The sequence below is a fragment of the Rhinolophus sinicus genome, chromosome 3 (genome assembly GCF_057876585.1).
Source record: "Rhinolophus sinicus isolate RSI-liver-muscle chromosome 3, RSI-T2T, whole genome shotgun sequence".
Lineage (NCBI taxonomy): Eukaryota > Metazoa > Chordata > Mammalia > Chiroptera > Rhinolophidae > Rhinolophus > Rhinolophus sinicus.
Genome location: NC_142503.1, coordinates 89,976,614 through 90,048,702, shown reverse-complemented (window position 1 = coordinate 90,048,702; position 72,089 = coordinate 89,976,614). Strand labels below are relative to the sequence as shown.

At 40.4% G+C, this 72,089-nt stretch overlaps 1 protein-coding gene, 1 long non-coding RNA gene and 1 pseudogene across 2 annotated transcripts; 1 reads left to right on the top strand and 2 right to left on the bottom strand.

Annotated features, from left to right (window-relative positions):
• Window positions 1-13,186: 13,186 nt before the first annotated feature.
• Window positions 13,187-62,757, bottom strand: LOC109439701 (cytochrome P450 3A12-like). The gene is made up of 13 exons (XM_074328515.2): window positions 62,578-62,757; window positions 58,908-59,001; window positions 56,845-56,897; window positions 54,086-54,185; window positions 50,610-50,723; window positions 45,927-46,015; window positions 44,328-44,476; window positions 30,282-30,409; window positions 26,996-27,062; window positions 23,595-23,755; window positions 20,930-21,156; window positions 17,230-17,392; window positions 13,187-13,654 (listed from the first exon to the last, which is right to left on the bottom strand). Exons 1-13 carry the CDS (start codon window positions 62,646-62,648, stop codon window positions 13,559-13,561), a joined length of 1,512 nt encoding a protein of 503 aa, XP_074184616.2. The 5' UTR covers window positions 62,649-62,757; the 3' UTR covers window positions 13,187-13,558.
• On the bottom strand, window positions 27,085-30,266 carry LOC109439700 (AP-2 complex subunit mu pseudogene; annotated as a pseudogene).
• Window positions 62,758-62,915: 158 nt separating the features above from the next.
• Window positions 62,916-67,769, top strand: LOC141570663 (uncharacterized). The gene is made up of 4 exons (XR_012494950.2): window positions 62,916-63,049; window positions 65,308-65,381; window positions 67,400-67,443; window positions 67,551-67,769. It is a non-coding gene; the product is annotated as an uncharacterized LOC141570663 (long non-coding RNA).
• Window positions 67,770-72,089: the final 4,320 nt, after the last annotated feature.

Below are 72,089 nucleotides of genomic sequence, written 5' to 3'. Positions count from 1 at the left end.
TCCCACCAAGTTCCTTTAACACATTGAGAGCTTGTCAAGGACACAGTCTGGGTATTAATTACCATTATGTTTCTAGTCCCTAGAAGAGCACTTTATACAGAGCAGTGGAGTTGATTTGGTAGAGGTGAGGCTACTGTGTGCCCTGTGCATTCTTTCCTTATGGCTCTTTGGTGACTACACCATCTTCCTAGACTGTTACCACAACAAGAAGGCCTGGTTGTGCCTCAGCCACCATCACTTCAAGTTCCGGCCGATGCATTAGGATTTCATTGTCAAGGGGCCCCTGAAGGAGCGGCAGCACGTGGTCAAGAGGGTGATGTCTACACCAAGCTTATCAATTCATGTTACTTCCTTTCCTGTCCCTCAGAGGGTCCTACAGTAGAAAAACAGACAGGTTCATGACAAAAGAATGGCTCCCTCTCTCTGGAAAGACCACAAGTCCGAGAACAATGGGTGTGAAGAGGAGAACAGCAGCCTGGATGGCCAAGTGGACCCCGATCACCTAAGCCACAGCTGACATGGCAAATGTCACTACAGGTAGTACACACAGTATACAGGACTCCAGAAAGATGACATGAGATTTTTTTCTGGGGCAAAGGGGTCATAGCAGAGGTGGCTTCCTGCTTTCAGACCTGTGGGTGCTTTTTTACTGGACACTGAGGAGCTGGTCAGGAAAGGCCTGTAGCAGCAATCAGTGTCACCTGTGACACCCTCCAGACCCCCGCCGCCCCTCTGCCTCTGCCACATTCCTGATGGGAGAAATGTGAGGCCTGAGCATCTGGAATTTCCACGGGCTCATTATCATCACTCAGATGCACGTTCTGTGTCTGCTTGGACTGAGACCCTGTGGATTATATCACAAAAAAACCTCAAAGTTTCTTAATACACAAAGAAAGAGGAGACACTTAAATTGTGTTTGTGAACTTCCTTCTCTTTTCATCCTTTGTCACTTTCAGCCCTTCTGCAGAAAGTGATACTCATCCGTCACCAATTCTTTAGGTTCCTCTGGCCTGAAAGTCCCCAGGGCTCCCTGACACTGGACTGAGTAGGTGGACGTCTCATTGGTAAGTGCAGTGAGTCCCAACTATCTTACCCACTTCCTTTCATTTACTTGGAAGCTTGTCATACAGCTGAAATTTCTACCATTATGGTTTGTCACCTTTGGGTTAAGGTTTTCTCCAGGAGGACATGTCAAATTCCATAGCTGCCACTGGAAAGTGTAATGAGTGAATAAACCTATTTGGAATGCAAGGACAAGTGGGTCAGTGTTATGTGTCATATCGTGCCAGGCTGTGGGCTACAAGCCATACAGTCCCCATCCTTGGGAGTGGCCTCCAGTGGAGGGAGAGAGACACATTATGTTGCTGAGAAAGTGCTTACCTCTGCAAGGTGTGGGATAATGGAGCTCTACAGAGAGGTCAGTAAGAAGGGGCTGCAAGCTTGAATACCAAGAAAAGGCAGACAGGGGAAGTTAAAGATGATCCCTAGGAAAAGTAGGATAGAAAGTCCCAGGAATTCCAACATACTTCTTCCCCCTCTTGGTGTTCACACTGGGTGCTGTTATGTAGGGTAATGCTATATACTGCTTTCAGGAGACTCATCTGAGATCCAAAGGCAAACATAGGCTTAAAGAGAAGGGATAGAAGATGATACTGCTGATGACATTCAGAGAAAAGTTGGTGTATCAGTACTTACATTAGACAAAATGGATTTCAAGACCAAAACGGTAAAAAGAGACTAAGATGGACATTTTATGATAAAGGGGAAAATTCATCAAAAGATTTATTAATATATACACAGCCAATCTGTGAGCACCTAGTATATAAAGCAATTAATAACAGACCTGAAGGGAGAAAATGACAAAAATATTATTACATGAAGGGATTTGAACACCCAACTTGCAGCAATGGATATATCATCCAGACAGAAAGAAAGTCAATAGGGAAATATCAGCTTTAGAATATACAATGGGATTAAGACAGTCTATTCAATAAATGGTTTTGGGAAAACTGGACAGATAACATGCAAAAGAATGAAGCTAGACTACTATCTAACATCATATACAAGAATAAACTCAAAATGGATTAAAGACTTAAATGTAAGATCTGAAACCATTAAACTCCTAAGAGAAAATATAGGTAGTAAATACTCTGACATGGTTCTTAGTAATTTTTTTCCTATGTATCTCCCCAGGCAGGCGAGGAAGCTTCGAATTAGTATTTTGGATTTCTTCGGATAAATACCCAGAAGTGGAAGTGGAATTGCTGGGTCATAAGATAGTTCTCTTTTAAATTTTTTGAGGAACTTCCAAACTGTTTTCCATAGTGGCTGCACAAATTTGCAGCCCCACCAACAGTGTATAAATTTCCCTTTTCTCCACATCCTCTCCTGCGCTTGCTGTTTTTTTATTTATTGATGATAGCCATTATGACAGGTGTGAGGTGATAGCTTTTGTGGTTTTAATTTGCATTTTCTGATGATTAGTGATATTGTGCTTCTTTTCATATGTCTATTGGCCATCATTATGTCCTCTTTGAAGAAGTGTCTATTCAGGTCTAATTGGATTGTTTATTTTTTTGGTATTGAATTCTATGAGTTCTTTATAAATTTCGGATATCAAATCCTTAGCAAATGTATCCTTGACAAATATCTTCTCCCATTCAGTAAGATGTCTTCACCTTGTGAATGGTTTTGTTTCCTTTGCAAAAAATTTTAGCTTGATGTATGTCTATTTGTTTATTTTTTTCTTTTGTAAGATATATGCACCCCTATGTTCACTGCTTAAAATAGCCAAGATATTGAAGCAACCTAAGTGCCCATCAATAGATGACCGTGTAAGTATGTCAGAGAGAGGAAGACAGATGTAATGTGATTTCACTTATATGTGAAATCTAAAGAACAAATTAAACAAACAAACAAAACAGAAACAAAGTCATAGATACAGAGAACACTTTGATAGTTGCCAGATGGGAGCATTTGGTGGGTGTTTGGAAAAGGGGAGGGATTAAGAAGTACAAATTGGTTGTCACAAAGCAGTCATGATGAGGTAGGGTATAGCACAAAAAAAATCGAGTCAATTATATTGTAGTAACTATGTATGGTGTCAGATAAGTACTAGATTTATCAGGGTGATAGATGGGAGCAGAATTGGTGGGAGTGAAAAAAGTGAAGGTATTAAGTACAAATTGATAGTTACAAAGCAGTCATGGGGATATAAAGTAAAGCATAGAGAGTATAGTCAATGATATGATAATAACTACGTATAGTGCCAGGTGGGTACTAGGCTAGTCAGGGGGATCTCTCCTTAAATTATGTAACTGTTTAACCACTATGCTGTACACCTGAAATTAATGTAAAATAGTATTGAATATCAACAGTAATTGAAAACTTAAAAATGGGGAGGGGGAAGGTGAAGGGGAATAAGAGGTTTAAATTTCCAGGTATAAAACAAATAAGTCATGGGTATATAAGTACAGTATAGGAAATATAATTAATCATATTGTGATAGTGTGGTATGGTGTCAGATGGGTGCTAGAGTTGTCATGGTGATCACTTCTTTAGGTATATAATGTTGAATAACTATGGTGTACACCTGAAACTAACATAATATTGTATGTTAGGTATATTTCAATAACAATCTCTTTTTAAAAAGCCCCTGGATAAAGAAAACAATCTTGAGAAAGAAGAACAAAGTTGGAGGTATCACAATACTGAATATCAAACTATACTACAAGTCCATCATAATCAAAACAGCATGGTACTGGGAGAAAAACAGACATATAGATCAGTGGAACAGAACAGAGAGCCCAGAAATAAACCCATGCCTATATAGTCATTTAATCTATGACGAAGGAGGCAAGAATATACAATGGGGGAAAAACAGCTTTGTCAATAAATAGTCCTGGGATAATTGGGCAGAACATGTAAAAGAATGAAACTAGACTACTATCTAACATTATATACAAGAATAAATTCAAAATGGATTAAAGACTTAAATGTAAGACCCCAAACCATAAAACTCCTAGAAGAAAACATAGGTACCAAAGTTATGGATCTTGGTGTCAGAAGTGTTTTTGTAAATTTGACCCGAAAGACAAGGGAAGTAAAATAAAAAATAAACCAATACGACTATATTAAAGTAAAAAGCTACTACACAGCAAAAGAAACCATCAACAAAACAAAAAGACAGCCTACCAAATGGTAGAAGATATTTGCAAGTGATACCTCTGATAAGGGGCTAATATTGAAAATATATAAAGAACTTACACAACTCAACAACACACAAACAAACAAATGAACAAACAATCTCATTTAAATAATGAGCAGAGGACCTAAATAGACACTTTTCCAAGGAAGACATACAGATGGCCAACAGAAATATGCAGAGATATTCAATATCTAGTTACTAGTTACTAGGGAAATACAAATCAAATCATGATGAGATACCACCTCACACCCATTAGAATTGCTATCATCAAAAAGACATAAAATAACAAGTGTGGGAGAGGATGTGAAGGAAGGGAAACCTTCACACACTGTTGGTAGGAGTGCAAATTAGTATAGTCACTATGGAAAACAGTATGGTGGTTTTTCAAAAGATTAAAAATCAAACTATGATGTGGTATATAAACCAAAAGCAACAAAAGAACAAGACAAACAAATGAGAAACAGAAACTCATAGACACAGACAATGGTTTGGTGGTTGCCAGAGGGTAAGGGGGGTGGGGGGTGGGGGGTGGGAGATGAGGGTAAGGGGGATCGAATATATGGTGATGGAAGGAGAACTGACTCTGGGTGATGAACACACAATGGGATTTATAGATGATGTAATACAGAATTGTACACCTGAAATCTATGTAATTTTACTAACAATTGTCACCCCAATAAATTTAATAAAATAAAATTTAAAAAAAAATCAAACTACGATATGATCTGACAATTCCTTTTCTAGGTATTTATCCCCAAAATATGAAAACACTTATTCCTAACGATATTTGTGCCCCTATGTTCACTTCAGCATTATTTACAAAAGCCAAGACATGGAAACAACCTAAGTGCTTCTTAACAGATTATTGAATAAAGAAGTTGTGGTACATATATACAATGGACTACTACTCAGCCATAAAAAAAATAAAATATTGTCATTTTTGACAACATGGATGAATCTGGAGGGTATTGTGCTAAGTGGAATAAGTCAGATGGAAAAGGACAAAATCCATATGAATTCACTCATATGTGGAATACAGAACAAAAAGTAATGAAATAACAAAACAAACAAACAAAAAATGATAGCAGACAACTGAATGGTGGTAACCACAGGGGAAAGACAGTGGGAGGCAGGAAAAGTGAGCAAAGGAGGACAGTACATGCTAACAGAAGGAAACTAGACCGGGGTTGCAGAGCATGCCACAGGGTACGCAGATGTCCAGTTATGATCTTGTATTATATAATTAGATAAAATTATATAATGTTATTAACCACTGTTACCTGATAAATTTAATTTTAAAGATAAATAAAATAAATGGCTCTTTTTACCACTTGCTGGGTGAGGAGCTGCTGAGCTCACAAATGTTGAGACAATTTCCTGGATTCTAATTAGGGCTGGAACTGTCTGCCCAACTATGTGAGCACCGGGCCTGGAGCAGGCCCACGACACCCCACCTTTTCCCACTCTTGTGTGATCTTGAAGCCCCCATGGGTTGAAATCCCTCTCACCCTCCTCAGGTGTGGCAGAGCTTGTTTTAAACAGTTCCCAAAGTTGAGCACTTTACTTTGTAGGCAGAGAAAAGGCAAAACCCAAAGGAACCATATAAAGGAATAGGGCGAGCTGATTCCGTCTTTGCCAACACAGGGTATCTATAAAAGTCAGTGGGGACTTCTTGGCAGGGCTGAGACGAGGATGAATCGAGTGAATCATTCTACTTCAGTACAAGATTGCCTCCTTAGTAATAATTATTAATTACATTTTAATGCAGTATTTTAAAAAATCAATAGTAATATAAAAAACATGGGGAACAAAATATCAAAATTTTCAATAAAGGGAGGATTAGTAGGTTAATTTTATTTACACAGCAAGGTTCATGTAGGTAATTACACTCATGCTGCTGTGTTCAGGGGCACAGTGTTCTCATTCTGCAACTTACATTGAAATGCATCAAAAAATAAAGGGTTGATGAATGGATAGAGGCGTGAACAGATAAATGACAAACCAAGTAAAGAAATGCTGATTGCAGAATCTAGGTGGTGGGTATATGATGGTTTACTACACAATTTTTTCCCCATCTTTCTGTTGAAATTTTCTGTATTTGAAAATTATCATTCTAAAAATTCGGGAAGACATTATTAGCAGTACTTTCTAAGAGTTTAAATATCTTTCAAACTTCCCCCTTTCTCCTTCCCCACCCCCTGCCTTAGTCAGACATCGTCATCTCTGGCCTAGACCATAACCACAGCCTCCTGGCTGATCTCTTGTCAGAGGGTGACCTTTGCACATCAGTCAGGGCGCTCCCAGAATTGATCCCTCACCTTGGGCGCTGCCTGTGCCACGCCCAGGTGAGAGGTGACTCACTGCACCTGCTGTGTTCCCAGTGCCTGTCCTCAGACCTCACGCTGTGTCACCCTGGAGTCGTTACAGGTCCCTGCATACGCCCTGGTGCTCACATCTCCTCACATTTGCTCATATTACTCCGTTTGCCTCTTCTCTCTCAATCACCTCCTCATCTTTAAGATTCCTCTCAGAAACTTAAACATGGTGATTGAACACATGCATTTACTTCTGAAGCTTCCAGAAGCCCCGTAAAATACACTGAAGTGCTTTCTTAAAAGACATAAATCCACAGTGACAAAGAAGACCAGAGCAAACAACTGCCTCCAAATGTTTGAAACCTAGAAGTAGAAGCAGCCAAGAATCATCACAAGCTCTTCCTGCCGGACACCCTTCTAAACACTCCCCTTATTCCTCAGAATAACTGTATGCAGTAGGTACTTTTATTAACAACCTCCTTTTATGAATGAGCAAACTGAGGCACAGAGAAGTTAACTCACTTTTGCAAGGTCACACAACTACAGAGTCAGGATTTAAACCTAGGGGTTCTGGCTCCAAAATTTACGCCCATGACCACTGTATTTCTGCCATGAAAGGTCACTCACTGTGCAGAACAGAAAGCTGGAGCTGAGCCCGCAACACTGGGGAGACCAGACAAAGCAGAAAGAGGCCACCAGGCCCACAAAGACTCAGGAACTGAATGCACAGGCGGCGGGAAACCCGGGTGTCCTCTTAAAGGGCTTGCGCACAAACTCACTCACTACAGGCACTTACCTTGGGCTCCAGAGGAGGCACCGTGACACGAGGAGTGTCAGGGGCATACAGGGGACAGACTGAGTTGTGTGAGCTCAGTGGGATGGCTGGAGGACAGTCGCCATCTACCCTGTGTGGGGTCCAGTAGTCTGGAACCATCTTTCCTGTGTTGAGCCCATGTTGTATGCTTATGACCAAATGTGAATTGGATTCATCTGGTGAGATCCACAGCTCTGCCCTTTGACTCACTCGGACCCTACCCAACCCAATTACCTTAATGATGAGAGCAACCTGCCCAGCTTGAATTGCACTCTTTCTTGGAAAACTATCAGATTCCAACAGACCCCAGGCAGACAGCAATTGACCCTGGTGTGCTCTGAGACTTTTGCTGAGTTGCTCCAGGCTCAGCACTGGTAACAACCAGAATATACATTAACCTGGTAAAAACTCTTCCACTCTAATGACTCCCTGAGTCCCTGCATCACCCAAAGTGCATACCACATGAAGCTTTATCAGTGGCTGAACTTTATGGGAGCTGGCAGGTGGCAGCACATCTCAGGGTATCCTGGTATTTTGCAGAGCTACCCCAGGCCTGGTACTGGTGGCAGACATCCTTGGTTTGCAGTGTGACCTCTCCCATGCACCACAGGCAGTGAACAACCATGGATCACTTTGTAGCTCCTCCCAGGTAGCCCCTGACCAATCACAGTCAGTGGGTGACCTGGGCCTGCACTGAAGCCACTCCAAAAAGACCTCCAAACCAACGTACCTGGAGGTTGGCTTCAGATCACAGTAGAGCACCACCTGATTATCCCCACAAGTGCACACAAAGGGCAGTGTCAACAGGCACCGGAGCCCACTGGGGCAAATCTTACTCAGTGGAGTCAGCCTCCCACACAGCAGCCCATAAGCTGTGGACATGGTTAAAGCCCACAGCCAATCAGCCTGAAGTTCAATCCTACCCACTGACATGCCAATAGCAAAAAAGGCTCTACTATAACAGGAGGGCACACACAACCCCCCACAAGGGACATTCCTGGAGCACTGTTGTGCAGGGTGCCAGGCGGGGTCTCAGCTCCCACTCCCCACATAAGAATGCAGGACATGGTGAGGCCAAAAAGGAACACCCACGGAGCCACAGGTAGGGGAGTCATACCACTATATTTTCACTGGCGGCTGGGTTGGAGACACAGGAAGCAGGAGCCACAGAATCTGCAATCCACACTCCGTCGCACTCCACTCTTGCTAGCTCAGCCACCATCTTCTTGCTAGCCCCCATTTTCTGCTAGCGTAGCCACGGCAGTTATATTAGTGGCCAATGACTCACTGGTTATAGCTGACGGCCAACTAGCCACAATTAATGGCCATTTACTACCTGAGCCAGCACCTTTCCATGTGAGGGCAAGAGCCTAGAAATTACACTCCTGTCTCTGTCCCCACAGCCCCATAGGGCACCTGCTACATAAGGCCACCCAGCTAAGTCTAGGAGACATAGCAGATCTAACTAATACATCAAAACACTCAGAGAGGCATAAAAAAAAATGAGAAAACAAAGAAACACATCACAAATGAAAGAACAGGAAAAAACTCCAGAAACAGAACTAAACAAAAAAGAGGCAAGCAAACTACCAGAGACAGAGTTCAAAACAATGGTTATAAGGATGCTCAAGAAACTTAGAGAACTTCAACAAAGAGATAGCAAGCATAAAAATGTACATAGAAACCATAAATGAGAACCAGTCTGAAGTGAAGAATACAATAACTGAAATGAAGAATGCACTAGAAGGAATCACTAGCAGTCTAGATAAAGCAGAGGATCGATTCAGTGATTTGGAAGAGAAGGTAGCAGAGATCACCCAGTCAGAACATCAAAAAGAATTTTAAAATGAGGATAGCTTAAGTGACCTCTGGGACAATATCCAGTATAGCAACATTCACATCATAGGGGTATCATAAGGAGAAGAGAGAAAGCAAGGGATTGAGAACCTATTTGAAGAAATCATAACTGAAACCTTGCCAAACCTGGTGAAGTAATAGACATACAAATCCAGGAGCACAGAGAGTCCCAAGGAAGATGAACCCAAAGAGGCCCACACCATTACACATTATAATTAGAATAGCAAAGTTAAAGACAAATAGAGAATCCTAAGAGCAGCAAGAGAAAGGCAACTAGTAACTTACAAGGGAGCGCTCATAAGATTGTCAGCTGATTTCTCAACAGAAACTTTGCAGGCCAGAAGGGATTGGCATAAAATATTCAATGTAATGGAAAGCAAGGGCCTAGAACCAAGATTACTCCACCCAGCAAGGCTATCATTTAGAATTGAAGGACAGAAAAAGAGCTTCCCAGACAAGAAAAAGCTGAAGGAGTTCACCACCACCAAACCAGTATAGGAACTTCTATAAGATAGGGGGGGAAAAAGATTACTACTATGAATAAAATGACAATCGCTACATATGTATCAACAAGTAGTTTCAATGTAAATGGATTAAATGCTCCAATCAAAAAACATAGGAGGGCTGAATGGATAAGAAAATAAAACCCTTACATATGCTGCCTACAAGAGAATCACTTCAGATTGAAAGACACACACACATGAAAAGTAAAGGGATGGAAAAAGATATTTCATGAAAATGGAAATGGAAAAAAAAAAAAGCCAGGATATTAGTACTTATGAGACAAAATAGACTTTAGGACAAAGACTATAACAAGAGACAAGGAAGGACGCTGTAATCCCACTTCTGGGCATTTGTCTGAAGAAACCAAATGGTATTACAAGGGAACATGTGCATTTATATGTTCATTGCAGCATTGCTTATAATGGCCAAGATGTGGAGGCAACCTGGGTTTCCGTCTATGGAAGAATGAATAAAGAGGAGGTGGAACTTACATACAATGGAATATTGCTTGGCCGTGAAACGGAATGGATTCTTGCCATCTGCAGGGGCTTAGAGCGATCTGGAGGATACTGTGCTAAGTGGAGCGTAAGACAAAGACAAATATAATATGATTTCCCTTATAAGTATGTGGAATCTAAAGAACAAAATAAACAAACAAAACAGAAAGAAACTCATAGATACAGAGATCATATTGATGCTTGCCAGATGAGAGAGGAGTTGAGGACAGGGTGAAAAGTGGAAGGGATTAAAAAGAACAAATATGTAGTTATTCAGTAGTCATGGGGATAAAAAGTAAAGCACAGGGAATATCGTCAATAATATGGTAATAACTATATATAGTGCCAGCTGAGTACTAGACTAGTTAGAGGGATCATTTCTTAAATTATATAAATGTGTATCCACTGTGCTGTACACCTGGAATTAATATAAAATAACATTGAATGTCAACTGTAATTGAAAATTAAAAAGTGGGGGAAAGGTGAAGGGGAATAAGAGGTCCAAATTTCCAGGTATAAAACAATTAAGTTATGGTGGTGTAACAATCAATAATATTGTGATAGCGTGTTATGGTGGCAGATGGTTTTGGACTTATCACGGTGATCACTTCTTTAGGTATATAAATGTTGACTAACTATGGTGTACACCTGAAAATAATATAATATTGTATGTTAGCTATGGTTTAATAAAAATATTGAAAAATTAAAGCATGTACATCTATAAATTTTATTTTTTAAATGAATTTTTAAAAGTGTCAGATCCGATGTCACCTCCTCCAAACCTACTCTGGGGCTAAGTGCCCTTCTCTGTGCTCCAAAAGCACTAGGCTTACCTCCCACTATAGTAAATTAATCTGTTCATGAGTCTAACTTTGGGGTCTCCTGGGGTTTATCCCAGCAGTGAGACTCAGGAGGCTGTTTGGCAACAGCACCGCATATGGTTAAGGCCACAGGTCTGAAAGGCTCTGCCTTTCCCAGCTCTCACCTTGGGCAAGTCATTCATCTCTCTGTGCCTCAGTCTCCTCTGAGGGCTGTTAGGAGGAATAAGTGAGAAATCTGTAAAACTTAAGCTTTGGCTTGACCTCTGAGATGACTTCTATCTGATTCTTTCATTTCATCCTTGTCTATGAATCATCTGTGTTATTGTACCAACTGTAGAAATGAGAGATATAGCACTTTTGAAAATGTACACAGATGCTCAAAGAAAATGCAGTGTTTTAAGTTTTCATAAATGAGATCATCATCCCCATGGGACCATACCTGAGGCAGGATTGGGAAGGGAGAATTTTTTGGTTACCATAAAACAACTTTGCGGTCTCATTTGCGTAAAGAGCTTCTCTGAGTTGGACTTTCGAGCCCTTCCTTTTTTTGCTCCTTCCAGGATGAGGTCAGGATATTGAGGGGTATGAACTATGGAATGGGAAAGTGAGCCTCAGACCTTCACCCTCCCCCGGGGCCTGGTAGGCCACGTCTGCTCCCTGCCGTCTTCTGCAGAGGCTCCTAGAGGGTCCGCTGCTGCATTCGTGGCTCTATTAGACCTGAGAGTCTGCCCTGGGCACTTCTCACTGGCATCCAGGCTCTGCCCCCAGCCTCCACCCAGACTTGGTGAGAGTACATGTTCAGTGCTGTGTAGGAGCCCTTAGCCCTCCTGTGTCAGCTACGTGCAGACCCATGGGCTCTCCTCAAATCCTGTTATAGGCTGAATTATGCCCCCCTACCCCCAATTCATGTTGTGTTCCTAACTTCCAGCACCTCAGAATGCACTGCAGTTGGAGATTGGGCCTTTAAAGTGTTAATTAAGTTTAAATCACATGTGTACACACACACAAACACACAGACACACACACAAACACACACACACCTAGCTAGCTATCATCAAAAGCATGAATTTACACAATACATTTTGTTCCCATTGCTGAGTCCACAGGATTCATTCTAGTTTCTCCCTTTCTGAATGACTCCCTTCTCCAACAGTGTGAAACTTGGCTGCCATTATCCATAATACATTTACTTATTTGATCAACTTCCCCTTAATATAGACAAACCCCGCACCATCACTTGACACACACGGGTGCCCACCTTGCTCTACTTAGATTCTCCAAACCCTATTAAGCTCTCGCCACTCTCACCATGACACGCTCTGCATGGGTTCCCAGGCACATGTCAGTCTGCTCCCCCATGTGGACACCCTCCCACCCTTCTTGGTCTCTGACTTGGAGTCACTGTGACACCCTTCTCTGCCCCTGTCTCCCCGCTACCAGTGTATGTTTACCCACAATGCTGTCCCAGCGATTTGCTTTAGGTCTGAATTATCCAGGAAGGGAAAGGAAGGGGTAGGGTAGGAAAGGCAAAGCAAGGCGAGGCAAGGCAGGTAGAATATAGGGGAGAAGGAAAGGGAAGGGACATAAATGGGAGGGAAGGGACAGAGAAAGAAAATTAAGAACCTGTGCAGCTTCTGATGCCAATTGAAACTGATGAATGCTTGCAGCTTTTCTGTCCAATCAATTGACTAATCAACCAACTTTTATCTCATGTTCATTGTGTTAAGACAGTTGGGAGATGAAGATGGTTTACAAAGAGATAAAAGAAAACATGTTTCTTGCCTCCAGAAATGTCAGGAAGATGAAATAAAAAATTAACTCAAAAGCAAAATATAAAAATAAGTGCCTCAGCTGAACGTGAAAAAAATGTGTGCACCAAAATAGTAGAATTAAACTATAAATGTGCTTTGTAAATAATGGGCCAAGTCACAGGGGATTAACTCTTACCTATATTAATATATCAAACTGGAGTTCTGAAAAAGGCCCCACCCAGTCAGCGATTGTGAGGGTCAAAAACATTTAGTCACTGGCTCTCACTGATTCGATTCCCCCTATTGTGCACGAAGGCAGCAGATAATAATATTGTAGAGAGATGTTTCTTGACTTGCTTGTATAACATACAATATAAAATATTCAAAATAAAACATGTGATATAAATGTCACTACTGCAGTTATCACAATAATTCTTGTTTTTATTAAAGTTTGTGGCAAAATTGTTGAGAAATTTGTATTCTTGATCAGTGCTCAGGAAGAGTAAATGGTCCTAAGTGGGGTTGAATGGAGATAGTACTATGAGAACCCCAAATAAGTTGGGTCTACATATCTGGCACTTATTTAGTCAACTCTTTTATATTACACAGTGTAGAATACACTTTGTAGCTACTGAGAAAGCTAAGTGAATGTACAGACCCCCTGGTTATCCATCAAGTGTAGTAGGTAGAGCTCATCTTCATTTCTGGGTTTTATTCACAAAGTAAATTGAGGTCTTGGGTGTCATGGGATACAGCTCCCTTGAAGAACAAAGCGGAAGTCCTTAGGGAAAGTCAGGCTCCACTTACGGTCCCATCTCTCAACTCAATCTTTAGAACAATTGGTTTTTTTGGTTGAATAATTGCCAGAGTATCTAATTCCAGAGGGATCTGCAAAGGTTAAACAGCACATGAGAATCGATTAATGAAGCATTGTCAACAACAGAAGCAAAGTCGACAAGATACATTAAGAACAATAATGACTTACAAACATATAAAAACTACTTTTAGCCTCATATATCTTTGATTCTTAATACTTATTCAATAAGCTGTGTCAAGACTGGACAGTGAAAGCATGCATCCATCCATTTATTCAACACAATATCTACACAGTGCCTATTATATACCAGGCCAGAGACAAAATCATGTTGGTTTGTGTTTGCTTTGGTTCAAATTTAAATAAAAAAGACAATTTTTTAAAAATTTAAACCAGATTCATAGGCATTATGGCAAAATATTTTGAAAAACCATATACAACTAATTTTGTGCATATTGAAAATTGCAAGGTAATCCTGAGTATGTATTACGCATTTTAATAGTGTGGACCATCCTTGACTTCTAGAGTCCAGTCACCTCTCCCAGTGGAACCCTTCCAGTTTCATGATGGGAAGAGTTCTCTGTGAAGCATTACGCCTGTATTGTAACATGTCCTGGTTCTCAGGGGCAGTGTAAATGGTGAACTTCTGAAGGCCTATGTAGTGTTTTGACTAATACTTTTAGTTCCATTCTCACCCAGTCGCTCCTTCAGTGTTGGGAGAACCACCAACACGATAACTTCTGATCTCAGTTGAGAGAAGGGCAAGCAAATTGTCATGGAGGTTGAGAAGCACCAGCCGTGGATGACTGGGAGTTTGCAGGAGCGTCTCCCCACCCAGGTGTGCCAGAGGCCCACTTCCTCTCAGGGCTCAGTCCCCTGCTTGTACACATTTACAGGACGGCTACTCAGCTGCCCAAAGCCGCGGATAAGATGAGAACCATCTCTACCCTCTCCTCTTCCCTGAGAAAGCCTCCTTAAGGGGAGTGGATGAATGTTAAACGCACGAGGCCGAGAAATAAGCCTTATTATGCCTTGCTTGATATGAACCAGTGGCAACTGTTCTCTGTTCTTCAGAGGAGAGATTCCAGATCTCTCTATTAGTGTAAAACCTTTTTATTTTTTTATTAGTTTCCTGTGTACAAAACACTGTAATAGACATTTATCATTTATACCTCTCACAAAGTGATAACCCCCTCCCCCAATATACTACCCCTTTGACATTTCATACAGCTGTTACATTTCCATTGTGTCTATTCCTTATGCTGCATTCCACTTCTTGTGAATATACATACATACATATACACATATGTATATATATGTATATATATGTATATATATATGTAAAATTATAGTTGACATTCATTATTATTCAGCTTCAGGTGTACAGAGCAGTGATCAGACATCTATAGCACCCCTGAAGTGGTCTCCCTATTAAGACAAGTGTCCATTGGGTACCTTACAAAATCTTTACAACATTATTGAATATATTCCCCAAATTGACTTTCATATCCCCGTGGCATATTGTGGTTACCAGTTGTGCTTTCTAATCCCCTCACCTTCTCCCTTATCCCCACCTCCCTCCCATCTAGCAACCCTCAGTTTTTCCTCTATGTTTCTGAGATTGTTTCTGATTAGTTCACTCATTTATTCTAAACTTTAGATTCCACATATAAGTGAGATCATATGGTATTTGCCTTTCTCTGTCTGACTTATTTCACTTAGCATAATGTTCTCTAGGTCCATTCATATCATTGCAAATGGTAAGATTTCCTTCTTTTTTATGGCTGTGTAATACTCCATTGTATAAATGTACTTTCTATTTTTATTTTTTTATTTTTATTAATATTATTTTTTAAGTTTTTATTTTATTTTTTAATTAGTGTCAGGTGTACAGAAGAATGTAATAGTTGGAGATTTATCATTTATATCCCCCACAAAGTGATAACCCCTCCCCCAATCTACTACCCCTCCGACATCGCACACAGCCATTACATTTCCACTGTCTCTATTCCTTGTGCTGTACTCCACTTCTTGTAACTATATATGTATATAAAATTATAGTTGACGTTCATTATTGTTGAGCTTCAGCTTCAGGTGTACAGTGCAGTGATCAGGCATCTACATCTTTCCTGACGTGGTCTCCCTGATGAGATAGGTGTCCATCGGATACCCTACAAAATCTTTACAGCATTATTGATTAAATTCCCCAAATTGACTTTCATATCCCCGTGGCATATTGTGGTTACCGATTGTGGTTTCTAATCCCTCACTTTCTCCCTTATCCCCACCCCCACTCCCATCTAGCAACCCTCAGTTTTTCCTCTATGTTTCTGAGACTGTTTTTGATTAGTTCATTCATTTATTCTTTTCTTTAGATTCCACATATAAGTAAGATCATATGGTATTTGTCTTTCTCTGTCTGACTTATTTCAATTAGCATAATGTTCTCTAGGTCCATCCATATGGTGGCAAATGGTAAGATTTCATTCTTCTTTATGGCTGCATAATACCCTACCTATTGTATAAAGGTACTTTCTATTTTTAAAATTTAAAATTGCATGTATATATTTCCCCTATAAACAACCAGCACTCATACCAGATGTATATTGCAAATGGTATTTATCAAATTTTTGAAATTAAGTTGTTTAAAATTGACATCCAAGAGCTTTACATCAACCTCAATTCACTCCTTAAGCATTTCCTGCATGAGTACAAGGTAATTTATAAAGTAACAAAATGTGGTGCTTCACACCTTTCTTAGGTTCAAAGAAAAGGAGAACCACTGGATGATTTAATGACAAAGTATTAGGTGAGGTGATACAACCAACGATACCAGCCTGCAGTGAGCAATAACACACCAGAGGAGAGACAGGCTCTGGACTAGATGGGGACGGCTCCTGGAGGGGCTTGGGGATTTGAACTAGGATTTGAAGGATGAGAATATAATGGGGAGGAGAGAGAGAGAAGAACATCACAGAGTTTTTATTTGATGTAAAAGGAGCCAAGCTTGAATGCAGGGGGCTCCCAGGAGGCGGGGTCAAGTAGCCAGGATGGCCTTGGACTGTGGGAGTCCTTCACATCTGGCATAAATGCTTTAATCAGTGATTCTCAACCTTGGCTGCACATGAGAATCAAAGGGGGCACTCTTCAAGTCACACAGGATGGATGATTTTAGAATCTGAGATGACCTAGGCATCAGGAATTTTTAAACTCCCCTCTGATTTCGGTGCACAGCCAGTAGTTGAGAACCACTGCTGTAAAAGCATCTGTAAGTTCAGGCGGAGAAGAGCATTGTTCAAAAGTCACGATGTGGTTACTCTCATTGCACTTCATGACTGCACACAACACTCCCCCTCCATTCCAGTGGACTTGAAACCAAATTTAAAACTTTGCTCAAAGGACTGTGAAGCATCATGTTGCGTTGATTCCAGATGACTTTTACAGCTGGGTTAATATAAAATCACAGACTTAGCACTCCAGAGCTAACAGCATCTTAAAGGGCACAGATGACTCCAAATAGATTCTCTGGCACGTAGACTAAGTTACCAAACAGTGAATGAGCACATTCATAATATATATGCATGTATATCCCCCAGTAAGAAAACTCTCCCAACACAGCACTATGCACGCAGAAAGTTAACTGTCTGACCTGTGTTTCTTTGCAAGGTTTGAAGGAGAAATTCTGCAGGACTCTGACGACAGCAAGTTTCATGTTCATGAGAGCGAACCTCATGCCGATGCAGTTTCGGGGTCCAGTTCCAAAGGGCAGGTATATGTAAGGATTTATGCTGTCCTTGTTCTCCTTACTGAACCTGGTTCCACAACAGTAGATGAAAAGAAGTTAATGAAATATAACACCACAACCCTCACATGTTTGGGGTTCTCGCTCAGACTCCTTAACCAGAGGTACACAGGATGCTTCCGGGGGCTAGTCATTGAGATGCTGCTGTGATTATTTTGCAGTGAGAATTGTAAGCTACAGGTCCTTCCCATTCTCCTTAGGCTATAGGAGCTTTCAGTCTCATTAAAGACATGAGATGAGTGTTATTTAAAGGAAAATTTATCTTCAAGCACTAAAATTACATTTAGCGTAAGATGTTCACCCTCTGAGGAGCTGCAAGGAAGAAATGAGACTGAAAGAAAAGTGGGTTCCTGCCTCCACTCAAACTCATGTTGATCATTTTCACGGAGGAAGGAAGCAGGAATAATGCCTTCCATTAGTTAAATTGTTATTTTTTCTTTCCCTTCCTTTCCCTTTCCTTCCTCTGTCTTCACTTCCGTTCCACCCCCTCCCCTGGACTCTCAGCTTCTGTCGCTCTCTCTCCCACAGAATAGCATAAATCAGATGATTTTCATGGGCATATGATGCTACTCTACTCTAATCACCAATTTCCTTGTCTGTCTGTTCCACTGGGCTACAAATTTCTTGATGTTTAGATCTATGTTTTATTTAAATTTGATTCCTCAAAATTTTATTTTGTTGAGGAAAAAATCTGATATAGGAGAAAGTAATCATGGCATTGTTGTTACGTACTTTTTAAGAGTCTCTATATTTTGGAGAACATTGTCTATTTACAGACGATGTGCCTTAAAATAATATGGGAATCAGGAGAAGGGCAGTAGTGGTGTGTGGATGGGACAGTTGACATGGGCTGATGGCTCTAAGGCAGGTGATGGGCACACATAGATACATTCAAGTATTCCATAGTATTCTACAGACACATCCCTTATGCCTATAGAAAATGCTCGTGTGTATGTCAAATACACATATACTTGTGTACATGTCAAAAATTTTCTATATAGCCATTATTTTAACATTTGGATTTCTCACTGCCTGGACCACTTCCTCACACATGGTAAGCACTTACTGTCTGTATGATGACTGAATGAATCAAACAGAATTACAAGATTGCCAACCGATGTATGAAAATATGCTCACATCAGCAGCTATAAGAGAAATGCAAATCAAAGCTAACCTCACTCCTGTTAGAAAGCTACTATAAGTAGGACAAATCTACCATAAGAAAAGATAAAATAGTGCCATTTGCGACAACATGGATGAATCCCAAGATTATTATGCTAAGCAAAACAAGTCAGACAGAAAAAGTCGAAAGGTATATGATTTCACTGATATGTGGGATATAAAACTGAAAGCAATAAAGGAACAAGACAAACAAAGAAACAAAAACTCATAGACATGGACAATAGTTTAGTGGTTACCAGAGGGTAAGTGGGGAGGAGGGTGGCAGATGAGGGTAAATGGGATCAAATATATCGCGATGGAAGGAGAACTGACTCTGGGTGATGAACACACAATGTGATATACAGATGATGTAATACAGAATTGTACACCTGAAACCTATGTAACTTTAACTAACCATTGTCTCCCCAATAAACTTTAATTAAAAGAAAAAGTTAAAACCAAAAATACATAAATAAATAGAGGGAATACAGACAAACAAATATAGGACAAAAAATAACAAATGCTGGAGAAGATGTGAAGAAAATGGAACCTTCATACATTGCTGGTGTGAATTTAAACTTGTATATGGGAAATACTATGGAAGTTCCTCAAAAAATAAGAATAGAGCTACCATATGACCCAGCAATTCCTCTTCTGGGTATCTACCTGAATAATTTGTAACCATTTATTTGTAAAGATATGTGTACCCCTATGTTCATTGCAGCATTATTTACAATAGCAAAGACATTGAAACAACCCAAGTATCCTTTGACGGATGATTGGATAAAGAAGATGTGATATATATACAATGGAAAACTACTCGGCCATAAAAAAGATGAAATATTGCCATTTGAAACAACATGGATGGATCTTGAGTGTATTCGGCTAAGTGAAATGACTGAGACAAAAAAGGACAACAGCATGCTGTCACTCACATGTGGGATATAAACCAAAAAGCAACAAACAAGACAAACAAACAACAAAATATAGATAACAGAATGTCAGTTACCAGAAGACGAGGAGAGTGGGGGATGGAGGGAAGAAGGAGCGTGGGGGTAAAAAGGGTGAAATACAAAATGAAAGAAGGAAACTAGCTCTCAGATAGAGAGCACACATAATAAGTATACAGATGTATTATAAAGATGTACCCCTGATTTATATAGTATTATTATCCAAAGTTAGCCCAATACATTTAATAAAAAAGAGAAGTACAGTAAGGATCTCTGGTTTCATGTTCATGAAACTACAGTGAGGGAAAGTGCTGAGCTTGGAGGAAGCACAGAGTGGCCCTGGTCCAGGAAACGGAGCACTTGGTCAACTCTAGCTTCTTCTTTCAACAAGTATCACGTGTCGGCACTACGCTGGAGCTGAGGACATTATGGCAAATGAGACAAGGTCCCTGCCATTAGGGATCGTACAGTCGAGCTGACAAGTCTGGATCCCAGCTAGTGCCTCTATTAGTTCATCCCAATTTTGCTCACCAATACAATAGATGGGAAATATCACCTCTTTCCAGAATTCAAGCTGTGCCCAAAGCCCGCCCTTGGCTTTGAATTCCCAGAATAGCCTGCTAAAGACTCCCTCCACCCTCCAAAGGAGGGTCTTGATGTATAGAAACAGATGACTTCGCTTTGGAAGAGTCACCAAATGCTGAGAGTAGGAGGAAGCTGCCACAAAACAGCAGCTAGAGAGGTACCGGGGGACCTGTGTTCCCCTCCACCCTCAATGAGGCAGCTTAAACCTTCAGGGATGAGGACCTGTCAGGTTCTCAGCCTGCACTCTCACAATAACGCTACAGGAACGATGGCCAGTGTGTAAAAAAGTATAATGTGGGAACATTGCGGTAAACTCAGAGAGCTAAAGAGTCCAGCACAGAAAAACTTAAAGAAAAAAATAAAAGCTTATATTCCTAAAATCAGATGGTGGTTAAGTAAATTATGGCCTATGCATATAATCACACACACAAAAATATGTATATGATGGTTCATATATACCTATATATGATTGTATATATAATAGGACGTTGTTTGTACTTTACTGTTAAATAATGTAACAAGTTCAAAATAAAATAAAATGTATGACCATTTTAACTTAAAAAATATATGCATAGAAAAATGCCAATATGATATACACCACATTCTTAATGAGGCCTATCTTAGGGTGGTGGGACTATAGAAAAACACAATTTTCCTTTTCTACTCTGGAATTTGTAAAACTTTGCGAGTAAACATAATCACTCTTATAACAAGTAAACAAACTTGTTAAAATAAAAAGAAGTAGAAATCAATTACTGTACAAGCACACATTGTCATCTTACTAACAGACATCAGAACATGCTCCAACCAGCCTGCGTCAGGGTGGGTTCTCTCTCCATGGAGCCCAGTACCTTTCAGGATGGAATTCCTCAGGCTCTGGCCAGAATGTTGAGTCTCGTTGCAGAACAATGCTTGGCACCATCACCACTGTCCCTTTGGGAATGAGCATCCCCTTGATTTCTACATCCTTCTTACAGACCCTCTCAATTCTTCCAGCAACTGGGAATAATCTGAGAGTTTCATTCAACACCATGTCAAGATACTCCATCTGCACCAGGGCGTCATAGGTGGGAGGTGCCTGGGAAGAAAGAAACAGATTTTGATCAATTGAGATTTGGGATCAACTTTGAACTCAGCCTATGCAATACTCCTGAACTGTTAGGAGCTCCAAAGAATAACTATTTTGGTAAAGAAACTTAGAATTTACAGGCATTTTAATATCTGTCATGTGCTTTGACCTGCTCAATGGCCCACTGACGTATGTGGAGTAGTTATGACTATGGGAGACTGTTGGGACAATTCCCTAAACAGGACTCGAAATCCCTCACATGACCACATAGCGATTTTCGTTTTCTGGTGAACAAATGTGACTAATAAACTATGGCCCTTACACTTAGGTCAAAAGACAGGCTTCACTTCTGTACCAAGGAAGGAGGATCTATAAAAGACCAAATGCCCTGTTTAACATGGTGGTTTTTAGTTAAAAAGCCCTGCTTGCTAAATTTATTCAAATATATATATATATATATTAGTGAAGGACACTATGTTATATAGAGACTCTATAAATAATTTGGAGAGAAACTAGCTCCTTTCTAAACCAAATATGTCAATAGGAGGGTTTGGCTGGATGCTTCCAAGGTCCACAATTTCCTTCTAGGGAAAGTTATAAAGAGATGAACCCCACTCAGCCCCATGCTGTCTCACTGGAACAATCTCCTAATTGTCACTTCAGGGCTTGACTGCAAGCTGGGAAGACCTCAAACAAGCCTCTCCAGCCCCAGAGGCCAGTCTCTTCACACCACAAAACATTCCAGTTTCAGCAGAGATCTGAAAACTCTGTGGGCAATAAGTGGTTATCACTTGGTGTCACATTGAAGAAGCAATATTGTAGAGGATAAGAGTTGGACTCAGGAGCTAGTCACCCTGGTTCATAAACTGGTCTTAACCTCTAGCTGTGTGACTAGTGGATGAAAACGACTTCATCCCTCCATAGCTCAGTTTTCTGACATGTTACATGGAGATAGTTAGAGCTGGCTCTTCATAGGCTTGTGTGGCAGAGACATTCACTGCTCACCCAATAGCCTTGTAGTCTCCCATATCTCCAAGGACACTTGAAGTTAGGGAAACCAACTTTGTGAACGGGCTTTGAGCCGAAGTGGTATATGTCAGTTGGAGGCCAAAACATTTGAAACTCCAATGAGCAACGCTCTAGTTTTTTATTCCCCAGCCCACATGAAGGCACCGTGTTCCACACAGTGCAGCTACCAGAAAGTAGAGTCTCTTCTACCTATATTTCCGGGTAACAATGTGGAACAGAGAGTCCCACTCCCAACCTCCATTAACAAGCCACGTTGGACATGCAAATGTGAGTAAGAAGTAAACTTTTGCTATATAAAGCCACTCAGATTTGAGGGCCATTCTGTTACTGAGACATAGCCTAGCCTAACCTGACTAATACAGAATATTTGAAGATTAAATTCATTTGTAAATAGAAGGCATTTAGAATACACATATATAGTAAGAAGCAAATGTTAGCTTTAGTGTTGTTATTTCTTTGCAATTACTACTACGAAAAGGGCAGAACACAATGCTTTAGGTAGTCACAATGCTTTAGTGACCTTTCCATCTTCCTGCAATCAAAAGAATCCCAAGATGGGCTTTCCCAGAGAAGACAGATAATGTCTAATGTTATAGGCCCTTAAATCTTTACCCTATATCTGAATGACCTATAACTTAGAATGGGTTTTGGACTTGTCCAAAACCACAGTCTGGAGTCAGACTCATGTCTTCTATTTCCTACCCTATGCTCTTTCCTGCATACCAGCTGCTCTTTGTCTGCAAAGTTTATCCAGGGTACATTGCACTACTGGTGCCAAGTCTCCACCCCTTCCTGTTTCCATGTCCTTTGCCATCTAACTCTGTGGAGCCCTCCCTTATGGGTTTGGCCATGTGGTTTGCTTTGAACCAAAGGAATGTTGGCTACATGTGATGCAGGCAGATTCTGAAAGGTACCTATATAATTGAGTTTCTTGCTCCTGCCCTCTGACATTATTAAGGAGAACACACCCAGCCTAGTTTTCTGGAGTATGGGAGAAGTATTGAGACCATGAGGGTCTGAATCAGCCAAGCCAGCTTATCAAAGGCAGTCAAGATCAGCCAAGAGGCACACGAAAGCACGTCCAGCCAGTATCAACATAGATAACTATCCAGAGACTTGAGCAATCAATGCTTATTGTTAATATTCACTGAGGTTTGTTGATTTTTACTTGGCATTATTATGATAACAGATAACTGATATGCCATGACAAGCACTTTTTTCAAATTTCTTATATATACGTGAAAAGCATACATTATCTAAGTTTTTTCCATTTTCTTTTGTTTCTTTACACCCTTCCTAAATAGCACAGCTGAAAGAATTGATGCTTATGTCCTTTGCAAAAATTCTAGGAACTGGTTAAGAGGCATTCTTGCTAAGGCTTCACATTCTCCCTCCCTTTCCAGGTATTACCTACTCACCTTATTGGGGAAAGTTATATCAATCTCCTCCTGCAGTTTCTGCTGCACTTCAGGGTGAGTGGCCAAAATATACATCAGGAAGGAAAGAGCAGTGCTAGTGGTCTCATAGCCAGCAAAAATAAAGACAATAGATTGGGCCACGAGCTCCAGATCAGACAAAGCTAAAAGGAGAGGAAAGACATTTTACATAAAGAAGGTCAATGTACATTATCACAGTTTTGAGGAAGGAAAATCTAAATGAAACTCCCAAAGCTCTAGGAGAAAAATTGGAAAAACAATTCAGAGTCAAACTGGGAGTGGTTTGCACACTGATGTGTATCTTACAGAGCCAGAAAAACGCAAAAAGTATCTTAATCTAGCTTTCCCCAATGTCTATATTATTGTTGGCCACCACTAACACAGATGTGTAATTTCAGAGATAGCATTCTTGTGTAACACACACAGTGTGATCAGTATGTTCTTCAGAAAACCCTAAAAGTAATTTAGCTACAAATAATATGGGGTAGCATTCTCCCTCTGGAAACATTTAAATTATTCTGGCTAAAATACACTTGAAAAACTTTGAGAGAGTTTACAATACTAAGGGTTATGCAGGGGAAAATTGAAGGATATTTTATTTAAACATAAATGAAACTTAAGCTGGGCAACGGATACTTGTTACTCAAAGCATCGTCCATACACCAGCAACATCAACACCATCAGGGAGGTTATTAGAAACACAAAATCTCAAACTCCACAGTAGAACTATTGAATCACAATCTGAACTTTCAAGAGATGTGGTGATTTGCATGCATTATACCTATAAGAGGCATCAGGTAATAGAAGACCTGAGTAAATGTCTTCAACATGGATGATCTCAGATGTGTACGGAAACTACAGAGATAGACACAAAGCTAGAAGAGGGGTGCACTACTCTATTCTAGTCAGTAGCATTAAAATAGCTGAAGAATGAATGTATCAATAGAAGGGCATTGACCAGTATGAAATATAGAAAAATCGGCACCAGCGAGTGGAATCAGCAATGCTTATTCAATCATGGCCTGAATGTCATCTTTCTCAGCACACGCACTCTCTCTTTCCTCTACTGTATACTCAGCAAACAGCCCTTATGATCAAATTGGCCTCTTTTTAAATTTTCTCCTGAGAGAAACTAAGCATGGTCAGGCTCTGATTGATTTGACTGGGACTGGATTAGGACCTGTAGCTACTTAGAGCCCTGAAATAAACATGGGACCCACTCTAACCATGTAATTTGTGAGTAAAAACGATACAAAATGAGTTAAGAAATGTCTACAGAGTTCTGATTTTCCAATGATGACTTCTATGATGCTGTTGGGGGTAAATTCAACTATCAAATTATTTCCCCCAGTTAGAATATAGCCCATGATACTCAAAGTTCAGAGCTGTGCTGTCCAATATGGTAACAACTAGCCACATGTGGCTGTTTAAATTTTAATTAATTAAAATTAATACAATTTAAGATTCAGTTATCAGTTGCACTGGTCACATGTCAAGTGCTCAACAGACATATGTGTCTAGTAGTTATTGTATTAAACAATGTGCACATAGACTGTTTCCTTCATCACAGAAGGTTGTATTGGACCATGTAGATAGATAGATAGATAGATGATAGATAGATAGATGATAGATAGATAGATAGATAGATAGATAGATAGATAGACAGATTGATTGATTGATTGATTGATTGATTGATAGATGATATATAGGAAAGTAGATAGACAGACAAATAGATGAAAGAGAAAGGAAGGAAGGAAGGAAGGAAGGAAGGAAGGAAGGAAGGAAGGAAGGAAGAAAGAGAAGGAGAGAGAGGGAGAGAGAAAGGTATAGATATAGACGTATTTATACCGGTGTACTACAGTAATCTCATATCTACTCTCTATAACCAACTATTAAATATTCACAAATTTTGTGAGATGGTGTCAAACCATTGGTAGTTTGAAATTAACCATCATGGGAGTATTGACACCGTGGAAATAAGCTGTAATACATGGATCTTTCTTGTTTTGAGAGAGAGAATATGTTTATGTTTATCAGAGCTATTTAAATATATTTGATGTCCTTAGCTTTGTCCACTGAAAGGGTTTAGACACAAAGAAACCTTAGTAGTAATGAGGATTCCCAAATCCCAGATTTTGACACTAAACACCATATCTCACCATAGCTCCTTGGGAAATGGCTGATTCTAGAGCTGATCAGGGGACATATAGAGAAATCTGGAATGGCTCATGTGAGAAAACAAAGAAGTGTTCACAAAATGATGGGTGAAAAGGATACAGGATACTCTGTATACTATAATGGTGGCCATATGTCATTATACATAGAATATACAACCCATAGGACGTGCAACACCAAGAGTGAACCCTAATGTAAACTATGGCCTTTGGGTGATAATCATGTGTCAATGTATGTTCTCTGATTATAACAAATGATCCATACCTATGAGGGACTTTGATAGTCAGGGAGGCTGAGTATAGGTGGAGTCAGGGGTACATGGGAAATCTCTGTCACTTCCCTGCAATTTTGCTGTCAACTTTAAACTGCTCTAAAAAATAAAGTCTATTGAAAAATTCAAAAGAAAGCAAAAAAGGACCTTGAAGCCTACTTGAAAGGGCTTCAGTGGACAAAGCTGAGAGAATTGACCATCAACAAAGAAAGAATAATGGAAAAGAGTAATTGGTAATATATGCGATCATACTGATATAAACAAACAAACAAACAAACAAGGGAGAATGAAGAGCTCTCCCTTACAATGGACTATCAACTCATAAATGTAAAAGAAATGGTGGAATTAGGAAGTCATTATTTTGCAACCATCACAGTAATAATGATTTCAGTCAAAAACCATTCATGGATGATAAAACTAATGGGGGAAAGTTTGAAGAGAAAATAGAATATTTACTTAGTCTCAAAGGCTTCCACACAACTTACTTATTAGTTACAAAAGAAAAATAAAAGTTTCCAGTAGATAAGCTAGTGAACACAATTTCAACACAAGTTAAGGTCACCCACACTGAAGCAATGTGCCTCCTGATGTGATGGAGCCTTAAAGCGAACTTCCAGGCAGATAGTCTGATTCAGTGGGCAGATGAGGCCGGAGAATGGACATTGGAAATAAGCTCCCCAGAGGTTCTGATGTACAGACCACTGACTGATTTCTGGGCATAAAAAACTTGTTTATGGCTGCCATTTACGCTTTGAACAAAGTCATGTCTGCATACTTCTGGAAAGTGCCACTGCCTACCTTCTATCTCTGACCATGTGCCTTTCTTCAATTTGGCAGAATTTCTTATCTGCGTAAAAGTCTTCCTGCACATTTTCAGAACCAACCTCCTACCTCTGAGCTTCCCCATCACTGGCCCTCTGAAGCTCACTTTGGTTACCTTTATGATTGTCCATTTCTGTGGAATTCTGGGTGTTCATCATCAGCTGAAGAAAATCCACTCGGTGCTGGAAGCAGAAGGAGAAATTTCAATGACAGAAAGTCACTTGTGAAGTCAGAAATAAATCAGGAGTGCAGTACTTCACCTCTTCCCTGAGAGTATGGCCTGTTTTAGTCCAGAAATTTGACTAGTGCTGCCTGAATCATCAGCGAACGAAAACATCCATCTACAAATCTTGGAGAGCAGGCTGTCTCCCTGAGGGAAATCCAGCCATTATATCCAACTGATTTTTATCTTAACTGATCATCTACTTCTCTGGTTTTAAACACAGCTTACTGGCTAAAGACTTGTCTGCTCCCTCCCCTATCATGCCTCCTTTCCCAGGAAGAAGTCCCCGACTTCAGTACTTTTTATTATCATGACTTAATTCTTAACCAATGGCCATATATCTGAATCCCCTGACATTTGCGGAGTCCATCGGCGGCTTTTTAAGAGCAGTTTCAAATACCCACCCTCCCAGGACTCTGCACAGTCTTCAGTGACACCCTGGGGTACCCAGCCCTGTCCCCCTGACATGCAGACATTCTTGTGCTGGCCTCTAGGAAGGCAAATCTGTGTTAGCTAGCTTGCAGCCTCAATGCCCAGAGTTGACTCCTGTCCTCTCCAGTGTCTGACTGGGCTCCAATTTAACATAAACTATACTCCACCAGGTGTCTCATTGGGCATTCCTTTGCAGAATGTGTAAAATAAGAGACCACTTCATTGACTACACATGCCAGACCGCTGCGCTATACACCTGAAGCTGAAGTTGAATAATATTGAATGTCAAGTGTAATACAATATATATAGAAAGGGTCACAGAATGTGGAGTACAGCATAGGGAATATAGTCAATGGAATTGTAACAACTATATACGATGTCAGTCAGGTAGTAGATTGGGGCGGTATTATCACTTTGTGAGGGGTGTTAATGTCTAACTATTACATTGTTTTGTAAACCTAAAACTAATTTTAAAAAGTCTTGGAATTGAAGTGATTCTTTGAAAATTTAAGATCTGGACAAATTATAATACCAGGAAAATAATTTTTAATCAGTAATTTTTATACCTTGACAATTTATTGAAGGGAAGTGGTATATTTTTTTGTCACAACAATATTCACACAATGATATACTAATCATTGTGCCTATTACTTCTATTTTTTCTGCTTTACAGAGTTTATTGGGTTTATAATTGGATGAAATCACACATGTACAAAATGAAGCTCACACTATCCCAAAGCAGAGTAGGAATTGAGGGCTGGGGATCTGTTACTGGCTATTGGGGGAGCTCTGAGCTGAGGGACAGACAACCCTCCCCCTCAAGATATGTGGTCACAGGGCAGGGGAGGAGAGGGAGCCCACCTGGCTTTGGTCACAGGACTCAGAGCCTGGCACTGGGTCAGGGCAGACATATGGATGGAGAAGTAGGAACCCCTAAAACAATCTTGCCCAGGGAGAGCTCCACCAGTCCCACCAATGATGTGGTTGGTCCAGACCTAGACTCGTGCTGATACAAAGGGAAGGCATCAAAGCAGGAGGGAGGAGACACTGATGTGTGGTGGGGGGGCACCTGGACCTGTGGAAGAGGGAGGGTAGGGAGGCAGGCTAACTGCTACTAGGTACTCCGACCAATGTAACGCACTCATTTGATGACATCATGGTCGCTGTAGTTCAGCTTCGGTTCGAAAACCTTCAAGTAGCGCACCTTGAGGCCAGAGGGCGTGAATGGCACCTCAAAGTTCATGGAAATGGAGGGTGGAGCCCACTTCTTGTCGTTGGCAGGCAGAAGCTCAATCTCTGTGCTGATCTGTGATTCCTTCATGCCTCCCACGCACTTGATCTTCCACACGAGAGCGTTCTCACTGGCCTTGTACTTGGCCTTCCCCTTCATGCAGATCACCTACACCCCGCTTGTGTTCAGTGGGGTTGGGATCTCCTCACCTCAATCTTCTGTGCCAGTAATGAGGGCTTAAAGTTAGATTTGATGACCACCTTGACCTCAAGCTTGGTACGTACCACTTCCCGCACTAGCGGGATCACCCGGAAGGAAGGATGATGCCCTTGGTGGTGCCATAACTCATGAGTCAAACTCCATCTAGTGGAATGAAGCTGATGCGGCCTTCAGAGTCAGACTTGCTGAGTCGCACACACTGCTGGGAGATGCAGTCACCGATAGCAATTTGTTGCTTCCTGCTCTTCCTTGTTTCATCAACTGTGTCTTTGCCCTGCTTCTTAATGACAATCTTGTTATTCATCCCAAACTTGCACTCAGGCATGCCACTCAGGTAGCTCTTCATTACCACCCGGCCTGACACATGGGCGCTCAGCATCTGCCCCTTAGAGGACATGAGGAGGTTCACACTCTCCAGAACATCCAGGAAGAGCTTCTCCCGGGGGTACTTGATGCCCTCTGACTGCCAGCCAATCTGCCCAGTCACCTGGCTAGTGATTTGGGACTGTTCTTCTTTTGTCTGATGCTGGTTCTTGATGCCCTGCTGGGTGATGAAGGCTTTCAGTGTGCCTGTCTCTGAGTTCTGTGAATAGCCGAAGTCTAGGATCTCATCCAGCAGCTCATCTATGAGCACAAAATTGTTGATGTTCTCCTAGCTGATCTTGCCAAAGTGGGCAGCCATTACTTCACACATCTTATAGAGGAATTCAAAAACCATGGCAGCATTGACATTCTGCTTGGTGACAGCTGCCAGCCAGATGTTGGACCACTTAACATGGAAGAAACTGATGCTAGCGATGTTGGTGATAGTGCTGTACACTTGCTGCGGGGCATGGATAACACTGACCCAAAAGACGCCCACTGTGTTCCTCCTGATGTCATCTCGGTAGACCTGGGAGATGAGCACCTTCCCCTTATGATTATAGATGAATAAACCCCCAATCATGGTGGCACCCAGTCTCCAAGGCCCATCACTCTGAGAACAGATCTGGTGGCTGCTGCCCCTGCTCTGCCCACCCAGCACTCTCCGGATCACAAGATGTCCCCCCACCCCCTGTTTGCCTGCCTGCTGCCTCTCTGTTGTCACATTTTAAACATTGCCTCACTGACTCATTTTTAATTTCCTTTCTGAAGTTCCATCTTCTTCATTCTCCATAAAATCTTTTAACTCTCTTGCTCTAAACCCTAGAATTCTCTACCTGCATTTAAAAAAAGAGAAATGCACAAAGCATATGTATACAGCTTAATAAATTATCAAAAAGTGAACACACCCATGTAACCACCACCAGATTTTACCTTTTGTTTGTCATGGAGCCGACTTTCTTTCATCCGTTTTATGGATTTTGTGAAAAAATCAGTAACATATTTTGGAAATATGAAGATATTTAATGCTTCAAAAACTGGGATAAGGAATGGAAAGAGTGCTGTAGGGAAAAAGGAAAGCACAATGAAAATACAAAATATACCTGAAGCGATTGTAGTTTTCTCTACCAATCAGAAGAGTAAAACACACCAGGCTTCTCACCAGGAGCCATTCCTTCCATGACCTTTTCTTAGACTTCCAAGTCCATGGCTAGGCAAGTGGAAGTCCAACCATAAGGGCCTTCTCTATAGCAGTGAGATCACTGGCAACTTCCACATCTTTGGATGTGGAAAGAACAGGATTAAATTCATGGACCTCTTAGCCCTTTATCTATTGGACTAAAATGACTTTGGATAAACTAGACCATAGTATACTACTTTAATTAATAGTTCTGTTCAAGAAATAGTTGGGATAGAAATAATACAGTGTATGACTTTCAACCATAATGGAATGAAATTAGAAATCAATAACAGAAAGAAAATCAGGAAATTTGCAAATATGTAGAAATTAAACAATACCCTCCTATATAACAAATGGGTCTTAGAAGAAATCAAAAGGACAATTAGGAATTACTTTGAGATGAATGAAAATGAAGACATGACATACCAAAATTCATGGACGTAGCAAAAGCAGTTATCAGAGAGAAATTTATGGGTACAAATGTCTATATTAACAACAACAACAACAACAACAAAGATCTCAAATCCATAACCACACTTTTCCCTTAATACACTGAATAAAAAGAGAGAGAGAATAAAAAGAGCAAATGAAGCCTGGAGCAAGCAAAAGCAAAGAAATAAAGATGAGAGAAGAAACTAATAAAATAAAGAATAAAAGACAATACAGAAAACCAATGAAATAAAAACCTGATTCTTTGAAAACATTTAGCTAAACTAATCAAAAAAAGGAGAGAAGATTTCAAATTACTAGATCAGAAACGAAAGAGGGATAGGAATGGTGGCAGCGAGGCAGACTTCTTGAGTTCTCCTCCGGATCTTACCACAAAGGGAACATCTATAAGCCATCAAAGGATTCTCTGCTCATCACACAGAACAGCTAAGAGACTCGTACGAGGATTACTTGAAGGTGGGCAAATTGGGCGAGCAGGGGAAGAGAGAAGGGAGCGGAGTGGAGACACGGCCGGCATCCATGGCTGCAGAGATGCACGGGATCCCAGGATGGAACAGAGACCACAGAAGCCAGGAAGTGGGCTCTTTCCCTGCGTCCCACAGCCAATTTCTCCTGCCAAGAGGGCAGCATATCCAGCATTTGAAGCAGTAACCTCAGCTGAAACCTCCAGCTGGGCCCTAGGTGGGACAAAGGACATAAACGCCGTACCTGGGTCCCTCCCCCCACTCTCCAATTCTACCCCCGCCCTCCCAGAGACTTAAGCTGGCCCCTGAACTGAGGAGTAGCGTCAGATTACAGAGGAGCCATAGTGCTGTGGTTCTCGGAAGACTGGCTGACCCAGGAAAGAGGCTGGGAAGAGTGTGATTTTGCTGGGCTAGGAGAGAAGAGACTCCTCCACTCCCACCCCACTTTTTCTGGCCTGCAGGAAGAGTGTGACACTGCTGGGCTGGGAGAGAGAAGAACCTTCCATCCCCAGCCCCCACCCTTTCTGGCCTGCCTAGGGCAGGGCAATTACAACTGTGGAGACACTCCCAGAGATCAGCAGTAGGTGGCAGACACAGCTCTGGGCTTTCAGCAGCTCAGAAATCTCCCGCCCGTCAAATACACACACACACACACACACACACACACACACACACACACACACACACAAGAAGTGCCCTAAGTCTCAGGAGAACTGGGCACAGGTCTGGTGGTACGACTCTCAGTGCACACATGTGCAGGCAAGAGCAGAAATTCACTGACTTTGTAGAAACTACCATCCAGACCCCTTAGCGCCACTCATCTAAATCGGCAGTCCCAACGTCCCTCTGGGCACCAGGTGACTGGCTCGCCCTGCACAATAAGCAGAGGACTCTTGGGCACAGCAGTGGACAACCTGGAGATTACTTGGTGGGTTTAAGCAAAGACTGGCACTGCTTTTTTTTGTTTTATTTTGTTTTTATATCTTTGACATCTTTGTCTGTGTTGAGTGTGGGTTATCGGTTGTTTTTACATGTGAATGTATTTGGATTTTTCTTTGTTGTTGTTGTTGTTGTTATGCTTGGTGATTTGCTTTGTTTTGAAATTGCGCTACCAGGGTCCAGCTTAAGAGGCACAAGAATCAACACACCCAGAGACCAACTCCAGACCAAACCAGAATACTACTGGGTTTGACCTACAATTGACACACCAAGAGGGAATTCTCTACAGGCACAAGAGCACGTAGAGGCCAAACCTCATTTAGCGGTCAACCCTCATGCAGCAGAAGAACATCCTGCTGTGGGCAGAGCCAAGTCTCACAACTAGTCATCCTAGGAGTCAATCCCACCTACTCACAAGCTAAAAACAAAGATCAACTTTAACAGGACATTCTACACAACACAAGAGTCACCTTTGGAGCACACGTAGAGGAGAAGAAGGAAGTGGTGCAAGTCAAATATAAAGGACACATACTACATAAGATAACCCAGCAAAAACGAAGAATCCCTAAGGGATCTACCTAATATATCAAAGCAAACACAGAGAGTCAGCCAGAATGAAGAAACGAAGAAACATGTCCCAACTAAAAGATGTAAGAAACCTCCAGAATTGGAACCAAATGAAATAGAGATAACCAACCTATCAGAGACAGAGTTCAGAACACTGATGATAAGAATATTTAAGGAGTTTAGTGATGACATAAAGAAGGACAGAGAAATCATAATGAACATCTAGTTAGAACTAAAGAATACAATAACTGAAATAAAGAACACACTTGAAGTAATTGCTAGCAGGTTAGATGAAGCAGAGGATCAAATCATCAACTTAGAAGACAAGTTAGCAGAGATCACCCAAACGGAACAACAAAAAGAAAAAAGAATTAAAAAAATGAAGATGGTTTAAGAGACCGCTGGGATAATATCAAGCATACAACATGTGCATCATAGGAATACCAGAAAGTGAAGAGAGGAAGCAAGGGATTGAGAATATATTTGAAGTAATAATGTCCGAAAACTTCCCTAACCTGATGAAGGAAACCAGCATACAAGCCCAGGAAGTGCAGAGAGTTCCAACCAGGATAAACCCAAACAGGTCCACACCAAGACACATTATAGTTAAAATGGCAAAGGTTAAAGACAAAGAGAGAATCTAAAAGCAGCAAGAGAAAGACAGAGGATTACATAAAAGGGAACTCCTCTAAGACTATCAAATGACTTTTCTACAGAAACATTGAAGGCCAGGAGGGAGTGGCAGGAGATACTCAAAGTGATGGAAAACAAAAGCCTACAACCAAGATTGCTTTATCCAGCAAGGCTATCATTTAAAATTGAGAGATAAAGAGCTTCCCAGAAAAGAATAAGCTAAAGGAATTTATTACCACCAAGCCAGCATTGCAAGAAATACTAAAATGACTTCTGTAAATAGAAGCAAGATGAAAACAATATAACTACAAATTTAAAAAATGGCAATAACTATGTACCTATCAATAATCACTTTAAATATAAACGGATTAAATGCTCCAATCAAGAGACATAGGGTGGTTGAGGGGATAAGAAAGCAAGACCCTTGTATATGCTATATACAAGAGACTCACCTCAGATCAAAAGACACACACAGGCTGAAAGTGAAGGGTTGGAATAAGTAATTTCACGCAAATGGAAATGAGAAAAAAGCTGGAGTTGCAATACTTATATCTGACAAAACAGACTTTAAAGTGAAGAATATATTAAAAGTCAAACATGGGCAATATATAATAATAAAGTGATCGATCCGACAAAGGACATAACCCTAGTAAACATCTATGCACCCAACATAGGAGCACCTAAATATATAAAACAGATATTGACTGACATAAAGACAGAGATCAACAGTAACACTATCCATAGTAGGGGACGTCAACACACCTCTGACAACAAGGGACAGGTCTTCCAGACAGAAAATCAATATGGAAACAACAGCCTTAAATGACACATTGGACCACTTGGATTTAATCGATATTTTCAGAGCATTTCACCCCAAAGCTGCAGAATACATGTTCTTCTCAAGAGCACATGGAACATTTTCCAAGATAGACCACATGTTAGGCCACAAAACAAGTCTTGATAAATTTAAGAAAATTGAAATCATACCAATTGTCTTCTCTGACCACAGTGCTATGAAATTAGAAATGAACTACAGGGAAAAAACTGAAAGACACACCAATTCATGGAGGCTGAATAACATGTTACTAAATAATGAATAGGTCAACCATGACATCAAGGAAGATATCTCGAGACAAACGAAAATGAAAACATGATGACCCAAAATCTATGGGATGCAGCAAAAGCAGTCCTAAGAGGGAAATTCATAGCATTGCAGGCCTACCTAAAGAAACAAGAAAAACCACTAATCAACAGTTTATCTTCACACCTAAGGGATCTGGAAAAAGAATGGCAAAATAAGCCCAAAGGGAGTACAAGGAAGGAGATAATGAAGATCAGAGAGGAAATAAATGAAATAGAAACCAGAAAAACAATACAAAAGATAAATGTTGGTTCTTAGAAAAGATAAACAAAATCGACAAACCTTTAGCCAGACTCATTTAAAAAGAGACAGAGAGGACCCAAATTAATAAAATCAGAAATGAAAGAGGAGAAGAGACAACAGACACCGCAGAAATACAAAAAAAATTTAAGAAATTACTATGAGCAACTATATGCTAACAAATTTGACAATCTGGAAGAAATGGATAATTTTCTAGAGGCATACAACCTTCCAAGGCTAACTCAAGAAGAAACAGAAAACCTGAATAGACTGATTACCACCAAGGAAATTGAATCAGTAATCAACAATCTCCCAACAAACAAAAGCCCTGGACCAGATGGCTTTATAGGTAAATTTGACAAAATGTTCAAAAAAGAATTATCACCTATTCTCCTAAAGTTCTTCCAAAAAATCCAGAGGGAGGGAAGGCTCCCAAACAGTTTTTATTAAGCCACTATCACCCTGATCCCAAAATCAGACAGACACCACAAAAAAAGAAAACTACAGGCTGATATCTCTAATGAACATAGATGTAAAAATCCTCAACAATATATTAGTGAACAGAATTCAGCAATACATTAAAAAGATCATACACCATGATCAAGTGGGATTCATCCCTGGTATGCAAGGGTGGCTCAACATCCACAAATCAATTAATGTGATACACCACATTAACAAAATGAAAAATAAAAATCACATGATCATACCAATAGATGCAGGAAAAGCATTTGACAAAATGCAGCAGCCATTTATGATAAAAACCCTTAAAAAAGTGGGAATAGGGGGATCATATCTCAACATAATAAAGGCCATATATGATAAACCCCACAGCTAACATCATACTCAATGGGGAAAAGCTGAAACCATTCCCCTTAAGATCAGGAACAAGGCAAGGTTGCCCACTTTCTCTACTTCTATTCAACACAGTGCTGGAAGTTCTAGCTACAGCAATCAGACAAGAAAAAGAAATAAAAGGCATCCAAATAGGTAAGGAGGAAGTAAAATTGTCATTATATGCAGATGACATGATCCTATATATACAGAACCGTAAAGACTCCACCATGAAACTATTAGAGCTGATAGATGAATTTAGTAAAGTAGCAGGATACAAAGTTAATATTCAGAAATCAGTTGCATTTGTATATACCAATAATAAAACACCAGGAGAAATTAAGAAAACAATCTCATTTACAATTGCTTCAAAGACTATAAAATACCTGGGAATTAATTCAACCAAAGAAGTAAAAGATCTATACTCAGAAAATTATAAGACACTGAAGAAAGAAATGAAAGAAGATACAATTAGATAGAAACACATACCACGTTCATGGATAGGAAGAATTAATATAGTTAAAATGTCCATACTGCCTAAGGCAATATACATATTCAACGCAATTCCTATCAAACTACCAATGATGTTTTTCACAGAAATAGAACATATAATCCTAAAATTTATATGGGACCATAAAAGACCCCGGATAGCCTCAGAAATCTTGAGAAATAAGAACAAAGTGGGAGGCATAATTATACCTGACATCAAATTATACTACAAGGCTCCAGTAATCAAAACAGCATGGTACTGGCATAAAAACAGACACATAGATCAATGGAACAGAATAGAGAGTCCAGAAATAAATCCATGCCTATATGGCCATTTAATCTACGACAATGGAAGCAAGAATGTACAGTGGGGTAAAGATAGTCTATTCAATAAATGGTGCTGGGAAACCTGGACAGACACATGCAAAAAAATGAAGCTGGACCACCTCCTTACACCATATACAAAAATAAATTCAAAATGGCTTAAAGACTTAAATGTAAGATCTGAAACTATAAAATTCCTAGAAGAAAATATAGGAAGAAATTTCACACACATTACCCGGAGTAAGATTTTTACTGATATATCCCCTCAGGCAAGGGAAGTAAGAGAAAAAATAAACATGTGGGATTACATCAAACTAAAAAGTTTTTTCACAGCAAAGGAAACCATCAATAAAACAAAAAGGGATCCTACTGAATGGGAGAAGATATTTGCCAATGATATATCCAATAAGGGGTTAATATCACAAATTTATAAAAAAACTCACTCAACTCAACTCCAAAAAAAAACCAAACAATCCAATTAAAAAATGGGCAGAGGACATGAAAAGACATTTTTCTAAAAAGGACATACAGATGGCAAACAGACATATGAAAAAATGCTCATCCTCATTAACCATTAGAGAAATGTAAATAAAAACCACAATGAGATACCACCTCATCCTAGTCAAAATGGCTATCATCAATAAATCAACAAACAACAAGTGCTGGCGCGGATGTGGAGAAAAGGGAACGCTGGTGCACTGTTGGTTGAATGCAGATTGGTGCAGCCACTATGGAAAACAGTTTGGAGGTATCTCAAAAATCTGAAAATGGAACTACATTATGATCCAGCAATTCTACTCCTAGGTATCTATCTGGAGAAATCCAAAACTCTGATTAAATAAAATGTATGCACCCCTATGTTTATTGCAGCACCATACACAATAGCCAAGATACGGAAAAAACTGAAATGCCCATCAGTAGAGGACTGGATTAGGAAACTGTGGTACATTTATACAATGGAGTATTACGCAGTTATAAAGAAGAATGAAATCTTACCATTTGCAACAACATGGATGGACCTAGAAAACATTATGTTAAGTGAAATAAGTCAGACAGAGAAAGACAAATACCATATGATCTCACTTATATGTGGAATCTAAAGAAAAGAATAAATGAATGAACTAATCAGAAACAGTCTCAGAGACATAGAGGAAAAACTGAGGGTTGCTAGGTGGGGGGGAGATAAAGAGATAGGTGTAGGAATTAGAAAGTACAATCAGTAACCACAAGATTGCCATGGGGATACGAAAGTCAATTTGGGGAATGTAATCAATAATGCTGTAAAGATTTTGTAGGGTATCCGATGGACACTTGTCTCATTAGGGAGACCACCTCAGGGAAGATGTAGACGCCTGATCACTGCACTGTACACCTGAAGCTGAAGCTGAACAATAATGAACGTCAACTATAATTTTATATATACACGAAGTGGAGTACAGCATTAGGAATAATGGAAATGTAATGGCTGTGTGCGATGTCAGAGGGATAGTGGATGGGGGGGCGGGGGGTTGACACAGTGTGAGGGATATAAATAATAAATGTCTAACTATTAGTTTGTTTTGTGCACCTGAAACTAATAAAAACATGTGTTTTGAGATAAAATAAAAATTTTAAGGTACAAAAAAATGAAAATAAAATAAAAGTAAAGAAAGAAAGAAGTGGAAGAAATGTGGGAAAAAATGAAAGAGGGAAGATTATAACTGACATTAAAAAATAAAAGGAATATTATGAACAATTGTATATCAATGAATTATGTAACTTAGATGAAAAGCACAAATTCCTAAAAAGCCACAAACTATAGAAACTGACTAAGAAAAAAAATAGACAATCTGAATAGACCTATAACCGGAAAAAAGATTCAATTAGTAATCATGAAATTACCCACAAAGAAAAGCTCAGGTCCAGATGGCTTCAATGGTGAATTCCACTAAATATTTGAAGAAGAATGAACACCAATTTTCCACAAACACTTCTAAACCATAGAAGAGGAGGGAACTCTTCCAAACTCATTCTACAAGGATGGTATTACCCTGATACTAAAACCTGAAAAGATATCACAGGAAAAGAACATTACAAACCATCATATCTTATGAATATGGATGCACACATCCTCAACAAAATACTAGCAAACTCAATCTAGAAACATATAAAAAGAAGTATACACCATAATCAGGTGGTGTTTCTCCCAGGAATTCAGGGTGTGTAATGTACTATACCAATAGAATAAAAAACAGAAACCACGTGTTCATCTCAATAGATGCAAAAAAATCATTTGACAAAATCCAACACCTTTTTGCAACAGAAACACTCAACAACCTAGGAATAGAAGGGAATTTTTTCAGCCTGATAAAGAGTATCTATGAAAAACCCGTAGCTAACACCATACTTAATAGTGAAAATCTGGATGCTTTCCCCTAAGTTTAGTAACAAGATAGGGATGCCTCTCTCACCACTTCTATTCAACATTGTACTAGAAGTTCTAGCCAGGGGAAGTAGATTAGAAAAAGAAATAGGTAAAAGGTATTGATATAGGAAATGAAGAAAAACGATCTCTATTATCAATAGTATGATCTTGTATATAGACAATCCTAAGAAATCCACTAAAAACCTATTAGAACTAATAAACAAGTAGGGTTTCATGATACAAGATCAATGTATAAAGTCAATTGTATTTCTATAAACTGCAGTAGACAATTCAAAAGTTAAATTACGAAAATAGTTCCATCTGTATTCTGCCACAAGAAAAGATGAAATAGTGCCATTTGCAACAACATGGATGGATCTTGAGATTATTATGTTAAGCAAAATAAGTGAAACATAAAAAGTCGAGAACCATATGTTTCACTTATATGTGGTATATAAAACTGCAAACAACAAAAGAACAAGACAAACAAATGACAAAACAAAAACTCATAGACACAGACAATAGTTTAGTGGTTGCCAGACGGTAAGGTAGATGAGGGTAAAAGGGATCAAATATATCTTGAAAGAGAACTGACTCTGGGTGGTGAACACACAATGTGATATATAGATTATGTATTACAAAACTGTACACCTAAAACCTGTGTAACTTTACTAATAATTGTCACCCCAATAATCTTTAATTAAAGAAAACTCAAAAATAGTTCCATTTGCAATAACATCAAGAAGATGATAAATAAACTTAATAAAAGTGCAAAATTTATACTCTGAAAACTACAAAACATTGTTAAAATAAATTAAAATAGATCAAAAGTAAATAGAAAACCATCCATGTTTATGGCACAGAAAATTTAATATTGTCAAGATGGCAAGACTTCAGAAATCAATCTATAGGTTTAATGCATTCCCTATCAAAATATTACCTGAGTTTGTTTTTTTTTGTATACATTTACAACAAGTTCAATTAAAAAACCTTATGAAATTGAAGGGGACCCAGAATAATCAAAATCAATCAGAAAAAAAGATTAAAGTTGTAAAACTCACACTTCCCAATTTCAAAACTCACCACAAAGCTATAATAATCAAGGCAGTGTGGTACTGGCTTAAGGACAGATATACAAACCAATAGAATAGAATTTCGAGTGCAAAATAAACCCATGTGTCTAAGGTCAAGCGAATTTTTTTAAACTTAAGTTTATTTTTCAATTACAGTTGAGATAAGTATTATATTTGTTTCAGGTGTACAATATACATTAGACATTTACATACAAAGTCTGACAAGTAAATTCGTGAACTCATCCTGGGAAAAGTGCTACATACCTCATTGCTGAGTATCACTAAGGATACCTTCAAAGAACTCCCCTTGGGAAGCTATGCACTGATGCTGCCAGAGCCTAGTCCACCCTTCAAAGCAATTTTGGAACTCTTTTTCTGGAATGACCATCAGAGCTGTTGTTATATTTCCCTTGATGTCCTGAATGTCATAAAAATGTCTTCCTTTCAATATTTTCGTTATCTTCGGGTAAAGAAAGAAGTCATTGGTGGATAGATCAGGTGACTAGGGAGGGTGTTCAAATACAGCTATTTGTTTACTGGCTAAAAACTCCCCCACAGACAGCGCTATTTGAGGTGGTGCATTGTCATGATGCAAGAGCCATGAATTGTTGCGAAAAGTTCAGGTCTTTTCATCTAATTTTTTCATGCAGCCTTTCTAGCACTTCCAATGAGTAAGCTTGGTTAACTGTCCAGTTGATAGAAATTCATAATTAATAATCCCTCTGATATATAAAAAAGTCAGCAACATCATTTTGACTCTTGATTTGGACTGACAGAACTTTTTTGGTCATGGAGAATTGGCTGACTTCCATTGTGCACTTTGATGCTTTGTTTCAGGGTCGTGTTGGTACACCCATGTTTCATCACTGGAGATAACACAGCCCAAAACATCGTCTTGCCTCTCCAAAAGGTCTTGGCAAACTTCGACTCTCCTTTGCATTTATTCATCAGTGAGCTCCTTCAGGACCATTTTTGCACACACCTTCCTCATACCAAGATTTTCAGTTAAGATTTTCCTAACTGTTTATCGCTGTTTACTTGGTCTGCTATACTTCTCACAGTCAGCCGACGATTTTGATGCACAATTTGATGAATTTCTGTTCATTATGGCCACCCTGACCTCTTTTCATCAGTGGCATGTTCTCTCACTTCAGAAAAACTTTAATCCATTTGTACACTGCCGTTTTCTTCATGGCATTATCTCCATAAACTTGGACTAACGTGTCCCTGATTTCACTTCCACTCTTGACAAGTTTAACAAGAAATTTAAGGTTTGTTCATTGCTCTAATTCAAGCTCAGACATTCTTGGGATGGCACACAAAGACACGTGACAATAATAATGAACGCCACTCAGCAAGATACCGTCACATATCGACAGGAGCACAGCTGTGAGACACTGATATACTAAGGTTATGAAACCTTACGGAGCTATTTGTACAGTGCTGCCAATGTGAGCGCATGGTGGTAAGTTCACGAACTTAATTGTCAGGCCTCGTATACCTTATGATCACCCCTATAAGTCTAGTACCCATCTAACGTCATATATAATTATTACAATACTATTTACTGTATTTTCTATGCTATAGTATACATCCAATGACTATTTCTTTTGTTACTGGCAATTTGTACTTAATCTCTTTCAACATTTTCACCCATTCCCCCAGCATGCTTTCTATCTGGCAACCATCAATTTGTTCTCTGTATCTATGAGTTTGTTTCTGTTTTATTGGTTTGTTTATTTTGTTTTTTAGATTTCACATATAAGTGGAATCATATGATATCTGTCTTTCTCTGTCTGACTTATTTCACGTAACATAATACTACCTAGGTCCATCCATGTTGTGGCAAATAGTAAGATTCATTCTTTTTTACAGACAAATAATAGTCCATTGTATATATGTATCACATCTTCTTAATCCAGTTGTCTATTGATGAACACTTAGGTGCTTCCATATCTTGGCTATTGTATATAACGTTTCAATGAACATAGAAATGCATATATCTTTTCAAATTTATGTTTTGGAGTTCTTCAGATAAATACCCAGAAGTGGGATTGCTGGGTCATATGGTAGCTTAATTTTAATTTTGTGAGGAGCCTCCATACTGTTTTCCATAGTGGCTGCACCAATTTACAATTTCACCAACAGTGCACACGGGTTCCCTTTTTTCCACATCCTCACCAACACTTGTTTGTCGATTTATTGGTGATAGACATTCTGACAGGTGTGAGGTGACATCTCATTGTGGTTTTAATTTGCATTCCTATGATGATTAGTGATGCTGAGCATTCTTTCACATGTCTAAGGGTCATGTCCTCTTTGGAGAAATGTCTATTCAGCTTAAGGTCAACTGAATTTTGAGAAGGATTCTAAGACCATTCAATGGGGGAAATCATACTGGGACAGCTGGATAGCCACATGCAAAAGAATGAAGTTGGACTCTTACCTAACACGACATATGAAAATAAAATAAAAATGGATCAAATAACTAAACATAAAAGCAAAAACTATATACTCTGAGAAGAAAATCAAGGGGTAAATATTAATGACATATTTGGCAACTGATTTTAGACATGACACACGCAGAAAGTGAAAAATACATAAATTGTACATCATTAAAGTTAAAATTTTTGTACTTCAAAGAACACTATTGAGAAAGAGAAAAGACCCCTACCGGGAGAAAAATTCTCAAATCATATATTTGATAAAGAAATTTTATCTAGAATATATAAAGAACTCATACAACTTAACAATGAAAAGATAAACAATCCAATTGTAAATGGGTAAAGAATTTGAACAGACATTTACCTAAAGAAGATATAAAGATGGCCAACAGACATATAAATAGTTGCTCAGCCTCATTATCCATTAGGGGAATGTAAATCAAAACCACTATGAGATACCACTTGATACCCACTAGAATGGCCATAATCAAAAAGATAGAAAATGTTGACCAAGTGTTGGTGAGGATGTGGAGGAATTGGAACTTTCATACATAAGAGGTGGAGATGTAAAATGGTATAGTTATGGTGGAAAAAAGTTTAGCAGTTCCTTAATAAGGTAAATGCAGATTAATACATAATTCAGCAATGCCGTCCTTGAGTGGTAGAATCAAAACCAAAAGAAATTAAAAAGAATTGAACAGGTATTCAAACAATAACTTGTACGTAAATGTTCATAGCAACACTATTCACAATAGCTAAAATGTGGAAACAACCCAAATGTCCATCAACTGATGAATGGATAAACAAAATGCAGAATGTCCAAACAATGGAACATTATTTGGCCACAATAAGAAATGAAGTACTGTTAAATACTACAACATGAATGAGCCTTGAAAACATTATGCTAAATGAAAGAAGCCAGCCACAAAGACCACATATTATGTGACTCCATCTATATTAAGTCTAGCGTAGGCAAATCTATAGAGACAGAAAGTAGATTAGTGGTTGCTTAGGGAGTGGGAGCTGAAAGTGAAAGGGTACAGGGTTTCTAAGTTGATAAAAATGTTCTAACAATTAATATTGTGATGGCTGAACATATTTTTGAACATAGTAAAACCATTTTTTCAGTTTTATTGAGTTATAATTGACATACAGTTCTGAATATGTTTAAGATGTATACAGCATAATGACTTGACATACATATATTGCAAAACAATTACCACAGTAAGTTTAGTTAATATAAATAACCTCATAGAGATACAAAATATTTTTCTCCCTTGTTATGGCAACTTTTAGAATGTACATTCTCATTTATCCTATAACTGAAAGTTCGTACCTATTGACCAACTTCATCCAATTCCTGCACCTTCAACCCCTGCATCTGATAACCAAAAATCATTTCTTGTTTTTCTATGAGTTTGTGTATTCTTTTAGATTTCACATGTAAGTGAGATCATACAGTATTTGTCTTCTCTGTCTGATTTATTTCACTTAGCATAATGCCCTCAAGATCCACCCATGTTGTCTCAAATGGGAGGATTTCCTTCCTTTTTTGGTTGAATATTATTCTATTGTGTGCGTTTGTATGAATGTATATCACGTTATCTTTATCCATTTACCTGTTGATGGACACTAGGTTGTGAAAGTGATTGAACTGTACATTTGAAATGGATGAATTATATAGTATATGACATATCTCAGTAAAGCTTTTGTAGAAAGAGGGAGAGAGCAAGGTGGAGGAGGTAGGGAGGAAGGGAGAGAGCGAGGAAGGAAGGAAGAAAAATATAGTAGTCCACATACTTATTGAGAGAATGAGTGGATCCAGGAAATGAAATTTTAACAGCAATTTGATGTTTTGCACAAAGGGATCTTGTGGGTTGTTGAGGGAATCGATGTTCACTCCAAATGATGTGCTGGTGATCACATCCATGCTGTAGGCGCCAAAGATGCTGCATAAAGACAGACATGGGAAGTTAACATCAGCACCTCTTTGCTTTCCTTATCCAACAGCTGCAGCAAGAAGAGCATGTAAGAGCATATGCTCAGGCAGACAGGTAAAGAGCCACATGCTGTCAAAACCATCGGCTGGACCATCTGAAGAGTCTATGCTCTTGCCACACTCACACATGAGGTGTTTATCGTGTGGCACTGATGTAGCTGGCCCTGTGCTGGGGGTGATGGGGTCACTACGACAAGTTACACCCCTTGTGAGCTCAAGGAGATCAGTCACATGAGGATGGAGACCATAATCAAATGACAGTAGTGTGTTTTGAGTGCGGGCAATAGTAGCTGCTCTGTGTTTGAGGGGGACAAAGGGTAGAAAAAGTAACTCTTCCTCGTGGAGTCAAAAAAGGCGACATTGATCTGGGTCTTGTGTCACCACAGAGTCTATGCTGAGCTGATTCCTCTTCAGCACATTACAGAGCAACAGCACCCTGGTCTGAGTTGCCAGGAATGTCATCCTTCCTTTTCTACACCCCGCTAAGGCTCCTGAAAGACCCGCTCTCAACTCCAGTGAGCTGAGGTTCCCCTGAAGGCAGACTCATTTCTGTATAAATGTAAGAATTAAGAATGCTCCTAGTTTATATATAGTTTAAAATATATATAGTTTAAAATATATATAGTTTAAAATATATATAGTTTAAAATATATATAGTTTAATATATATATAGTTTAATATATATATATATATATATATATATATATATATATATATATATATAAAATTCATTTCCAAAAGTGATTTGGGGGAATCCCATAAGTAATGGTCATCTGATCAGTTATCACTTATCCCAGATCAGCCCCAGTTTACACCTATTATTCCTGCATAACTTAAAAGTATCTTAGTTTAGACGACAAATGATATGGTCACCCTACCCATCATAGTCTATACAGGACCTTCTCTGTTTTGAGACTGAAGAAAGGAGAAGTGGTGATAAGATTCAATATGTAGTATTTTGCTAGTATACTCAGAAAATCAGGAAGTGGTCTTTAAGTTGTTATAAGTTCCACATTGTGACTTTCCTACCCTCCCCACCACCTGCCAGCGTGTACCAAGTGTCTTCCCTGCCACTATTCCATACACTCTACACTCAAAACTTGGGTACAGTTATGTTTCTTCTTTCTAAACTATGTACTTTTGTTTTTTGGAATATCCAAAGTGACCCTTAAGCAGATATATTAATCCTGGCTCACGTATACAGGAGATTTATCCTCCTGGCCGTTTTGCCTTTAGGGGTAAGCTATTTCTTCTTGGGTGGCCTGTTGGATTTATAACACTACACACCTGCTTCTGTTTGGTCATGAGAGGAAGTCCACAGTGGGTATTTCAGCTCTGTGGTGGAAGCTGGAGGGTCTCGGGGCAGAGCTCAGAATCCCAGCAGCTGCACTCATACTTACTCTTTTAGGGTGATGGGCTTGCCTTTCTCTGCTTCCTTCCTTAGGTTTCTCACCAACACATCTCCATACTGGCCAATGATAGGGAACATCTAGATGCAAAGTACAATACCACCTGAAGATAAATCTAAGACTCCAGTCCTAGAAGGACCTGGCTTTCACAAGCATACAGCAGTAAGTGAGATTTTATAATGAATTTTTTCCTCTATTTTTAAAATTTTCAATTACAGTTGACATACAATATTATATTAGTTTCAAGTGTACAAAATAGTCATTAGACATTTATGTGACTTATGAAGTGATCACTCTGATTAATCTAGTACCTATCTGACATTATACTTAGTTATTATAATATTACTAACTATATTCCTTATGCTATACCCTACGTCCCCATGACTACTTTGTAACAACCAACTGGTACTTCTTAATCCCTTCCCCTTTTTCATCATCCCCAACCTCCCTCCCATCTGGGAACCATCAAAATATTCTCTGTATTTATAAGTGTTTCTATTTTGTTTGTTTATTTATTTTTTGCTTTAGAGTCCACACAGTAGTGAAATCATTTGTCATTTTTCTTTCTCTGTTTGACTTACTCCACTCAGCACAATGCCCTCTATATCCATCCATGTTGTTGCAGATGGCAAGATTTCATTCTTTTATATGGCTGAGTAATATTTCATTGTACACAACATGCACCACCTTTTTATCAATTCATCCATTGGTGTACACCCAGATTGCCTCCATATCTTGGCTGCTGTACATAATGCTAGTTACTTTGAAGTAGTATTTTGGGTATCTTCAGATAGATAACCAAAAGTAAAATTACTGGGTCCTCTATGTCACTTGTTCTCTAACATTTATTTTAAAGCCTATTTTGTCTGGAGTTAAGTATTGCTACCCCAGTTGTTTTTATTTGTTTGTTTGTTTCCATTTTCATGAACTGTCTTTTTCCATTTCTTTACTTTCAGTCTGCATCTGTCCTTTGATCTGAAGTAAGCCTTTTATAGGCATCATGTGCAAGGGTTTGTTTTTTTTAATTAAAGTTTATTGGGGTGACAATTGTTAATAAAGTTACATGGGTTCCAGGTGTACAATTCTGTAATACATCATCTATTGTTTTCTTATCCATTCAGCCACCCTATGTGTTTTGATTGGAATATTTAATCCATTTACATTGAAAGTAATTGTTGATAGATATGTAGTTATTGTAATTTTATTATTCATGTTATGATCTTTTTTTCTTCTTTTAAAAGATATCCCTTTAACATTTCTTGCAATACTGGTCTGGTGCTGATGAACTCCTGTAGTAGTTTTTTCTTATCTGGGAAGCTCTTTATTTGTCCTTTGATTCTAAATGATAGCTTTGCTGAGTAGAGTAACCTTGGTTGTAAGTTCCTGCTTTTCATCAGTTTGAATTTTTTTTAATTTAATTTTTATTTTTTTATTGGTGAATATTGGGGAATAGTATGTTTGTGCAGGGCCTATCAGCTCCAAGTCATTGTCCTTCAATCTATTTGTGGAGGGTGCAGCTCAACTCCAAGTTCAGTCACCATTTTCGATCTTAGTTGCAGAGGGTGCAGCCTATCATCCCATGTGGGAATTGAACCAACAACCTTGTTGTTGAGAGCTTGCGCTCTAAACAACTGAGCCATCTGGCCGCCCCTCTAGAAGCTCAGCAGCAGCTTGTTGACTTCAATCTAGTTGTGGAGGGAACAGCTCACTGGCCCATGTGGGAATTGAACAGTCAACCCTGTTGTTCAGAGCTCACGCCCTAACCAAGTGAGCCATCCTGCTGCCCCTCAGTTTGAATATTTCTTGCCAACCCCTTTTTGGCCTGCAAAGTTTCTGTTGAGAAATCAGCTGACAGTCTTATGGGAGCTTCCCTGTAGGTAACTAACTGCTTTTCTCTTGCTGCTTTTAAGATTCTCTTTGTCATTAAGCTCTGGCATTTTAATTTTGATGTGTCTTAGAGTGGTCCTCCTTAGCTTCACCTTGTTTGGGACTCTTTGCACTTCCTGGGCTTACATGTCTATATCCTTCACCAGGTTAGGGAAGTTTTCCATTATTATTTCTTCAAATAAGTTTTTCAATTTCTTGCTCTCTCTCTGTCCTTCTGGCACCTGTATGATGCAAATGTTGGTACATATGATGTAGTTCCAGAGGCCTCTTAAACTATCTTTATTTTTGGATTCTTTTTTCTTTTTGCTGTTCTTATTAGGTGTTTTCTGCTACATTCTCTCCCAAATTGCTGATTCAATCCTCTGATTCATGTAATCTACTGCTGATTCCCGCTAATGTATTATTCATTTTAGTTATTGAATTCTTAATTTCTGACTTGTTCTTTTTTATTACGTTTTCTCTCTCCATTTTTATGTTTCCTACCTCTTTGTTGATGTTCTCACTGGATCATTGTACATCCTTATAACCAGTGTTTTGAATGCTGCATCTGGTGGATTGCTTTTCTCCATTTTGTTTAGTTCTTTTTCTGCAGGTTTGTTCTGTTCTTTCATTTGGAAAATGTTTCTTTGTCTCCCCATTTTGACTGCCTCCATGTGTTTGTTTCTGTGTTAGGTTCAGCTGTTATGTCTCCCAGTCTTAGTAGAGTGACCTTATGTAGCAGATTTCCTATGGGGTCAGGTGGTGCTGTCTCCCTTGTCACTTGAGCTGGGTGCTCTAGGTGTGTCCTTTGTGTGTGCTCTCCTGTTGTAGTTGAGCCTTGGCTGATGTTTGTTCATCAATGTGTGTGATTGGTCTTCAGGCTGATTGATTGTAAGGATTGGCTGTGACTACAGTGGAGGAGATGTTGTGTAAGGGCTGACCCTATGGAGCAGGATTCACTTTAGCAGGGCTCAGGTGCCTGCCCAGTCTGCCCTTTGGGTATGTTGCCTGTGGAAGTGGTTGGGTGATGCCCCGAGGTTGTCCAAAGGCAGTCCCCTAGATGTATTTGTTCTGGGGCCACTTGGTTGCAGCTGTGTTGTAGGCCATAGTCAGCCATTGCCTGTACCCTGCCCAGGTCTACTTGGTGTGAGTTACAAAGTGATGTGAAGATGGTTGCCATGTGTACTAGGCTTGGTGTTGCCTGTGAGAGGCTAAGCTGAGAATTGAGGCCAACTACTGCTTGTGGGGCTTAGGGCTGTATACCAAGAGGTACATGGCACACTGTGGCTGGATACTGCTTGTTGGGGTTTGTGAACCCCTGAGAGATTTTAGGAATGTCTGCAGCGTAAGGCAAGGCAGGCCATTTTTATGGAAAATCCACTGGAAGCGGCCTGAGTGGGCCTGCAAGTTGGGGGTAGGGATGGGGTCTGAGGGCAGAGTGAACAGTGATATCTAGGGTGAGGGAGACATAGATATGGTGCCCGAGTCTGTATGCTGTGTGGGGAGCTCAACAAAGGAACAATGGCCTCTGTGATCACATTTGCCTGGGAAAAATCTGCCCCTGTAGCTCTCACTCTGAAGTCAGATAATTCAGTTCTTCCTTGTATGTTCACAGTACCATTTGAGCCACTGCCCCAGCAATGGAGCTCAGAGTGAGTGAGTCTGTTAGTGAGTAAGTCCATGTGTTGGCCCTTTAAAAGGAAAGCCTGGGACTCTACCAGCCCTCCATGTCACTCAGCTGCAATCTCCACCAGTTTTCACAGCCAGAAGTTATGGGGACTTTGCTTCCCACCACTGGAACCCTGGGATGGGGTGCCTGGTTTTGGGCTGGGTACCCTTTCCTCCTTAGGCAGACCTCTGCAACTGAGATATTCCTCCTGATTGTCAACTGCCACATATAGGTGTGGGACAAAACTATTCCCTATCTCTGCTCTCCTACTAGTCTTGACATGGCTTCTTCTGTATATCTTTGGTTACAAGGTGTGAGAAAATAATATGGTGAATGTTTAAATAAAAAAAATCTATTACAGTGAAAGAGATATTGCCATTAAATTCCTCAAAATACTCCCCCTCACTATGCACACACTTATCCCATTGTTCTTGACACTTTCTGAAGCAGTTGTGGAAGTCCTCTTTTGTGAGTGTCTTTAGTTGTGCTGTCATGGCTGCCTTGATGTCCTGAATCGATTCATGGTCATTTTGACTTTGGGGAAGAGCCAGAAGTTGCCCAGTGCCAGATCCAGTGCATAAGGTGGATGAGGACACACTGTAATGTTTTTATTTGACAGAAATTTCCACCCAGAAGCGATGAGTGACATGGAGCCTTGTCATCATGGAGAATGAAGTAAAGACACTCATGAAGGAGGACTTCCAGAGCTGCTTCAAAAAATAGCAAGAACAATGGGATAAATGTGTTCAAAGCAAGGGGGAGTATTTTGAGGGGGATTAATGACAATGTGTTGTTTAATGTAATATATGTTTTTAATTTCATATTTGCGATATGTTTTGATCACACCTCGTACGGGACATCTGTTCAGCTAGACTCCAGTTGATTCTCAATGGTGGTTATTCTGTAGTTTAGTTGTAAATTTGATGTGGTCATGAGAGGACCAAGCACAATGTTTACCTTCTCAGTACTCCACTATCCTGACCGGAACTCCTATAATGAATCTTACAATGTCACTTTCAGGACTATATTTAGGAAGCTCAAATTTGGCAGGCTACTCCTTGGAAAGAATCTACCTTATTTTCTACCTGTCCCCAGATGCACTCTTTAAGTTTCTAATTAAAAGTCCTCTATTTTCTTACCTCTTTGAGCTTTCCACTGGTGAATGTTGGAGACAGCAATGCTCGCATTCTTTTCCAGTCTTCATCCTCAGACAGAGAGATGGCACTTTTCATAAATCCAACTGGACCCAAAAACTAGAGGCAAAAGCAAAAGACATTTTGCCCTACATAAGTTTTGGAGGTCTCAACAGTTGTGGACAATTTGTTAAATGGGCATCAGTTATTCAACAAATATTTAGTGGCTGTCTACCAAGTAGCAGACCCAACACTAGAGACTCAATATATATTTATACCAAATGTTTAGCTTCCTGTAAGGGTGGAGGAGACATTTAGCCACCTAATATGGTATTCAGCATTTGTATTCCGATCTCTTTCTCAGTCCAAATAACACATGAGTTAGGGAAACTACTCTTCCAGGGAGAATAGGTACGAATAAGATATAGTACACCCATCAGGGCTGAGTAGAATAGAAAGGGCTGAGTTGACAGATAGCCAGATAGCCTAGGCAAACTCATTGTTGCTTCAGACCAGTTCTAGCTTTGCTTAGGTCTACAGCATGAGCAACTTGAAAAAGGGAGGTCTTAATATGGTGATTTTTAAAAATAAAACAGTAGGTAACACTTAAACGATAAGGAATCTATTGCTATTCTGAAAATAAAATAATACAATTACATGGAAATCCTTTTCTCTTACATATTTCCACCAGATATAGAAGTAAAAGAAAGAAGTAATTCTATTTATCAGCTTGGGACTGGCCTATCTAACCAACCTGCTTAAGACTCTTCCAATTTCTAACACTATATTATGTTTTAAAATGAATATTTCCAATATCTATTCATGATTAAAAAAAAACACACAAGAACTATGAAGAGAACTTCCTCAACTTGATAAATAGCACCTACAAAAATACCTACAGCTAACATCACACTTAACGATGAAAACCTGGAATAACACCGCCAAGATTGCGGTGGAGGAGATTCTAGCCTTTGTGGCCCACAAAAAGCAACAATTAGGCCCCTGTCCAGAAACAAAAATAAGTTGAGGAGAGAGCAGAAGTTCACTTAAGAAGCTTGAACAACACAGTGGAGCAAAAAAAGCAAGAATAACTGCGCAAAATAAATAGGGAGAATGGTTTCACTTTGCCTGCATCATCTCATCCTCCAGACAGCACAGCTCAGTTCCAAGAGGGAACGCCCCAGCCTGAGAGACTTTGCCTTGTTGAGAAAAGAACAGGGTGAGTCATAATTTCCCCCAGGCTTTCACAGCACTGCACAAATGACCAGCTTTGATTTCACTATGCCCAATATATCGGCATAGATGAGCAGTCTAGAGGCAGCTAAGAACAAAGAAGAAGAGAAAGTACTGCCAGGATCAGCTTGTGACAGGATTCACTGTGCTTTTATTTCTCTTGCTCCACAGAAGACCCTGACAGACTTTTCTGCTGAAGAAAGCAACAGCCAGCACAGCTGTTGTGAACACCCTGCAGGTTTTGCTGCTGATTACCACACAGGTTTTCACATTTGCACACTGCAACAGACTGAGACCTGCCCTATCACACTCCATCCTCACCAGAGCTACCCCAAGTAGTGCCTCCACCCTGAGCCCCAGGATCTGCACCAGCAACCAGCACTGGTATATGTGGCTGGGCATGTGCATAACTCCAGCCTAGTCCCCTGCAGCTGTTCAGGTGCCTAGAGATAACCCTGACTCCTGTCAGTTGACTAAACTGCCACATGCGTCCACAGCTAATCCTTGCAGCTGCACACCTAGACACTGTCAGCCTCAACACCAGTCACCAGTCCCCACTGCTGTGCATGCACCTGCATCTCGCCCCTGCATCTCTCCCCTGCAGTCATGTGAGTGCACACTGACAGCCTGAGCATTCTACCTCCCTGCTCACATTTAGCCCCAGCCCCTGCCAATAGCCCTGGCCGTTACCTTTGGACATGTTCCTGCAGTCAGCCCCCACTGATAAGCATTTGCATACCACCAACTTTGGCTGTCTGACTAAGTCCCTCACTGCTAGAGCTGTTGATGCTGCTTAAGACACTTTTTTGCTACCGTGGACACTCAACAGCTCTTGCTGCCAAGGATCATGCAGTTGGTGATGTGGTGAACCCCAGCAGCATAGGTCAACAATGCTTCACTAACCTGGAGCCACCCTACTCCCCACAATAGCAACATACACCACTAGACTTTGGGCCATAGCACACTCCAGTATGTCCCAACCCAAAAGTAAAGGTCTTTCTATTCTGAAGTTAGTTCATAAAGTCTGGAAAGGTGATTGCTTCTTCAAATGAACAGACACTATTTCAAGACTACAGGGATCATGAAGAATCAGCAAAAGATGACACCACCAACGAAACACAATAAACTTGTAGTAACTGACCTCAAAGAAACAGAAATCACAAATTGTCTGACAGGGGATTCAAAATAATTTTTGCAAAAAAACCCAGAGAAGTACAAGAAACACAGAGAAAAAATTTTAACAAGATCATTTTGTGTCATTATCCCTGATTGTTCGTGATTGTTGCAATGGTATCTGTGCATGGGTATTAACCAATGTTACCTCAATAAATTTAATTTAAAAAAATTTAACAAAGTAGAAAAATTACAAAAACAAAATGAGAAGTACCACAAAGAGATATGAAACATAAATAATTACAAAGAGAACACATGAAGCTGAAGACTACAATGGCTGAAATAAATAAATGCTACAGAGAGCTGCAAGAGCAGAGTCAATCACGCAGAACAAGAAACAGTGGACTCAGGTCATCAAAATGGCGGCGTGAGGTGAGCCTCTGTAAAGCTACCCTGGAATTTACAACTAATCGAACAACAACAACCCACAAAGGACTCCCTGCACAGCAGACAGGCAAGACGAAGAGGCCCACTACTGAATTCACCTAAAGGTGGGCGAATCGCATGGGGGGGGGGAGGAAAGGGAGAAGTGTGGAGACAGAACCCCAGGATGCAGGATGCAGACCTAGCTCAGTGCTCCAAGCTCGCTGCATCCCGGAACTACCGCAGCTGTGGGACAGGGAAGAACTCGGACTGCTAGGGCTCCGCTTGTGGCCCACAGGGCTGAGGGGGCAGCATATAACAGAGCTGAACCCAACGCTCACGGCAGAGACCTCGGAGAAAAGACTGAGGGAAGAAGGTTGAAAACAGTGGTTTAAGCCCTCACTGCTGAGCAGAGAACGGAAGCCTTAGGCACTGAGACTAGCCGCTCCCTCCTACCCTCCCAGAGCTCGCCCCACCCCCACCTGCCCTGTGCTAGAAGCGGAACACTAGCAGTGTCAGATCGGAAGAACAGAATGTTTGTTGGTATGGGAGCGATGGACCGCAGCAGGGATTCGCAGCCCAACTGGTTCCGGCGAAGGGCGGGGAGCTTCCTGGATTTTTAGGCAACTTTCTGTTTATCCATTATTACTTCAAAATTAAAATTTAATAAACAAATAAATAGATTTTAAATTAAAAAAAGAATGCATGCCTACCCGCCGGTTTGTGAACACAGAATAACATTCTTTCACCAGTACTGTTTTGATCATGTCTGGATCTGTGATAGCCAACACAGGCTGTCGACCATCATAGAACCTGTGTTGGGAAAACAGAGTTGATTAAATTTAACAAACCAATATCTGCAGACACAGCCACACTTGGAAGTCCAGACTTTCCTTTGATGTTACGTAATCCATATTCCTACAGATCATGATTAGAAATAATATTAGCACATTTCTTAAGTTCAGGTGGTGTGCACATGGGCATTTTCTATACCATCTGTATAATTTTTTGTAAGTTTGAAATATTTATTTTTATCTTGCTTTTTTAAATTTGTATTTTAGAAATCTTTATCAGCACAGAGAATTTTCTCATTATTTTGAGCTGCAGAACATTTCTTTGTATAAATTTACTGCAGCATAATTAGCTACTGATGAACATTTAGATTCCACCCCCAACTCAGCAAACAATGAGACAATGATTAACCTTCTACTCACATTATTTTGCTTGTGTGCAAGTATATTTGAATAATGAAGTCTCAGAAATGTTACTCTTGAATCAAAGAGTATATACATTTGTCATCTTAATAGATATTACCATATTGCACGCTTTAGAAATTATATCCAACTTATATACCCAATAGCAACAAATGAGAGTGTGATTATTTTATTGGCTTATTACACACAAAGAAGTACGTTATTAAACATGTGAGTTAATATATCTAAAGCACTTAGAACAGTGAATGGAACATAGTAAGGGAGTGTTAATTATTTTATTAATCAAAAAAGAAGTTAGGTTAGTAAACAGTTGAAGGAAAGTAAATTATCTGGGAACAGAGAGTCCACCCACTCAGTCATTTAAAAATATACTTTTGAAGATACATCAAAACAGGAAAAATGCGTATGACGTTATATTACACGAAAAGTACAGATATACTGATCACAAATATGTAAAAATGTGTCTGTAAACGAAAAAGACTTGAAATGCTCAAAAAGATCTAGTAGGAATATGAATGATTTCTTTACCCTATTTTCCAAAATTTGTTTAGTAGCTTACAATTTCTTTAAGGAAATATTATTTTAACTATTAAAGTTGAGTCCTGGTTAGGACTAAGATTAGAAAATTTTAAAACAAAAAGACAAAGAGCATAAAAAAATACAGAGGAGCATGTACAATTAATTTAAACATATCTTCTTTACATTGCTTATATTTACTCTATATGTGGGTCTAACGGGGTCTTTAGCTCCATGTGGGTGACATCTGCTAGCAGCATGGCAAGCCCACTTTTGACAGATGTACCACTCAAAGTGGACTCTTTCTGTGTGATACATTCTGATTTGCCTGATCTCCTGACTGGTTTGCTATAACTTTAATGACACCATCCTCTGGCATTTTATTGTTTACAATAAATCAGTTGCATTAGCTAGAACAAAATGGAAAACTTTCCACAAGACTCACCTATTCTTTCTTTGACATCATGGAGGAATTTCAAATGCTTTTGTGATCACATGTAAAAATGGATGAGAACCACTGCCCTTAATGCAGCCCATTTCCAAAAAAAAAAAAAGTTCTAAAATTCAGATGGCTTACGTGGGTGTTGAATACATTCAGTGTTGAAGCAGTGATATACGTGATTGTGGTGGCACTTGGGTCAATCAAATTGATTATATTTCTTGGATAAGTCCCCTTCCCCATCATGTTTTTACAAAAACACCTGGGTGGAGAGACAGTGGTTTTCGGTCACCCTTTATATCCGTGATCTCATACCAGCCTTAGAGCTCACAAGAGACTCCACCCAGAGAACACAAGTAGTAAATGTTGGAAGGGGCAGTTTGAGCTGGACCAGTGGTGATCCAGTGCTGTGCGTTCATTCTACTCCATCACGCAGACTTTCTGGGCCACGCAAACTCAGTAGAACTGTATGGTTTCTGTCGACTTGAGAGAAGATGACCAGTACGGAGAGATAAAGCCTTCTCCCACTTGTTTCTAGCATGCAAGCACCACGTTACACCTCTTCTGCTGCTCTCACCACACCTCCAGCAGCTCCGAAGAGGAACAGCTGCTGGAACTGGCCGAGGCCACTCCATACAATCCTCAAGTCCATCAGCCCACAAGGAAAAGGGTGGTTTGGAAATAAACTACATCTCCTCAAAGTGGGAGAATAGGGTAGATAAAGCAATACTTGTATAATCTAAACTTCTATTGAAAAGTCTTGGCCTTAAATTCATTTAAAATTCCAAACTCCATACTTGCCCAGAGAGTAAAAAACATTGAGCAGAAATAATTTTCCATTGTGTGTACCTATACCCACAGCGCTTTTTTAAAATGACATAATAAATCCAAATTTTATTTCAAAATATTTGGATTTTTAATTAATAGTGAATCATGTGGGAAATGCTCCAGACATGCATTTATGAGCATATATTAAAAAACTTTGAAATAATGCATTTTATCCAATTAAAGGTGACCTAAGGAAGGAAAAATAAAGAAGGGGAGAATGATTAAACACTGGACAGAGAGAGATGTCAGGAGTCCCCAAGCCATCAAATCTGGCGACTAGTGATAACCTGCACCTGTCCAGCTGGTTCAGAATGTAGCCCTGGACACCTGGTGACATAGCGGATCCCTGGTAGAACAAGCCTCCAAAAGCTGTACAATAACACTATAGGCTGAGACTGTCTTCAACACCATGGGGTGGGGGTGGGGTCTCATTATATCAGCAAGTCTATGCAATGGAAGGTTCCAGTATACTCACCCCCACATACTTCCATACTTTTTAAAACATTTCTTGTCAAAATCCCATAAACCCTGCAGAGAAACAAAATTAGATTATTAATCTAAATGTACTGAAACCTACCTCTAATTGGGACGAGACTAACTCAAAGCTCATGAAATCAGGCTTACTGTCTTTCACTGGCAGGTAGAGGGAAGCTCTTACTCAGGGGTGTCTTGGGATATGGAGAGAAAATAAAAGAGATATTTGAAATGGAGAATTTAAAATCACTCTTGAAACTTCTGTGACTAGTACAGATACTGAATGACTTACCCTTCCTTGTCTACGATATTACCTAACTCCTTGTCTTTCTAAAGGTTTTTGTTGTGCATGTGTTGCCTCTAAAATCTCCTAAACCCCAGAATTATTACCTCCATGAACACTGAGAACTGAAGCTGAGGGAAAGTAAGAGTGGCCTGCGCACTCTTTGATCTCCTGGTTAAGCATTATTTTCATTTTTCTCATGAGCCCTCTCTAGAATTCCAGAAGAATTAGGAAGTCTGACACACCAGTGACCCCTTTTACTCCAGCAGCTTTAATAAATCTGAGACACATTTGTTGAGTGAGAAACTGACTGAGGGAATGAATGAATGACGAAGTGAATTTGCTTTCTGGTTTTCCAGCTCAACAGGGAAAAGCTGGGGAGATGGCACCATTCCACCAGGCCTGAGCAAATCAACACACTTGTTCTGAGTTTTTACTTCTGTCACTTAAAAAACAAATCTTCTAATTGGTAAGTTTTGGCTGTGATATTAGATGTTTTAATTATGCAAAAGAAAGTCCCAGAAATATGGGTCTAGGGGTACATCTATACGGAGTTGATCCAGGCAAGGTGGAAAGGAAATTATTGCTTTTTCAGAGGTAAAAACTATGGGAAGTTTTTAGACTAATGGAAACACTGAAGACCTCAGTTGGGAGAATTAGGATCTGAGAAACAAGCCTCTGGTCTCTGGGAAAGGAAATCTGGCAGAGAGCAGCCTGCATGCAAGGCTCTGCCTTCTGGCCTGAGGATGTGAGCTGGTAACCTTTTGTCCAGGGGCCACACCCTGGGTGAAGCATAAGGGCAGGATATATCACAAAGGCCGCACCAAATCCACAGTCCATGTGTCAACTAGTATATTCCATTCAGTTAAATTCAATTCTTCATTATTTTGTCAAATAATCTCCTTCCTTGTGATTTTGTATAAGTAATTCTCTCTTGCTTACAAAAACCCCTCAGTTATACCTGCTCAGACTCACCCATAGATGCCTCCTCTGAGGGCAGAGAAGTAAAGCAGAAAGCTCTTGTTCCATCTCTCTTGTCCCCCAACGTCATCAAGGCGCGCAAAGCGTGAGTAGGGGCCATGGATATAACTACAGGCATTTAGCAGTTCTTAGAAAATGCAGGTACGCAGATTCCCCGATGGTGAACACTGGGGCTGCCAAATACACTGAAGTTTCCAAGCTCTCCAGGAGGATGGAAGCAAGAGCTACCAGGAGCTTATGCTACGAGCAGGAAGTCTGACTCTAGCGTATACCCGTAATGAGGCAGTGCCACTCACCTCCTTCATGCTTTTCACCTAATACTAAGTACGATTATGCCTTTCTGGGAATCTTCACCTGGCTGCAAGAAAATGCTTCTCACAATGCTCACAAGCTGGAACAGCAAGTCCTGTGCTGAACCAGCCAGAGCGGGATGCTGTCTGACTGAGGCAAAACCCCAGAATCCTTACAACTGACAACAGGGCCTGAGGTAAACCTGGCCTGTTGATGGGTAGGGCATATAACACCCTTTCCGGAAAGTGTGAAATCTCAGAACATCCTCATGGGGAGGGCACTTTGACTATGGAACTCAGCTGGGACAGAGTCAATGGAATTGTAACCGCAATACAAGATGTCAGAGGGGTAGTAGATTGGGGGACGGGGGGTTAGCATCGTGAGGGATGTAAATGTCTAACTATTACAATGTTTTGTCCACCTGAAACTAATAAAAAAAAAAAAAGAATATACACAAAGGTGATACTCTAAAATAAAAGAGAGAAAGAGGGAGCCCAAACACCACTCACCTTACGGTAACCCAGAACAGTTCCAAAAAAAGGCAGAGGTTTCGGCCCAGGAATTCCCAGCTTCTTAAAAAGTCCATGTGTAGAGGTCCCATATCTATAAAGAAAAAGAGAAAGCAAGGGATTATGGAATAGGTGCTGGGATGGCAAGTCTCTGACTGGAAACTCGAACAGTCAAGCTAGGGAGGTAACATGTAGGTAATAAGTAATAAAGCAATTCCAACAGCAATAATTCCATTCACTCGTCATCTCCTGTCTCACTTCCACTGGGAGAGTCACAAAAACTAATGGTGATCAGCTAACAGGAGCTGAAGACTTCAGGGCCCCAATCCTAGAGTGAATGATTGATAAATGTTTCCAGATTGGAGTGCTCCTGAGAGGCTCAGGCTGGAATTCTTCCAGAAAATTCACTCACGTCTATTTAGTAAGAGGACACATCTATGATTTTGGCGATTCTAATTCTAGGCAGAAAAAGGAAGAAGGTTTTTCTGCTCCGATGATGAGATTTTGCATAACTGCATCCGTCAATGACTGAGGGTTAGTGAGAGCCCACAGAGATAGAGTTCTTACAGTTTGCTCTGTGACTTTATGCTTTGCCTTCCCTCTAGCCCCTGACCCTGCTTTAGGATCTGGATCTTCTTAAATATATCATCACAGGGAGGCCTTGACTAGCCACAGTGTTCTTATCTCTATAGCATGAAACTGGGCTCAAGGCTTCCATTGTCCTCGTAGCCTTTCAGCTACACCCAAGTCCATGTTCTCAGGAAATTTGGTGCCGTGTGCTCTAGAGAAGAGTGATTGTCCCACATGTGCCCTGAATGAAGCTGTATAAAGGAACCAATGACTAAATAATGCATTTCCAGACCATTCTTCCCCTGGTGGCATCTGGTCCTCCAGCCTGTGATGGTCACCTGCTAAGCGTGCCAGGCTCCAGCCTGTGATGGTCACCTGCTAAGCAGTGCCAGGCTCACGCCGTTTGTCATGATGGCCAGTCACCACGCAGTTGGTTTATTGGCTCTGTGTGTCAACTATCTCAAAATCCCATTAAGGCTGGTGCTTCCTCCGGCAGGCCTGCCTGAAATTGATCTTCATGTGTCATATGTGGAGTCCCACAGCTGGGGGCTCTGGATCCTTGCAAGCCTTCCCACTCCAGGGTTACTGAAGGAGGTCAGAGGGGAGGAGGAAGAGAGGCTGAGGAAAGAGGCCGTTGGCAACCATTTCAACCATGAAGCTTCTAGGCCTACAAGACGAAGCCCATAGAGGCAAATTAGGGAATTATGGCTGAAAAGCAGGCTCTGTATAATGGTCCTACGTACTCTACAAACGCTTTCAGCTGAAGGATAGATGGCCTTGCAAACAGGGTACCTTCCTGTTGATAGCAAAAGACGTGTTATAAAACATAAGATTAGTAATATAAAATGTTCCAGAGAGTTGAATTGTGTCCTCTTCTTTTTGTGGTTACCCTTTAAGAAAGTATGGGTTCCTAAAATTCTGTACAAATTTAGGTAATCTTATAATATGTGATTAAATAAACCCCCCAAATCCCATGAAACGACTTGTGCTGAAGGACACAATGGAGGCAGTACGGCCCAGTACAGCTGGGTGTTTAGATCCTTCCTACAGAAAGTTGGTAGAAATGTGAGGCCTGACTGTCAAAACCAGGTACTCTTGGTTCCTGCTATCCTAGTTCCTTCCTTTACCATGACAACCATGGCAAATCAATTAAACCAGTTTCTGCTTCTGAACTTTCAACATGTTACATAAACTCTCAAGTGAGGCGAAGCAATTGAATGAAAGTGTCAGCAACATTGATCCCAAGGGAAGATCTAATGTTTAAACTTACATGGTTCCATATCAAGGCAGAGGGTGGGCTGGGGGCACTATTCTTTCCAGCTTCCCTCTTTTTGGTAGAGTAATACTGCTTTGGTACAAATGAAGGGGCTAACATAAAGCCAATCATTTCTATTGCATTTACACTGTGTGGGCATAAGAGGATACTCTCTATAGCCACCAACCCTTGGCTGTACCAGTGTTACTGAAGTGTAGAGTGCTGTGTATCCACTGGTGACAGTAGAGGATACTGTCACATAATATGATTTAGGTGGTGTCTCTGACCCCACGCTTCAAGCAGATGAGATTGACCCCCTGTGGGCCAGGAACTGGAATACCTGGGGGAAATATTCTCCCACTTCATCCAGATGCTGCCTGGATGTCCTTCTCTTTTACCATCAGTGGCTCACAATCTTGTTTAATCACCTGCACTGTGAGATTAAAATAACCAGCTGGGCAGGTATATTTAAAAACACATACACAATCTGTATCATAGAAGTATATTTTGTACACTAGACTCATTTCCTGACATTATTCTAGAAGGGTAAGTTTATTTATACAACTTTGTAGCCACAGATCCTGAATCAACAGCCCTATTTTATCCTTCAGAAAGAACATGCTGGGAATAGTTTTATCTCAGTAAAATAATCTAGTATTAAATAGAATAAAATTAAACATTATCAATAATTTTAAAATGTGATCAGATGCAAACTATGTTGCCACAATACCCTGTCGTCATAACATTTCATTCAAAGACTGAAACAAAGTTTATATTTTCTATACTCATGTCATCATGATTTCCTACTCTGCATGAAAGTGAAAATGGGAAATGAAGGGGGCCTTCTCTACCCATACATGAAAAATAACTCCTCTCCCAACCTGCTCCATGATGCCCAGAATCCCACCCTTGAACGGAATTCCTCTGCGAGGTGATTTGATTCATCCTCCTGTGTTGTAACTTCAAGGGGAAAAAAGGTATTTAAATTCCAATTGGTTTGTAGGTTTGTGGCTTTACACTCTGTTAGCAGATTTTATATTGCGGGAACATAAATCGCTATTTTGATGATGACCCTCCCCAAACCAGGAAGGAAAAGGTGAAAGAAAAGAATATGATTTCAAGATTTCTGCCAAGTTTGTACTGCTGTAAAGATTTCTCATTTAAGGATAGTTAGTTCTGCCTATTACATAATGGGGGAATGAATCCTAGGAGGGGAGAGCCAGGGAAGGGACACAGAAAAGAGGGAAGAGCCAGTGTGAAGAGAATGGTGGGGTAGTCTGCAACCCCCACGAAGTGTGGGCTGCGCTCTGGTACTTTGCATAAATGATGCCAGGCAGTGGGAGGGCGGGGAGCAGGAAACAACCTAGTTACTCAAGCGCTAATCCCCCTACACATCTCCTACAGTAGACACAGAACTCGGAAAGTCAATGTAATGGGACACAAGCCCTGTTCACTTCCTTCTGCCTCCAGGATCCCCAAGCTGGGAAAGGAGTGAGGAGCCCACTGCACAGAGGCCAGGTGATTTTATCTGTGTCTGCTGAATTCTGGTTGATTAGTGTAGCTCCATCCAAACTGGCAGTCAATCAAAAGATCATCCCCAGGAGCAAATAACGTCACTAAACCTTCTGTGTTATAGAAATTAGGAGTTGGGGGTTCGCGGGGTGATACTCCTTCAACAGATTAGAGTAAAATCAAGAATAACCCCTTTTGTGTTTGTGTGCCCAATATGTATGCAGCTACCCCTTTATTAAATGTTTGCTCTTCAAAACAGATAAGGGGAAGGGGGGCCTGCTTAGCTCCCCAAGTCCAAGGTTACAGAGGACACATATTTGGACAGTTACTCACAGATAGAGGAGCACCAGGCTGGTAGCCAGGAGAAGCCAGGTCTCTGTGGAAAAGCTTGGGATCAGGTACATGGCCGTTTTTTTCTAAGATCCTCTACTCTGAGGCTCCCTTTCAGCAGTGTGTGCTAGTCTTTGCCAGCCTGTGCGTGCGGAGCTTCCCTTCCTCAGTAGATATTCAGTGAGACTGGATGTTTATGTGCTGGAAAAGGGGGTGGGGCTTGAGCTGCAGCCAGTAGAAAGGCCATCTGTGCTGCACCCGCCCTCTCCACCTTGAAAGTTGGCAAAGCATCATGGATATTCTACTTTGACCACCCCTGAGTTCATGTTCTGTGGGAAATCAATAAACAACTCAGTCTTATCAGCAAGCCCAAAAGTTACGGAAACTCAAGTAAAGCCACTGCCCTGAAATTTCTAACCTGCCCTTGACTCCATGGCTGCCTGCTCTAAAAAATACTTGAATTTCTTCAAACAAGGTAGGTCTACAAATCTTTACCCATGCAGTGTCCTCTGCCAAGCATTGTCTGTGTGCCCCCTAGAAGGCTCCTACTCATCCTTCAAAACTCAGGTCAGACAGAACCTTCTCTGTTAAAGTCTTTCTTTCTTTTTCTTTTTCTTTTTTCTTTTTTAATTTTTATTGGGGAATATTGGGGAACAGTGTATTTTTCTAGGACCCATCAGCTCCAAGACAAATAGTTGTTTTCAATCTAGTTGTGGAGTCATTGTTTTCAATCTAGTTGTGGAGGGCACAGCTCACTGGCCCATGTGGGAGTCAAATTGGCCAAATTGGTGTTATGAGCACTGTACTCTAACCAACTGAGCCAAGTGGCCACCCCCTTTCTTTTTAAAATAAGGTTTATTGGGGTGACATTGCTTAGTAAAATTAGATAAGCTTCATGTGTACATTTCTATATACATCATTTATATGTTGCATTATGTGTTCACCACCCAGAGACAGTTCTCCTTCCTTCACCATATATTAACCTCTTCTACCACCCCCACTCTCCCCTTACCCTCTGGTAACCACTAAACTGTTGTCTGCATCTATGAGTTTTTGTTTTTTTGTCTTGTTTCTTGCTTTCAGTTTTATATCCCACATATGAGTGAAGTCATAGGGTTTTTGATATTTTCTGTCTCATCAGCTATTAGAGAAATGCAAATCAAAACCACAATGAGATGGCACCTCACACCTGTTAGAATGGCTATTATCAACAGGACAAGTAATAACAAGTGATGAAGAGGTTGTGGAGAAAAACAAACCCTTATATATACTACTGGTGCGATTATAAATTGGTACAACCACTATGGAAAACAGTATGGAGGTTCATCAAAAAAATTGAGAACGGAATTACCACATGACCCAGCAATCCTGGTTCTGGGTATCTACCCAAAAAATTTGAAAACATTTATCCATAAAGATATATGTACTCCTGTCTTCATTGCAGCATTATTCATGGTGGCCAAGACATAAAAATAGCCAAAATATCTTTCAGTAGATGATTAGATAAAGAAGACATGGTCCACATACATAATGGAGAGCAATAGTGCCATTTGAGGCAACATGGATGGATCTTGAGATTATCATCCTAAGTGAAATAAGTCAGACAGAAAAAATAGAATCTTTTCTTAACCAAACTCCTTGAACAGGTAAAATCACTTCCTCCTCTGGACAACTTCTGTTCTCTGTACATAAGTCTTCTCTTGTCCTTTCTACCCTCCAGCACCATTATTGGTCTTCCCACCAAGTTCCTTTAACAGATTGAGAGCTTGTCAAGGGCACAGTCTGGGTATTAATTACCATTATGTTTCTAGTCCCTAGAAGAGCACTTTATACAGAGCAGTGGAGTTGATTTGGTAGAGGTGAGGCTACTGTGTGCCCTGTGCATTCTTTCCTTATGGCTCTTTGGTGACTACACCATCTTCCTAGACTGTTACCACAACAAGAAGGCCTGGTTGTGCCTCAGCCACCATCACTTCAAGTTCCGGCCGATGCATTAGGATTTCATTGTCAAGGGGCCCCTGAAGGAGCGGCAGCACGTGGTCAAGAGGGTGATGTCTACACCAAGCTTATCAATTCATGCTGCTTCCTTTCCTGCCCCTCAGAGGGTCCTACAGTAGAAAAACAGACAGGTTCATGACAAAAGAGTGGCTCCCTCTCTCTGGAAAGACCACAAGTCCGAGAACAATGGGTGTGAAGAGGAGAACAGCAGCCTGGATGGCCAAGTGGACCCCGATCACCTAAGCCACAGCTGACATGGCAAATGTCACTACGGGTAGTACACACAGTATACAGGACTCCAGAAAGATGACATGAGATTTTTTCTGGTGCAAAGGGGTCATAGCAGAGGTGGCTTCCTGCTTTCAGACCTGTGGGGGCTTTTTTACTGGGCACTGAGGAGCTGGTAAGGAAAGGCCTGTAGCAGCAATCAGTGTCACCTGTGACACCCTCCAGACCCCCGCCGCCCCTCTGCCTCTGCCACATTCCTGATGGGAGAAATGTGAGGCCTGAGCATCTGGAATTTCCACAGGCTCATTATCATCACTCAGATGCACGTTCTGTGTCTGCTTGGACTGAGACCCTGTGGATTATGTCACAAAAAAACCTCAAAGTTCCTTAATACACAAAGAAAGAGGAGACACTTAAATTGTGTTTGTGCACTTCCTTCTCTCTTCATCCTTTCTCACTTTCAGCCCTTCTGCAGAAAGTGATACTCATCTGTCGTCAATTCTTTAGGTCCCTCTGGCCTGAAAGTCCCCAGGGCTCCCTGACACTGGACTGAGTAGGTGGACGGCTCATTGGTAAATGCAGTAAGTCCCAACTATCTTACCGACTTCCTTTCATTTACTTGGAAGCTTGTCATGCAGCTGAAATTTCTACCATCATGGTTTGTCACCTTTGGGTTAAGGTTTTCTCCAGGAGGACATGTCAAATTCCATAGCTGCCACTGGAAAGTGTAATGAGCGAATACACCTATTTGGATGTCAAGGACAAGTGGGTCAGTGTGGTGTGTCATATCGTGCCAGGCTGTGGGCTATAAGCCATACAGTCCCCATCCTTGGGAGTGGCCTCCCAGTGGAGGGAGAGAGACACATAATGTTTCTGAGAAAGTGGCTTACCTCTGCAAGGTGTGGGATAATGGAGCCCTACAGAGAGGTCAGTAAGAAGGGGCTGCAAGCTTGAATACCAAGAAAAGGCAGACAGGGGAAGCTAAAAGATGATCCCTAGGAAAAGTAGGATAGAAAGTCCCAGGAATTCCAACACATTTCTTCCCCCTCTTGGTGTTCACACTGGGTGCTGTTATATAGGGTAATGCTACTGTCCCCCGTTTGTAGCTGTAGAAGCTGAGGCTCGGTGACTGCAAGTGGCTTCCCAAAAGGTACTCATTACAGCAGCATCTACAAATAAGCTAATATGAAGAGAGACTGAAAAGTCTTCTTCTAAATGCCAGTAGTCAACATTTGTCGTTCTCTGATAAGGGTCACTATGAGAAATAGTGAAGAGCCAAGGCTGCAATAACAATTGGCTAAAATTCTGGCTCCTCACAGTGACCCCCAAAGCAGCACGCCTATGGGTCTTCAGAAGAAAGGACTCCACTTCACTTCAACAGGAACAAAGACAAATGCAAGACTTTTCAGTCTCCCTTCATATTAGCTTATTTGTAATGTGTTGTGATGAATAGCTTTTGGGAAGCCACTTACAGTCACTGAATCACAGTTTCTACAGCTATAAACTGGGGACAGTACATGACCCTATTACTAGGATCCCATACTAAGGGTACTGTTGGGTAGGATCTCCTATCTATGCTCCCAACCAGAGAGGCACACAAAATACATCCAAACAAGGAAAAACTAGGTGTCATCTTATATCTATTAACTTAATTCACTCACCTAAACACAAAGCCTTTATTCTTCTTCTTGGAAACAAATCCTCTGTGGAAACTAATATCTTATCTTCCTCCGAAGTCACACTTGGCTGCAGTGATTTCACAACGAAGCCTAATATGACCACCCCTGGCCCTATTCACCTCATGGACTGGTCCGGCTGTTTGAAATCTATTGCAGCAGACATAGACTAGTCATTCATTAGGACTAAAGTGTAGCCAGCACTGTGTCTTAACCAATGCAAATCGCCTTGTTCCTCAATTGGAAGTAATAGAAAGCATGATTTTTGTGCCCCTTCCTCCCACAGAAGGAAACATCTAACGTAAAGAGACTCACATACTAAGAGTTGTGCTCAATGTGTGAATAAATACACTGTGTGTCAGAGAAACACCACACACATCTCCTGTCTCTCATCTACTCATTTGTGTACTTATGTGCTCATCACCTACTTTTCAAACTCTGCTCTAAATACTTAGGGTACAAATATGATTAGGACCCAGATATTATTCAGGTTGATATAGAGACCAATTAACAGATAATTATTTTATAGCCTAGTTAAAGTAATGGGTATGAGATACAAAATGTCCTCATCAACAGAGAATGGCTTATCTGCATTCTCTGTCTACTTAGCGAAAGGTCAAATTGAATCTCAAATAACATTCAGGGAAGCATTAGGCTCAGATATCAGTACAATATGGTAGGTAATTGGGACTCAGTGATACAAGGAGCATGATCAGTCTGATATTTCTGTCCTTTTTAATGTTAGCCCAAGTGGCACCTTTTCTGGGTGACCCTTCTGAGATCCAGTGACCCAGAGAGAATTACTCACTGGATGAGGAGGAAATGTTGCCCTGAAGTGATTTATGTGCTAGATTCAAATTTCACAGGTCACAATCTTTTTTTCACTTTTTTTTTTAACTTCCAATATCACTTATTTTTCCTAGAAGCTGGATACGATTCACTGTAGCAAGACAATACTCAACATTACGTAAGCCTTATTTTAGGTTCTTTGAAATACTTCAGTATTTATAAGTGTGAGAATTTACATTGAAGTAACTGACCTTAACGATTTCCTCGTATCTCTTCTGGCTATAGGGTGGCTCGGTGTAATCGCTTTCGTGAACATCAACAATTATTTGTTTCATACCCCGCGTGTAAACCAGAAAGGCATACTCACAGGTCTGCCCATTGTTGGATATACCAGTTTCACATTCACCAGCAACAATCAGGGCTGCCCCGTCAGCCTGAGATGTGTCCATAATCATGTTTTTAATAAAGTCTCTGTGTCCTGGGGCATCAGTGATGGTCACGTAATACTTGCTGGTCTCGAATTTCCACAGGAAGATATCAATGGTGATCCCATGCTCACGTTCAGCTTTCAGTTTACCCATGGCCCAGGCATACTTGAAAGAGCCCTTTCCCATCTCAGCAGCCTCCTTCTCAAAATTTTTGATGGTTCTTTTGTCTATCCCACCACCACATTTATACATCAGATGACCTATAATGGTAGATTTTCTGGAATCTATGTGTCCAATGAAAACTATGTTGATGTGTGTCTTTTCCTTTCCCATTTTGGGTTAGATTTAGCAGTGGTTTTTCACTACATCTGTGTTCTGGCAGCAAACCCATTGTGAAAAACAGACAGGTCACAATCTTGAATGTGCAAAAAATGAAAGCAAAATTATGTGTAACTCAGCTCTCAACTCCCCATCTTCTCTATAGGGCAAAACTTTATCTTGCTGATTCACTGTAACCAGTTGGTATCTAAGTTTTGGTAACTGGGCCTTTAGTTGGTGGAGGAGTGGTGAAGAAAGTGGCAGTGTTGTCACACAGCATCATAGCACTGTCCCCTCGTACCTTTCCCTAAGGAAAGAAGAGTCTGTGAGACTGTGCCTTCTTGGGACTTTGCTTCATCTTTATGTTTACACCTTATGTCTCTCTATCCGGTCCCCAAAAGATGGTTTGTCAGCCAAGGACGGGTAAGATTTCTCACGTGAGGAACAACCTAAGACAGGCGGAACCGTGTGGGGACCCCCAATGAGCTACTATGGAAAATATGGGAAGGAGCATTGCCTCCCCTTCCCTCTGCTTAAAAGAAGTCACTGCTGACACTGGCTTTCCCTCTCACCTGATTGTGAGAGAAGTTAGGAGAGCGATAATATCAGCTCTCCCTGTTTAGCTCAATAATAAAGTTTTATCATGAGAGACTTATCCCCAGGAGGGTACACACCTTAAATAAGTCATCATAGGACTTTCTGCTCCGACTGTTTGCAGGCAGGGATAATTGGATTACATCACCTTTGTGATATGATGGATGAGTTTTACAGACCGGAGATAAGATAATTTTTACTCCCTTGTATAATCAATAAAAGCCACCAGTCGGTCTGATTTTGCGCTCCAGTCTTTCATGACTGTGAGACCCTTGGCCCTCTGAGATTCAACTGCATTAAGTCTCTGTTTCTTTCTTTCTTAAAACTTAACCTAAAGCCGCCCCTTCTCGTTCCCTCACTGCCCATGTTGAGCTGGATGCGACATGGCAGGTCTTTGGACATTCTCTCTGGCATTGGAGGAGGTGGGCATCTCTCCCAATGTGTGTTCATTGGATTCTGTGCCTGCTGTGTTCGGGCCATGTGCCATGCTAAATATAAGAGTCAGGATCCTTGCCGTCATGAAGGCAAAACAGCTAGAGACATTAAACAATTCACCACACAAATAAATATAGAATATTAATCAGGACACATGCTATGAAGCAGCAATATTTGGCACAGTTGACCTTTCTTTCTTCAAACTCTCTTCTCTTTTGAAAGATATGAAGACAACAGAATCAACAGGACTTTGGTCATTGGAAATGTGTGATCTTGGGCATGCCTGTGCCTGTTTCCTCACCTGTCTGTGAAGGAAATTGACCAGAACTGACCTCGGAGGACTTAGAAAACCACAAGACCCCTTCACTGCCAGCCTCTCTCAGACTCTCTGTACCTCTTGGATTTTCTAAATCCTCCATCCTCCTCTTTTATTCTCCTTCTTGTCATTTAGGGTCCCGTCCCCAGGTCTCCCAGCCCAGTCAGGAACAGATAGCACCTGAGGACAAAGATAGAATAGGATGCACTTGAGTGAAGTCAGGTACCCATTTAAGTCCTGAGCTCTTAATTCTAGAGTGTTTTCTTAACTAGGACTTCAGCTAAGGGGCAACACACACAAACACACACACACATACACACACACACAAACACACACACACACACCCCAAGACCTAACCTCAGGAAACGATAGATAATGTTTACTGTTATGAGTACTAGGCTGCATTAACTAATTCAATCCACCCAAATAATCCTATGAGATATGATCCCTATTTTAAAGGTGAGCCAACTGTGGCACAGAAATGTTAAGTGATCATACACTTCTCATCACTAATTACTAGCATAACTAATTTAGTTTGTCTAACTTTAGACAAACTTAGATTGTCAGATTTAGATTGTCTAACTTTAGAGCCCAAGGTCTGAACTTTAGCCAGGCCCACTTGCTCAAGAATTCATGGGGTGACTAGCACTAGAGTGCAGGCCTTCTGAGAGAATAGTCACCAGCGCTCTAGCCCAACACAGAGACAAGCTGAGACACCCTAACAAGCCCATCAAGGGGGGCAGGGGTGAGGCAGGGGTATATCCTTTCTGACACACACAAACATCGTACCATACAGAAAATCCACCTTTCACTGAAGTAGAACCACTTCTGTAGACTTTACAGCAAAGGAGAGAGGAGGAAGGACTCCTCAAGGCTGCTCACTTTCTCCTCTGTCCCAGAGTGTTTCTTTCCTGATACGCTAACCTCTAACATTTCTACTGCATTATACATTTTAAGAGGTTCTTTCACGTGTCTATTAATCGACCCTCACAACAACCCTGTGATAGAGGTAGTGTTGAGATCATTTTAACTCCCACTATACGGATGTGGAAACAGGAGCTCAGGATGGAGAAGAGTCTTGTCCAAGCAACTAAACCACGATTCCAGAGCATGGAGCCAGATTTTGTGATTCCAAATTGAACCCGCCATAGACTTGTTTGGGCCTCCTGAAATAACTTAGCAGATTGTCAGTCTCGTATGGTATAAACATTTCCTTCCACACCTCCCAGCACACTTCCACTGTAGTTGCAAAAATACTGCACAGCTGGTTATGACCCCAAAACGACACGCTCATCCTTCTACCCATTACTAAATAGTGTATTCACTGAACTCCTGGTGTCAGCTGAAACAGTCAGCAGAACTGTTACAAACAGTTCTGACATGTTGCAATCAGAATCATTTAGGTTTCCAGGAAAGCAGAAAGTAAAAGGAGATGAAACCAAGAAATGAGAGAGGAATCAAGAAATGGTAGGTAAATTTCAGAAGACCACCTGGAAAGGTATTACTAAAGTAGGATCCATCAGATGAAGAAAAAGATAGGTATCTCAGGGTATGTTGCAACATAAGGGCAAAGACTTCACAGTCTAACCTAATTGTTACAGAAACGCCCTAAAGTGTTTGCCTGACCTTAGGCTGGTGTCATCTAGGGCCAGCATACAGAGCCTGGCAAAACAAAGATCTTTTGATTTGCATTTCACTAATAGCTAGTGAAGTTGAAGATTTTTTCATATATCTGTTGGCCGTTTCTATGTCTTGTTGGAAGAAGTTTCTGTTCATGTCCTCTGCCCATTTTTAAATTAGATTGTTTATCTTTTTGTTCAGTTGTGTGAGTTCCTTATATATTTTGGATATTAGCCCCCCATCAGAGGCATTGTTTACAAATCTTCTCCCATTCGGTTGGCTGCCTGTTTTTTATTTGTTGATGGATTTTTTTTGCTGTGAAGAAGCTGTTCAGTTTGATATAGTCCAATGAGATACAGCCTTACACCTGTTAGGATGGTTATCATCAACAAGACAAATAGTAACAAGTGTTGGAGAGGCTGTGGAGAAGAAGGAACCCTCATACACTGTTGGTGGGAAGGTAAGTTGGTGCAGCCACTATGGAAAACAGTGTGGAGGTTCCTCAAAAAATTAAAAATAGAATTACCATATGACCCAACAATCCCTCTCCTGGGTATCTACCCAAAATATCTGAAAATATTTATCTGTAAAGATATATGTACTCTGATAGTCATAGCAGTATTATTTATGGTGGCCAAGTCAAGGAAGCAACCAAAGTGTCCTTCGATAGATGATTAGATAAAGAAGATGTGATATACATAATGGAATACTACTCTGCCATAAGAAAAGATGAAATAGTGCCATTTGCGACAATGTGGATAGATCTTGAAATTACTATGTTAAGTGAAATAAGTCAGACAGAAAAAGTCGAGAACCATATGATTTCACTCATATGTGGGATATAAAACTGAAGGCAGCAAAGGAACAAGACAAGTAAATAAAGAAACAAAAACTCATAGACATAGACAATAGTTTAGTGGTTACCAGATGGAAAGGGGGGAGAGGATACAGAAGAGGGTAAACAGGGTCAAATATATGGTGATGAAAGAAGAACTGACTCGGGGTGCTGAACATATAATACAATACACAGATGATGTATTATAAAATTGTGTACTTGAAACCAATGTAGTTTTGTTGACTATTTCACCCCAATAAACTTCAATTAAAAGAAAA

Excerpts from the sequence above, each read along its gene's own strand:
- LOC109439701 (XM_074328515.2), bottom strand. The coding sequence starts at position 62,648 with ATGTACCTGATCCCAAGCTTTTCCACAGAGACCTGGCTTCTCCTGGCT. Across the intron at positions 54,186-56,844 it reads AAGTATGGAAGTATGTGGGG|GTTCTATGATGGTCGACAGC; the intron begins GTGAGTATACTG and ends TTCCCAACACAG. Across the intron at positions 30,410-44,327 it reads TCCACTCATTCTCTCAATAA|CACTCTTTCCATTCCTTATC; the intron begins GTATGTGGACTA and ends TTTTCCCTACAG.